The sequence below is a fragment of the Myxocyprinus asiaticus genome, chromosome 15 (assembly GCF_019703515.2).
Source record: "Myxocyprinus asiaticus isolate MX2 ecotype Aquarium Trade chromosome 15, UBuf_Myxa_2, whole genome shotgun sequence".
NCBI classification, from domain to species: domain Eukaryota; kingdom Metazoa; phylum Chordata; class Actinopteri; order Cypriniformes; family Catostomidae; genus Myxocyprinus; species Myxocyprinus asiaticus.
Genome location: NC_059358.1, coordinates 25,754,907 through 25,826,995, shown reverse-complemented (window position 1 = coordinate 25,826,995; position 72,089 = coordinate 25,754,907). Strand labels below are relative to the sequence as shown.

The window sequence follows — 72,089 nt, the reverse complement described above, 5'->3', positions numbered from 1 at the left end:
AGTGCTATCATTCCAATTAGCAACTTTACAGATTTAATATAATTAAATGTTTTTGTTTGCAGTGGAATGAAAAAAATTTGCCACGTCTGGAAGTGAATCACAATATGTTGAAGCTCAACATTACTTCCTAAAGGCACATAGCCTAGGACTGAGTGATACTGGCTACAAAAATGATATCTTTATATTTTTCAGTCTGTTGAGGATATTTAATATATAACTCAATTATAATGTATTTGCATTTAAATGGCTTAAAAATATTTTTTAGAACTAATAACAAAACAGCCACTGTTGCCAAGTAGATTTGAAATGTTTAATGAATGAAATAAAAAATCTTGTTAAAAATAATGACGGCATGTTTTACACAGTTTTTCACTAAATAAAGGAAGAAAGATATGTAATAATTTTATTTATACGTGTATGCACCAATTTAACAATACAAAGTAATAAAATGCAATATTTAACTACATATATTTTTTGACTAAATCTTTTGTCATACTGGCGCATTTTTAGATTTGTAAAATAACTCATTACGGCTACAGATGTCTGGAATTGCACAAATGAGTGAACCTGCAGCTTTTTCGATTTCACAATGTACGCAAATCGCTCTGAAACGCTGAAAATTGCGTGCACACAAAGCAGCTCGTTACTTGTTCAATCTGAAGTGCACTGAACCACCAAAGATCGTTTCACAGTAGAAGTGGCTCTAGTCATGGCAATTTAGGTTGAAAAAGACATCTTAATGACATGCCAGGTGTTGTTCTTCCCTGTTAGATGGAGTCACAACTGTCCAAGAAAGACAATAACAGAATATGTCAGCGTCTTGGAATCCTTAAGGATTGCAGCTCAAAGGAAGGGAGTAGAACACAGGTATCTTGAGACGCTTTTAAAAGTTGAAATTTTTGACACAGCCACTTATGGTAAGAGATGCCATCACAAAGGTCAAAGATGTCCACCTTGCAGCATGTTTACATTGAAAAACAGTTCAAATCAGCACAGACAGACGCAAGACTGTGTAAATGGCCACTAAGGATACATCTACTCATTCTCAGTCTTAGTTCTATAGTCAGCATCGTATGGCACATTTATAGGATTTTATAGGACTTTTTAATTCAGTTCTGTTGTTACAAGATTCGGCAATAAGTATTTCAATATTAATTTGGAAGTAGAGTAATACTTTGTTTGGCCCATTAGGCACACATTACAATTACATTGCAGTTTCAGAAGCAGACTTCTGAATTTACTGTCTCCTGATTTGTGAAGGTATTTCTTTTTCCTTACAGTCTTTCAACAGGTTTCTCCTTACAATGTGAACATCTGGAAGTAATTACACACTCTGATTTTCAAATCTGTTTGCTGAGGATTCCAACAAAATATCACAATAAATATCCAACTATGCCTTCTCTTCCCCTGATTTTCCTTCTCCTCAGGATGATGTACACATTAAAAAAATGCAATTTTCTTGAACAAAACCAAAAATTAAATGACCGTTTGGCTTCTGCTCACTCTTTCCGAGAAACAGTGAATTATGATTTTGATTGCTAAGGTTTGGTGGGCTAAAGGTCATTTTCACAATATCACAAGATAAATGCAGGTTCCTTTAAGATCAAATCAGGACACATGTGATACCCTAGCTTTGCTGAAAATAAAAGAACACTCTATTACACAACCATTTGAAGACCTCTCACAACAACAGCATTATACTGATAGGTACAGATTTAAAGCTGGCAAGTCTCTTTCTCTTTCCATGTGTATGTAAAGCGTATTTATAAACTTTCAGTCAATCACTAACTCCATGCAGCCCTTCCCTGCTAATTCTTTTAGCTAACCCCATGCCATTCGATGTAATCCCCTGATGGTCAGGAAATCAGCTCAATGAAGTGGTCAGTCTGTCCTTATGTGACACTGAATGGCCACCGCCTTTGGGTCAGCTTCGGCTACAGCACAGTACCATTTCACTGTGTCTCATGAGTGATGCTGATGATACAGGTTTGCATGATTGGGACCAAATGAGGTCTGGGTAAGTAGTTCACTCGTGGGCGAAGGATTTTAAGCCTGGCATTTATGGGCGGAATTTCAATTCAGACACGATAGCCTTTACAGCCCCTCCATGTCAACACATTGCTGTCTTGTCCCCAGCTGACCCTGAGATGCAACTTTGGAAACAAACACTGATTCCATCTGATCCATTAATAAACTTCAGAGCTCAAATCCAGCCTAGTGGGCGTGTATTAAGAGTCTCTTTATTTTGCATCTGAAGGACTGACAGAAGGACTGAGTCATTTGAGAACAGCACCAAAAAAACAAATGCACTGCCTAACACCTACCAACACACAAACAAAAGATTATAATGACAATTAAATCGTCAAACATAGTTTCTGTGAAATGAGCTTGGAAAGGTGGTGATTATTTTCAGTATGAAGCAGTTCTCATTCTACCAGGATCCAGAGGAAAGCTGAAATCAGATTTTTTAAAGGATTTACTACTGAAAAAAAAAATAAAACATTATCAGAGGGCTCAGAATGGGGTCTCGCAGAGAGCCCCTGTGGCCTTAAAAGACTGATGAAACTGTAGGTAATGAAAAAATCACACACATGCAAATGCACATCAACAGTTTCACAATGACACACAAACATAAATACATCCAAGCCCCCAAATAATCTGAGTGAGCACCAGACATAGATTTTAAACTTTATGGAATTTCATTTGACAAGGCAATCTCACAATTGCATGTCCTTGGATTACACTGACCATTTCTTAACAGAGCCAAAGGGAAACAGAGTTAAGTGCTCAATCTTCTGCACTTCACTGTGACCTAACCAGTCAGACAGACTCTACAAACTAACAAATACAGCACTTATATAACCTTTATATAAAAGAGCATTTTCAATCCAATGTGTTAAGAGACAGAGCACATTAGAGAGATGGACAGATAAACAGAAGAATTGAGTATGGAAAAGGGGAGAGACAAGGTCAAGGTCTGGATCACAGGTTTTCAGTTGGGCTATCTTCTATTTTTGTTTATTTCTTAGCTCTCCAATGTTTTACATTTTTGTATATCCATTCAGCAGTTTTCTGGTGAAAATATATTTGAAACATATTGTAAATATACATTATGTTACAACCAGCATTGTAAAAAGAAAAGTATTTTCCATATAGAAAATATTTTATTTAAAACTTCACAATTCAAAATATATTATAAACTGTACCACAGGGGCAAGAAAATAAATTAAAAGTACATTTCAAATAAATAACAATAAATTTCCAAGATCAAAATACATTTTATTCATTTATGTTAGTGTATAAAATATATACTTTATATATTTTGTAAAAAATGTATATTAAAAATTTATATATTTTGATTTTAAAATACAATATGTCCAAAAATATATCAGAAAAAATAAATATTACAAATATACAAAAATCAGCCACATCATTAAAACCACCTGCCTAATATTGTGTAGGTCCCCCTCGTTCCACCAAAACAGCACCAACCCACATCTCAGAATAGCATTCTGAGATCCTAGTCTTCTCACCACAATTGTACAGAGTGGTTATCCGAGTTACCGTAGACTTTGTCAGTTCGAACCAGTCTGGCCATTTTTTGTTGACCTCTCTCATTAACAAGGCATTTCCATCTAGAGAACTGCCGCTCACTGGATGTTTTTTGTTTTTGGCACCATTCGGAGTAAAATCTAGAGACTGTTGTGTGTGAAAATCCCAGGAGATCAGCAGTTCCAGAAATACTCAGACCAGCCCGTCTGGCACCAACAATCATCTATGCGATTATCTAATCAGCCAATCGTGTGGCAGCAGTGCAGTGCATAAAATCATACAGGTACGGGTCAGGAGCTTCAGTTAATGTTCACATCAACCATCGGAATGGGAAAAAAAATGTGATCTCAGTGATTTGGACCCTGGTGCCAGAAAAATCTTCCTCTTGATCACATTCCAGAGGTTTTCAGTGGGGTTCAGGTATGGAGATTGGGCTGGCCATGACAGGGTCTTGATCCGGTGGTCCTCCATCCACACCTTGATTGACCTGGCTGTATGGCATGGAGCATTGTCCTGCTGGAAAAAACAATCCTCAGAGTTGGGGAAAATTGTCAGAGCAGAAGGAAGCAGGTTTTCTTCCAGGATAACCTTGTACGTGGCTTGATTCATGTGTCCTTCACAAAGACGAATCTGCCCAATTTCAGCCTGGCTGAAGCACCCTCAGATCATCACCGATCCTCCACCAAATTTCACAGTGGGTGCGAGAAACTGTGGCTTGTAGGCCTTTCCAGGTCTCCGTCTAACCATTAGATGACCAGGTGGAGGATCAGTGATGATCTGGGGGTGCATGAAAGCTGTGATTGAAAATCAGGGTTGTTCCACCAAATATTGATTTCTAAACTCTTCTTAAGTTAAAACATTAGTATTGTGTTGTTTATTTCTTTGCATTATTCGAGGTCTGAAAACACTGCATCATTTTTGTTATTTTGACCAGTTGTCATTTTCTGCAAATAAATGCTCTCTCTCTCTCTCTCTCTCTCTCTCTCTCTCTCTCTCTCTCTCTCTCTCTCTCTCTATATATATATATGTAAATCTGTATATGTATATGTAATATATTTTCCTGATAAATTTATACATTTTATTGATAAAATTATACATACTGTATATCAATGTTGATTATATATATCAGTTTTAGAAAGATTGATTATGGGGAAAAGGAGGGGGAGGGAGACAAGATCAAGGTTCGGATCACATGTTCTCAGGCTATCTTGCATTTCCGTTTTTCTAAGCTCCCCATTGCATTACATTTCAGCATTTTATTAATAAAAATATTTTTGAAACTTTAGATTTACTTAATTGTTAACATAATCAGCATAATTGAAAGATATATATATATATATATATATATATATATATATATATATATATATATATATATATATATATATTGTTTTTTTTAAACAATATATTTAAATATTTACATTTTTAAATATATTATCAAATGTACTACAGGCCAGGGGCAAGAAAATATATTTTCAGTATCAAAATAAATGTTATAAAATAAATGCAAGTGTAATTAGACTTTTTATATATTCTGGAAAACAATATATTTTAGATTTTCTTTTTAATATGTCAAAATATATAGGATAAATAAATATTACAAAAAACAAACATATTTACATAAATTTATTTTACAACATATATTTGCAATGTTTTTGTTACTGATATATTTCTAATAATATATTTGGTATATTTTAAAATACATTATATATATATAAAAAATATTTAGCCAGATGGGTACAAAAATGGACAGCATGCTACTGAAATGATAGATGGGGGTCACAAACAAAGTGAGAGAGAAAAGAGACAGACAGAGGCCAATCACGGCTTAAATGCACTTTGACTGTGGAACATCCTAATCTCTGAACATTTAGACCGTCCTCTCATTCACAAGAATATTCAAAGTAGGGCAAATTTATTTCCTTAATCAATTACATATAATTCACATTTCCTCAAAGGCACAGACACATTTGTTTACTCTGACAGCTGTTTTTCCTCCCAACCAACCCCTCTTTTATTCATCCATGGGACATCTCCCCTGTTTCTGCCCTTGAGTTCTCACAGTCACAGAGCCTGATTGTCTGATTGTTAAACACATAAATGCATGCACACACACACTCCTTTGCAATGTCAGTGATGTCACATTGCAAAGAGTTCACAAACATCACACTAACCTTCAAAAGACTCTAGGAAACAGAGAAACTACTGTGTAGGGAGAGAGAGAGAGAGAGAGAGAGAGAGAGAGGAGTTGATACTTGTAAGCATGTGGCACTTGAATAAAAGTTTTATTTGCTTTTAACAAGATTTCTGGGAAGCAAAAAAAACTTGACCTCTTGCAAGTAGATTATTAAATTATCTAGAGACTTTGACTCAGGTATGTTTAAAAAAAAGCTGTGCCTACCTATTATAGATTTTAGAAGCTTTTTTTAGAAGAGTTATTCATAGTATTGTGTCAATCATGGAATTTAACAAAATAGTTCACATCTTTTAAACAATGAAAGATTAAGTGTGTTTACCTCTTTTTATGTTCATGCATTTATGTGTGTGAGCACATTATGGTGAAAATGAGAACAATGCAGCCCTACATTGTCATGATAAACAAACAATTCAATGACATAAACAATTTGAGGTATTTAAAAGGCCATTCATGTGTTTGATGAATTGCCCGGCATTGACAAAAGACCTGCATTCATGTAGAAATCAATGTATTTGTTGCTTAAGCCAAGACTATGATATGATGCTCTACGTGTTCAAAATAGTGTTGTGTTGCTAACATTGCATTGTATAAAGGGCTTTCCTTCGACAGCATTTTTGTTGCAATAGTGGGTATTTATGGAAAATTTTCCAATGTTTAGTCAACAGAGGTTGTGACGGAGCACAATGAAGTGCAAGGAAATGTATATCCAAGACATGTTATAATGTGTTAACAGGTGTGTTATGAAGAGAACATATGTGACTTGCCTGTATCATTAAATGTTAAAAGTGACAACATTGCTCTAACTGTTGAGTTCTTACCTCACTGTTTTCCTATGATTACCTGAGAAAGGTTTATTTATAGTATGCAAACTTGATAAGGCACTTGCACATAGTGAGGTTTTGTGGAAAGGCATTTTGTAGATGTTTTCAGCGGGTCTCCCTAAGTATTTCAATGCATGTTGAAACATTGCTTTTTACTTCTCTTGTTCTCACCGAATTTTCTTATTTTCTGTTTCTTTGTAAGTTTAGTTTGTACATTTTTTCATTGCTTTTTTTTAATTGATTTATTATTTTTTAGCTCTAGTGATCCCTCTTGTACCACCCTCCTCTCAGTTTTTCCACTGTTGGTTTTTAATGAATACTCAGTGGCATACAATAAAATATATTTACTGTCTGGTTTTAATTTGAGAGTTCCTATTGTTTTACATTGCAGAAGAGCATGACCAAAACCCACAATACAAATTAAGTGACATCACTGGCCACACACAAACAGAGACGTTGTAACGATGCTGGCAAAGACAATGATGAAGACAATGAAGTGACGAACCCAAGTGCAGTTTATTTCCAAACGTGATATCCAAAAACCCTGACTACAAACGTGAACAAAACAAAACATTAACATGAATAACTTGATTAGAATTGACATGGCTATAGACTTGACCTAAACAAAACATGACTTGACTTAAATTTGACTTTGCTTGACTAATCAAAACAAAGTTACATTCACAATACCTGTCACTAGACAATGGCGAACATGAGGGATTAAATACAAGGACATGGGTAACAGGTAAACGTCATGGTTACTTTCGTAACCTCCGTTCCCTGATGGAGGGAATGAGATGTGTCGATGTAGTGACAATATGGGTCACTCTTGGGAGCCCCAAACACCTCTGCTTTTTTTTTTAAAAAGGCCAATGAGAATTGGCAAGTGGAATTTGCATGCCACTCCCCCGGACATACAGGTATAAAAGGAGCTGGTATGCAACCACTCATTCAGGTTTTGTGCTGAGGAGCCGAGACCAGGTCCTGGCCATTTCAGCGGGTAGTTCAGCATTGTGGCAAGAGGGACACAACGTCTTGTTCCCCCCATCAGTGAACGGAGGTTACGAAAGTAACCATGACCTTCCCTATCTGTCGCTCACTCGACGTTGTGTCGATGTAGTGACACTAGGGTTCCCTATACAATACGCCACAACTAGCTGAACTGTGTTACATGAACTGGCGGTGTGTGACAGGCAGACCCCTGTGTGCCTCGTAGCCAGCGCACCAGGCTGTCACGTAACCTCCCCCAACGCTCTTGTGAGCATCGAACGGTCCTTCAGGAACAAGTTGACTGCCCAACAATAGGGACAGGCTAGCCCAGCCAAGGCCTCTTTTCCTCTCTTTTCTCCCCAAAAAGAGTGGAATTTGTTAACCGACTGGGAGTCATAAGTGTCTGCGTCGGGGGGTGTCCCTCCCAAGGGGAAGACACCGCGGAGACCACACCCTGCCCAAAAAGGGGGGGGGGGTTTGAGTGGAATACGTCACATGGTCTTACCGAGTCTTGTCAGAAGTATGTAATGTGGAGAGGTCCCATGGTAGGTCCTACCCGAAGGGGGAGGAGTCTCTACAGAGCATGGCGACTGGGGGCAGAGGGGCCTCTGTCCAAGGAAGATGCAGTTTACCGACAGGGAAACGATTTTGCGGAAGATATCACATGGGGTCACCTTCAGGGAACCAGCACATGTGGAGCACCTACCTCAGTACAGAGTCTCATTAGCGCACCTACTGGGCCGGCAGCGAGTTTCTCTGCAAACTCAGCTGCCAGAGGGCTAAGGAGGAAAGTCATCCAGGGATCACAGTCTGTGAACACGACTGGGAGTCAAGAGCGCCCGTCTTCACCTCAAGGGAGGGGAAAGGCACTATGTGCAAGCGGTACACCCGGCCAGCTGTCCCGGAACTTTCCTGCTCATGCCTGCCAATACACGGGACGAGACTGGCTCAGCCCATTGATTGTGGAACCTCACAAAGGTGTTGGGTGTTGCCCAGCCTGCTGCTCTGCAGATGTCTGCCAAAGAGGCGCCACTGGCCAGGGCCCAGGAGGCTGCCACACTCCTGGTAGAGTGGGCTCGTAACCCCGCAGGGGGTGGCATGTCCTGAGCCTGATATGCCATTGCGATGGCGTCAATGACCCAGTGGGTGATCCTCTGTTTGGAGACAGCGCTTCCTTTCCGCTGTCCACCAAATCAGACAAAGGGCTGCTCGGAGCTCCTAAAGCTCTGCATGCGATCCAAATAGATGTGTAAAGCTCTCACCAGACACAGCAACGCCAAGGCTGGGTCTGCCTCCTCCTGGGGCAGCGCTTGCAGGTTCACCACCTGATCCCTAAAAGGGGTCGTGGGAACCTTGGGCACATAGCCCAGTCGGGGTCTCAGGATCACATGAGAGTAACCTGGACCAAACTCCAGGCATGATTCACTGACAGAGAACGCCTGCAGGTCCCCTACCCTTTTGATGGAAGTGAGCGTAGTCAGGAGGGCAGTCTTCAAAGAGAGTGCCTTAAGCTCAGCTGACTCCAAGGGCTCAAAGGGAGCTCCCCGTAGACCCCTAAGGACTACAGAGATGTCCCACGAGAGGACGAGGCACGGTCTGGAGGGATTCAACCTCCTAGCGCCTCTCAGGAACCTGATGATCAAGTCGTGCTTCCCCAAGTACTTACCATCTACTGCATCGTGATGAGCCGAAATAGCGACTACATACACTTCAGGGTGGAGGGGGACAGCCACCCCTCCAGCCGCTCCTGCAGGAAGGAAATCACCGATCCGACTGCTCATCTCTGGGGGTCTTCATGTCAGGAAGGGCACGACTTAGCGAACAGACGCAACTTCAAGGCATACAGGAGACTCGTAGAGGGCGCCCTAGCCTGAGTGATTGTGTCTACCACCGCTTAGGTCTTCTGCATCCCATCCAGGGGCCAGATGTGGAGATTCCAGTGGTCTGGTCATGGGTGCCAGATGGTGCCCAGTCCCTGAGAAAGAAGGTCCTTCCTCAGGGGAATTCGCCAGGGGGGCTGTCACAAGGAGCGTGAGATCCGAGAACCATGTCTGGGCGGGCCAGTAGGTTGCTACTATGATGACCTGCTCCTCATCCTCCCTGACCTCCCCAGGGTCTGTGCAAGTAGGCTCACTGGGGGAAATGCATATTTGCGTAGTCCAGGGGGCCAGCTGTGTGCCAGCGCATCTATACCGAGGGGTGCCTCGGTCAGGGCGTACCGAAGTGGGCAGTGGGAGGATTCCCGGGAAGCAAACAGGTCTACCTGTGCTGGACCGAATCGACTCCAAATCAGCTGGACCACCTGAGGGTGGAGTCTCCACTCTCCCCTGAGGGTAACATGATGTGACAGCGCATCCGCTGTGGTGTCGAGGTCGCCCGGGATGTGAGTGGCTCGTAGCGAGTTGAGGCGCTGCTGATTCCAGAGGAGGAGATGGTGGGCAAGTTGTGACATGCAACGGGAGCGTAGACTGCCTTGACGGTTGATGTATGCTACCGTAGCTGTGTTGTCTGTCCGGACCAACACGTGCTTGCCCTGGATCAAAGGCCGGAACCTCCGCAGGGCGAGCAGCACTGCCAACAACTCTAGGCAGTTGATGTGCCAACGCAGCCGCAGGCCAGTCCAGGAGCTGGCGGCTGTGTGCCCGTTGCATACAGCGCCCCAGCCCATCGTGGAGGCATCTGTTGTAACCACAACGCGCCTGGAGACCTGCTCTAGGGGAACACCTGCCCGTAGAAATGCAAGGTCGGTCCAAGGACTGAAGAGGCGGCGACAGATTGGCGTGATGGCCACGCGAGTTGTCCCGCAGTGCCATACCCATCTCAGGACTTGAGTCTGAAGCCAGTGCTGAAACGGTCTCATATGCATCAACCCGAGCGGTGTGGCTGCCACTGAGGATGCCATATGCCCCAGGAGCCTCTGAAAAGGCTTCAGTGGAACTGCTGTCCTCTGTCTGAACGCCTTCAGACAGTTCAGCAGTGACTGTGCATGCTCGTTTGTGAGGCGCGCTGTCATCGAGACTGAGTCCAACTCCAAACCGAGAAAAGAGATGCTCTGAACCGGGGAGAGCTTTTTCTTTTCCCAGTTGACCCAAAGCCCCAGTCGGCTGAGGTGCTGGAGCACAAGGTCCCTGTGTGCGCACAGCAACTCTCAAGAGTGAGCTAGGATTAGCCAGTCGTCGAGATAGTTGAGGATCTGGATGCCCACTTCCCTTAGCAGGGCAAGGGCTGCCTCTGCGACCATCGTGAAGACGCGAGGGGACAAGGACAGGCCGAAAGGGAGGACCTTGTACTGGTACACCTGGCCTTCGAAGGCAAACCGCAGGAAGGGTCTGTGTCGAGGTAAGACCAAGACGTGGAAGTACGCATCCTTCAGGTCTACCGCCGCGAACCAATCTTGATGCCAGACCCTTGTTAGAATGCATTTTTGCATCACCATCTTGGACGGGAGACTGTGCAAAGACCGGTTCAGTACTCGCAGGTCCAGGATTGGTCGCAACCCACCGCCTTTCTTCGGTACGATGAAGTAAGGGCTGTAGAACCCTTTCTTCATCTCGGCTGGAGGGACAGGCTCTATTGTGCCCTTGCGCAGAAGGGTAGCAATCTCTGCACGCAAGGTAGTGGCGTTCTCGCCCTTCACCAATGTGAAGCGGGCACCGCTGAACCTGGGGGGCGCCTGGCAAACTAAATCGCGTAGCCGAGTCGGACGGTCTGGGTCAGCCATCACGACGGGTTGGAAACATGCGCTCCGGGTGAGGGGGATCAAGGGAATGATCACGTCAGACGTACCGGCGGGTGGGGCCTCGAGGCGGGGCGGAGCTCGAGGTGCCACATCGAGGGGACTCGAGCCCCGTGGCCGTGCTGAGTCCAGGGACATCGAAGCACTTACCTGGTTCCTGCCACCCACCATAAGATTGGCCAAGGAGGGGGGAGGAGGAATCTCGTCCCCGTAGACCACCGGAACCAATCCCGTGTGGGCGTGTTTGTGCCACAGCTGGGCGCACAGGGGCGGGGGGTCCACTGCTGGTGCGCCATACCTGCCAAAATGGGACAGTGGACGGTGGTCATGATGACGGCTGTGTGCAGTGGTCATGTGACCCAGGAGACGAGGAAACCATTCTTTCATCAGGCTTTTGGGTGCCGTAGCCTCCTGGGCATGCGGCGACAAAAGATTCTCCTCCCAGCCCTCCACCGGGGGATGGAGTGGTCTGTCGACCAGCTCCAGAGAAGCGGGTCTCCTCGCCCCTGGGTCGCCCGTCTCGGGGGGGCTTCGAAGCCTTCCTCGTGTTCTTAGCGGCAGGCTGCGAGACGGGTGGCGTCTGCTTCCTGCGGAGGGCTCCATGCCGGAGCCAGGCCACAGGGGCGGGCTGGCATGACCTTCGTCGTCCGGAGAGCGAGGTCGGTCACCGAGAGCAGTTCCTGCATCAATCCCGGGTCAGAACTACCCTCGTGCAGTTCTTTTAGCGCCTTGGCTTGGTGTACTTGCAGGAGAGCCATGGCGTGCAGGGCGGAGGCGGCATGTCCAGTGGTACCACAGGCCACAGTCATCAGGGACGACATAAACCTACAGGCACTGGATGGGAGCTTCGGGCTCCCACGCCAGGTGGCTGCGCTCTGCGGACACAAGTGCACCACGAGCGCCTTATCCACCTGGGGGAATCACCGAATACCCCCTGGCCGCTCCACCATCAAGGGTAGTGAGAGTGGGGGAGCTGAAAGGCCTGGACCGGGCAGTAAAAGGTGCCTCCTATGATCTTGTCAGCTCCTCATGCACTTCCAGAAAGAAAGGGACCGGGGCAGGGCATGGCCGTGGGTGGCGCCCTGATCCTAGGAACCAATCGTCGAGCCACGAGGGTTCAGGGGAGAGTGGAGGGTTCCACTCTAGCCCAATGCTTGCGGCCGCCCGGGAAAGCATGTTCATCATTTCCGCGTTGGCATGAGTCTGGGCAAGCCCGCTCTCTGATGCTGCGCTCGATAACTCATCGTCTTCCCGAGCTCTGAACGAGAAGTCGAACTCGCATTGAGACGAGCCGGCGGTCTCGTGCCAGAGCCCGATCGGGGCAAGCGAGTGTGCTGGGGAATGGGAGGTCCGTGGGGGATTCCCAGCGGAGGTGGTCCCATTGATGACCCCAAATTGCCCCCAGTGCTAACCGACGTGGCCTCAAACTCGTAGGTAGAAGGACCGCCGAGGTGGATGGCTTTCTTTCGAAAGCGAGCCGCGACCGCAACGTTGCCATGGTCATGTTCTCGCTATGAGGACATGACTCATCCATGAATGATGTCTCCACGTGGGCAGTGCCCAGACACGTAAGACAGTGATCATGGCTGTCAGAAGCGGAGAGATAATGACTGCTACCAGGAATAACACACAAACGGAAAGGCATCTTTAAAAAGACATTCCGTGTGTGCCGCTCTTTTTGTGAATGAAAATATACTCTTTTAGAACATACTCTCTTATTTTCGCTCTGCCGAAGCGCCCAGGGGCGTTCACTGCACTCCACATGTGCAGAGGGGGAGAAGCCGCTGAAATGCGCCATAAATCCAGCAGTTTTGAGGTGTGTCTTTGGAGGGAATTGAATTCAGTGCACTGAATACAACTGCTCGGCTCTGAAGAGAAAATCTGAATGAGTGGTTGCATACCAGCTCCTTTTATACCCGTATGTTCCTTAATGGGTGTTCAGTGAAATAAGAGTTTACAATCCCCAAAACCTCTATTTGCATACATTTCCAGAAACAAATTATTCTTCAAATGTCATGCTGAAATAAGAGTCATTGCTCTGAAGAAATGTTCTGGAAATCATCAATCTTAATGAAATGATTGATAAACAAAAGGTTTTGTGTGATGAAAAAGAAAGTTATAAACACTGTAACTTTTATCTTGTGGTAACAATAATGTTTGCAAACTGTTTACGAAAAAAGAGCAATAAACATCAGCTCGCTGAGGGAGAGAGGAACTATGGAGGAATGAGCACAAATTTATGAGATATCGTAACACCCTTCTTGGAGTTTATAGTTTTCAAAGTGTAACACTCTGTGCTCTTAACTTTAACTGTATCATTTAAAGGGCAGCCTCACTGAAAGGCTAAAATATTGTGCAAAAGAAATCACTTTTCCTTTGTGTGCTGTAATGGCTGAACAGCTCTTGGCCCATCCCTGGATTAATAAATGAAAGACTCAATTCATCAGGGGCACCAACAGAACGGGACAAGGGTGGGAATGTTGTCCCGGGCCCTCAAACTGGGGCGCCCTGCAGTGACAGATAAAATAAAAAGAGGGGCCCCAAGCATGAAGGTTTGCATCTGGACCTGTGATTCCTATCGGTCTCACTGCCACATCATCAAACGGGTGTTAAAACTACGTTTGATACGTGATCTCAAGTGAAGTTCGAGTCTGATGCAACATGGCCGTTTATGGTTCGTTTTGGCTCTTGGCTCCCTGCATGGAGTCTCATGTGTTTTACAGTGGGGTAAAAGTCCTTCCTGTTTAAATATTGAAATATACCTCAGGCCATAAACACATGGAATACATAATTAGATTAAGATAAGAAATCATATTGGACTTTTTTTTTTTCAGTCAGCTGCCCTTATCACTGCAGTGAGCGTGCTCACAAGCACACACACGTTAGAAGTTCACCTAGATGCACGTAGTCACTAAGATTTGCACAGGACATTGATCCCATTGGTTATATTGAGATGACTGTAAGTGCAGTGGTCCCCATACCTACAATTAAATAAGTGCATTTATATACACAACAATATGCTGATAACAATACCAAAATTCGACTTTTTTGATAAACCTGACAATGCCAGAAAACAGCATTTACATGAGACTTGTAATCACCATGGTTTTCCCCAGTTTTGTCTTCAAAACCTAAAGAGGCATGCACACACTTGCGCAACAGAATGCGGTAAAATCACTGAATGAGTGCGTTTACATGTACGATCTTACACCGATTTTGAGAGAAGCTTGTTCACAGTGCCACACCTGTTCAGCCGAGAACTTGCGTTGGTTTTAATGCTTAACAATGCAATTTCTCAGCTTTTCACATAGTGCTCATGAATTCCCAGTGGACATCAACATTTTCACTTAAAAACACTTAAATTTGGGGTAAACCTTGATGCACAAGTCGCATAGACCACTTTTATGATACATCTGGGTCCTTTTTTACATTTAAAATGAGGCAAATCTTTTTTCGCTCTGCGTGTAAAACATGTTTACTGCCATTCTGGTGGCTTATCCAATGTGCGCATGTGTGTTTACATTTTGACATCAAAACCAGAGAAAACTAAAATTATTTCAAATCTCATTAACATGGTTTTCTTGTGTTGTCTGGTTTTTAGAATGAGCTGATTTCACATGAATGAGCATGTAAACATACATCATATAAATATGTTTACTTATTCTGATTTGTGGTTCTGTTGACTTGTAATAAAAGGGGTTTGGTATTCCATAATTTGACCCAGCTGTTGTGGATTTTTTGCAGTAAACCAGACTGCCAGGAGCTGGAATTAATACCCAACACCCTGTGGCCTGAACCTCGACCTGCTAGTTCTCTCTTTCAGTCTCGCTCCCACTGAGAGTTCTCCACATGCAGCAAAATAATGAATGTGAGAATGACAGTAATAGAGTTTTAAATGTGAATCTTTAAATGAGGAACAAATGATCTTCAGAAATTCTCTTGCAAAAGATCGTTAGAAACCATGCTGAAAAACATCACACAATACGTATACAAATTACACACACTGTAAAAATGTGTTCATCTTTACACTGTAACAACTTATTTGCTTCCATCAATTTAACTTGTCACAATCATTTCTGTAATTTCTACTTGATTTGTTGACTTTCAAGTTTATTAATTTCAAAACGGTTGAAACATTACATCAACCGGATCACTGCAGGTTTTACCTTTGGCAATACTAAACTAAACTAAAAAAAAAAAAAAATATATATATATATATATATATATATATATATATATATATATATATATATATATATATATATATATATGGGTTGGGGTTGGCTGCATAAGGCATTAGGGACCCCCAAATAAAAAATATATTTTGGGGGGGGGGGGTTCCAATATATTTTCATTTTAGTAAAGATAATAATTAAAAATACAGTGTCATTTCCAGAGTTAGGATACGATAAATTTTGTGAATTAATTATTTACAATAATTAATGTCTTTGAAATGTAAAAATGTAAACGCCCCTACTCCAAAAGACCGCTTAGCACACGTCATCATCACTGCGTGCTCGGCTAAAGCCGGGCATACACAGTGCGAGTTCTGACACTCGGGAGTTCGTGAGCCCCTGCACACTTTATGAGTCAGTTTGATAATTGTACAGATGCAGTGGTACATGACAAGACTTCACAACCTGGTGAATTACGAAGCAATCACACACATTTTTGCACTTTTTATCATTATAAGACATAAAGCCAGAGTAGGACATTGCTTTCATTCCTTGTAGCTTGCAATTTAGAAATAAAAAAAAAACAGACTGGCATGCCCAGGGGCTGCATTAGCTGAAAACTCTTCTGCAGATTAAAAAAATATATGTGGATAATTATTACAAATGCTGTCCGACATTTGACCGATTTCAAAGGGAGGTTGTGTGATTTTATGACTGCATACATCAATCATAACATAATGTTTAGTGCAGAATTGAGTTGAGTTATTTAAGTGGAGTAGGCTACCTGTATTATTCAGCTTTAGATGTAGGCTACGTCCTTCTCATCTGTGTCACTGCTTGAATATTGATAGCAGACATTCTGAAGAAGATCTGTGAGGTCTTCTTGTCCATGTGAATGCGGTTTAAAGCCGCATGTAGCAAAGTTTAAAAATCTTGTTTTAGCACTGCGGTTGATTGACAGGTAGAATTTTCAACCTAGTAGTCCCTGGTTTCACCAGACTCGCGGTTGGGGAGTTGAAAAATATCTCTCACATATCCACTATCGTGTATATACAATTATAACAGATGCTATATCCCCCTAAATGTAGCCCTAGAACTGAAAAGAATGCAAGTATGACGAATAAAATTAGACTATGATGGAAATTTGAAAACTCTGTCCATTAGAGTGATAAAGATTGTTTTCTAGCACAACCTGTATTGCAAATTATTTGTTTGGAGAGCAGAGAACAGCCTGCTATTTCTGTAGAATCATTCCCAGTGATGTAGTCATGAATATTATGTGAAAACTCAGTACCCTTATGACTCAGTACACTTGACATTGCGTGCTAACGCATATGGGGAGTGTCCTTCCACATGACCTAACTGAAACCTCTCTACAATAAAGCCTGTATTCAAATATTGGCTATGGTGTTTGAGCTACGTCCTTTTAGGCACAAAGCTGTCCGCTATAAAAGCAGGGGCCCAAACACCATTCCTCAGAATTTTCTTCCTTCAAGACAGCGATTCATCTCTCGTCTAGAAGCCCTTTACTGCTTTGTCGTCAACTACACGAGTCAGTGGGTGGGATCTTCATGGCAACGAGAAGACTTTCCACTACCCTGCAGTTCTCTGGTGAACATCACTCCACCTCACCACTTGATGTCTGGGCTGTGCCCACGCAGAGTCAGCTCTCATTGAGACAGACTGCCCTCACTGCGAGGGCATGAGTCTCAAGATTCTGTGTTCACGAATCACCCTCGATCTGAGGGACGATTCAGCCTCCCGCGCCCTCCCACCCACCTCTTCTGTGATACCCGAGGGATCACACGAGGAGGCACGGCGGGGCCATGAGGTCAAACAGGATGAATTTGAGGTGGACCTCGTACAGGCACACGGCCCACAAACCCCTCAATCTCCATGCAACTCATCTGTGCCGATACATTATGTGCGTGACGAGCTCTGGCTCATCTCGTTCGGTGGTTCTGACACTGGGGATGATGACAATGTCATGTCTCTCACTACATCAGGCGAGTGGTCTGTGGATGATGCTACTGCCCCTTCCCCCAGAATGGGCGAGGAGCGTGTAGGCGCCACTGACAAGGAGATGCTTCACGTCCTTTCCAGGGCAGTCAAAGAGCTTGATATCAAGTGGTCTCCTCCAGATGAACCTATACAATCTCGCCTTGATGAATGGTTCCAGCAGTCCGGATGCCGCCAAGAGACCGCGTCTCGTAGATCTGCCCCGTTCTTCCCTGACGTTCATAACGAACTGTCAAAATCCTGGTGTGCACCCTATTCAGCTCACCCACACAGCGATTACATCCTCTCTAATGTGGATCACGGGAAAGAAAACGGTTATACCCAACTACCCCCTGTGGAGGTAGGAGGTATACCCCAGCAAGTAGCAGGGCGTGGAAATCACGCCCCATTCATCCTTCCAAACCCTGTCGACTGACATCCACACTGGCTGGAAGAGCATACTCAGCAGCGGGCCAAGCCAGTTCAGCACTCAATGGGCAACATGTTAGTTCTGGATTGTCACATCTTGCTGAACCTCACGGAAATGTGTGACAAGGAAAAAGCAGCTCTGTTGGATGCTCCAGTGTCTCCAACGGCTCTGTGGATAAGTTTGCAAAGTGTTACATCGCGACTCAGCAACACTCGCAGGCTATGAGACACTTTATGCCGAAATGGAGTAATGTATCACAGCCGGTTCGCTCCTGCTCTGTTTCGAGCCAGCGCCCGGCCAAAAGCCCCATGTCTGCTGCCTCAGCGCCCCCACCTGCCACCGCTGAGCCACCTGTGAGGCCACACAAGCCGTGGTCCAAACGGAAGCAACTGTATCAGCGCACTCTCAGGTGCAATGCACAATCTGGCACCCCCAGCCCAAGCTGTGGAACCTGCATGTGTGGCCCCTGAACGGAGCACACTAAACATGACAGAACTGACACATTCAGTCATGAATACCATTTTACAGGCCAGAGCGCCATCCACAATATGCCTCTATGCACTAAAATGGAATGTGTTCACTGATTGGTGTCTTGCACATGGCAAAGACCCAGTAAACTGCCCCATACATGAAATTCTCATATTTCTTCAAGAGCGATTAGACGCAGAACTCACTCAAAATTTGTGTGGCGACTATATCTGCGTATAACGCACCTGAAGCCGGCACCACTATAGGAAAGTATGATTTAATCATAAAGTTCCTTAGAGGAGCAAGATGATTAAATCCACCTCGGCCGGCAACAGAACCCTATCTTTGGTCCTAAAAGTGTTTGCAGGGCACCCCTTCGAGCCATTGGACTCTGTTGATTTGCGCATGCTCTCTATTAAGACCGCACTACTGCTGGCTCTGGCCTCAGTAAAACTGGTCGGTGACTTACAGTACATGCACTATCAATTGACATTTCATGTCTGGAGTTTGGCCCCTCTCTTATAAAGCCATTTTCAAACCCAGAAAAGGCTATGTGCCTAAGGTTCTAACCATGACCTTCAGAGCACAAGTGGTTCACCCTTCAAGCCTTCTTCCCTCCTCCATTTAATTTGGATGAGGAACAATCCTTGCATTTGTTATGCACTGTGTGGGTGCTACAGGCATACGTTGAGAGCACCCGCCAGTTCAGACCGTCTGATCAGCTCTTTGTGTGCTATGGAGGACACATGAAAGGAATGTCCATCTCCAAGCAAAGACTTTCTCACTGGATCGTTGATGCAATTTCCCTGGCTTACGAGTCGCAGGGTAAGATTTGCCCAATTGGTGTAAAAGCACACTCAACTAGAGGCATGGCTTCCTCATGGGCATGGACAAATGGTGTGTCTTTACAAGACATATGTTTTGCAGCAGAATGGTCTTCTTAAAACACATTCGCAAGGTTTTTCAACCTAGACGGAATGTCTCTCTCTGTTTAGAGCACTTGCTATTTTGTTTGCCAAACATATACTTATGCCCTCCCCTTAAGTACGGGCTCCCCATCATTTTACACAACCGCCTGCATTCAGGCCGTTGTAATTTACCATAAAGTCACAAGCACTTTCTTTATAAATAAACTCTCTTCCCGACTGGGTTCGTAAAGGGGTTAATTCATACTATATGACTCTGATCGTGTGAGTTGTTACACCTTCTCCTGATTGGTCAACTTCAGATAGATCGCCAAATCGACATGTTCAACCGCACACACCTCACAAATTCAAGCCAACAGCGGCCACATTTTTTAGACAGTTTTACAAATTATCGGGAGGTCGTGAGCTGCTCATAAGCCACTCGGCTCCACTCATAATTCCTCTCACACGATGCGAGCCGTGACCACATGAGCACCAACAATTTCCACACGATTTCTCCTGACTGGAAAAAATCGGTTGGGAGCTCGCTTGACAGCTGAAAATCCCACCGTGTACGCCAGCCTTAAGCTGATCTATTTAGTACAGCTCACGCAGGGTATCTGCAGGTCATTAAAAAGTATTAAAATGTATTAAATCAATTTGGTGAAAATTAAGGCCATTAAAAAGTATTAAAAGTTCTTAAATTACAATTCCCGAGGTATTTTTTGTTTTGTTTTAACATTTCTCTCCTTGGGTCGCAAGGCTGAATGAAAACCTTCCATGCCTCGCAGATAGCAGCAAGTGTGGGTGCACAATTTTCACTTGTGTGTGCGTTGTGTACATAGGCACTGAATCTGATGTGAGTGCTCCGGGGTTCAAGATATTCCCCATTAATTTTCTTCATTGTGATTCCAACATTAACAGAATGGGCGATTACATGAGGGAAGACACATTTCAGCAAGTTGTACCTTAACTTTCATCAAAACCTTAGATGTTCATTCATGTTTTGTTTTTTTCATGCTATAAGTTGGAGAGAGAGCGTTGTTCCCCACTCTGTTTGAATGGCCAGCTACCGCAATCTGTCACATTAAAGAGCATGAATACAATATTCATTGTTTGAATTTCGAGATAAATTGACATCATTTGAAAGCTGAGACTAAAATCATGTTTCTCCAAAAAACTACATCTGACTCAAATGATGGACGTGTCACAATTTGTGCATATGTAGCTGTAACTGGCGCTGTCCTGTGCTTTCACTGCGTTGATGTGTGTGTGGGCAGGTTTAAGTGGTTTACGAGAACTTTTTTTTTAGGTCACAAACTGGTAATTACAAGGGTATTATGCTATAAATGTGGTTTATGAGGACATTTCTAGTGTCCCCATAATTCAAATCGCTTAAAAAACATACTAAACAATGTTTTTTTGAAAATGTAAAAATGCAGAAATTTTTTTGTGAGGGTTAGGTTTAGGGGTAGGGTTAGGGTTAGGGGACAGAATCTATAGTTTGTACAGTATAAAAATCATTATGTCTATGGAGAGTTCTCATATTGATAGCTGCACCAACATGTACGTGTGTGTGTGTGTGTGTGTGTGTGTGAGAGAGAGAGAGAGAGAGAGAGAGAGAGAGAGAGAGAGAGAGAGAGAGAGAGAGAAAGAAAGAGAGAGAGAGATGCCAGCAAGCGCTTATGGGGCCGGTTGCAGCAGCTATACGTAAGTTACAACTTAGCCTAGTTGTGGTGTAAATGGGCACTAAGTTACAATTTATGCACTACTAAATATTTGAGCGTTGCACCATTAAACTTAGGTAGGACGTATCCCTATGTATAAACTAAATATTTATGGAAGACTCTGACCAGGAGTAGCCTAATGGTTGGAATAAAAAAGCAGACTGATAATTTATGACATCAATGAGCTCATGTTTTGCGTGACAGGCATCAATCCTTTTGACATAAAGTATTATGTTGACATTTACACTTGTTTACATTTACGAAAGAGAAGAAAAACGTACTTTAAAGGCATGAAACTGATCTAACGGTGCAATTTTCAGGGTGCGCCATCTGGTGTCAAGTTTCAACACATTCAAAATATATATAGGATATTAAAATGAATAAATGTCTATTTTTACAGCCTGTTGTATTAATATTTATTTATCACCCCTTATTTATTTTAGATACCAGTTCCTATATATTGTTATTTACACAGGGCAAATATACTATTTATCAAATCTACTTTTATTATGTATCATATTTTAATGGTGATATAATTTATTACAGCTGACAGTTACGTGAACAAACAAGGTTTGAACATCAACCGTAACAAGATCAAATTGAAGTTCATGGCTTTTTAACACTTCTGTGTACAAATTTGAAGGCTGTTTATTGGATCAGTACAGGTAAACGTCATATTATGCTGATGACCTACTAGTTAACTCTTGCCTTAAGAACAGGTGGTGCAACCAAATTAAGCACTGACTTAGTTACAAACTAACTAGTAGTTACTAAGCCCTTAGTGTGAACTTTACGTCCCAACTTACGTGAGACCTTACGCACAGCTGGTGCAACCCTACCCTGGACATTGTTTTTTTCAAAGTAAAAGTCCCACATTAAATGAACTAATTTTAAAATTAATACGAACATGAATTACAATATACAAATAAAATAATTTACAACACAGATTATTTTAGGATATCCTTTAATCCACTTATTTCTTATTTCTTTATTTAATAATTTAAAAAAAAATCACTTACAGCACCTTTAAGTTTTCTTTCCATCTAGGCTATATTTTCCCTAACATATATATGTGTGTGTGTACATGTAGGCCTGTTTGTGTTTGTGTGTTAAAGATGCTTTGAGAATGTCATAATTATGCAGGGATTGGGTGGAGATCTGGGTTTGACTGACAGGAGGAGACACTGATTCATCACTGGACAAGACTATGAAAACAGGGCCAGTGTTTGGGATGTGTGATTTGTATATTCAGGGCAGAATAGGGTGTGCTGGACATTTGGCAAGCCAGACACAGGATTATGCACTGAGGATCGAAGCATTTCTGAACGATAAGCTCATGTTAGGTTCAGAAGCGTGTTTTGGATAAAACGTAGCATGGCTAAGAGAGATACTGTTTGCTGTATGGTATAAATGAGTCTGGTCGGTCAGAAGAGGGTATATTTGGGTGTGTGTGATCACAGATAATGTCAGTCTGGGTTGGTCTCAGTAGATCAAAGCTAAATGTCACACCAGAGCAACATATGCTGTGCACAAGTCCAGTCTGTCTGTACAGAAATTTATGCCCAAAAGTGGGCTTAATCTGACAAAATCTTCATTAGAGGACATTCAGAAATGTGCCCATTTAAAAAAAAGAAAAGAAAATAGAGCAAATACAGTTAAGGTTTTCTTTGAGGGTGTGGGTTATGGTTAGTCTTTAAAAACAATAGGAGTCTATGGGATGTCCTCATTTAGATACAGCTAAGTGACCAATTGGTCATGACTTCCCTTACAAAAATTGCAAATGTGCCGTAAATTTTTTTTTGCCACTGATAATTTTCACATGCAAATTAGCTTTGTGGCAAGTTGTCCATTGTCGCAAAAGGGTTGCTGCAGGTTCACCACAACCGGTGAAGAGCTGCAAACTTCTGGCAAACATTTGCTGCAAATCACAATATCATTTGCATGTGAAAATAATAAGCGGCAAAATTGTGGCAAATTTGTCTTAAGTTTGCGGCTAGTTTGCCAGAACTCTAGATTTTTTGTATGGGTAATTTCCTGTAAGTGTTACAAGTGTGCATGTTTGTGTTGTTTGTAAGTGCCTGCTTGTGTTGTGTTGGTCAGTTTAACAGCAGAGTGTGACCTAGCTGAGTTGCTGCTCCAGACATGTTAAACTACAGTGATCTCTGATTACTTTTTCTGTGCTCAGTACACCAGAGCAAACAGCCCAGGCCTCTGTGCATAATAATTCTGTTATTGCTACACTGAAAAAAAAAAACCCTATAGAATTTACCCCAAAAAAATGAGGCGGCAATTTGCACCCACTCTCTTTGAGTACATTTTTCCCTCAATTTTAGCATGCAATATAGGTTAAGGGTATATTTTAACCAATGTGTATGAATAGTAATCAACACACCCCAAAATCATTTTTTTCAGTGTATTGTTATTATTGACATCCTTTTTTTGTTGTTGTTTTCTTTGGCTTGTTTGTGCATGTCTGACTATGCCCGAACCCCTAAACTCACCAAATGGTATAATGACATCACCCATTTTAACAAATTCAAAACACTGTATGTGTGTTTGCACACATAACATACCATATATTATGATCTTGTGAAAAGATATTATCAATAACTACATTTACAGTATTATTTTTATTTTTAGCCCAACAGTACACTACCGTTCAAAAGTTTAGGGTCACTTATTCATTCTTTATTTATTTATTTATTTATTTATTTTCACATTTTAGAATAATAGTAAAGTCATCACAACTATGGAATAATAGAAATGGAAATATGGGAATTATGTTGTGACTAAACAAAATCCAAAATAAATCAAAACTATGTTATAAAATAACCTAGAAAAACCTAGATTTTGCAGAAATGTACTCTTGGCATTTTCTCAACCAACTTCTTGAGGTATCACCCTGGGATGCTTTTTAAACAGTATTGAAGGAGTTCCCATCTATGTTGGGCACTTATTGGCTGCTTTCCTTAATTATTCGGTCCAAGTCATCAATTTCAAAAACTTTTTTTTTATTTTTTTTTTTTATTAAATTTTAGTTTTGTAATTAAATAAATGAATATGTTGGCACAATTATATTTTTGCCTACAAAACTAATTTCAAACATTTAAGCATACGCCTTCAGATCAAAAGATTTTTAAGATCATGAGAAACATTTCAGGCAAGTGACCCCAAACTTTTGAATGGTAGTGTAAGTCTCTATGATACTCTGGTCCCTAAATATGACTCAGGATCATATTTAAATCTTTGGGATTTTTTCCCCCACATGTTTTGTTATCGACCAGGCAAAAATCATAAGTCTAATCACTTAGAAAATTAATAGCACACCTCTCCTCGACAAGCCACACAATTCATGTCCATTGTTCAAATGGTGTGGGGGCGAGTTATGTGCCAAGGTTTAAAGCTAAGTTTAAGGGGTTTGTTCCTGTGAGTAAAAGTAGTAGCGATGCTTGCCTCTAATAATACTGCAGGCTGTGTAAAAGCATGTGGGTCAGTCCTAAACAAACATTAACGCATTGCTCAATTTAAATGGGGTCTCCAGTCCTTCCAGTGCAGGTGCTGAGTTATGCTGGGAGCGTTGACTCTGATTAACACACTGATTACTGTAATACATGCTCAGAATAAACAGAAGCAGCTGCAAGAGCAGCAAATGCCTGTTAATGTTAGGTTTATGTGGGTGGAAGGGGTGGTGACACTGAACAAACTCAATGAAGAAAGAGAGTGGAAAGAAATCAGGAGTAATAGGATGTGAATGGATGTAAATCAGAAAAATATAGGAGTGACATAATGAAAGGTTGATAGAAATGGGAAAGAGAGTGGGAGAGAGGGCATGTGAGTGGGTGAGTTAGTGAGAGCGTGTGAGAGGCCTCTCAGTTCTGCCACAAACTCCAGCCACACTGTAATTAGGACCATCCCAGAATAGAGGAAACAAAATGGAGGAAAAAGGAAAGAAAACAACACGTCAAAGTACACGTCCAGGGGGATGCAAAAAGAAACCTGGAAAACAAACAAGAAAACTTCTGAACTACTGTACATTTTGCATTGTGTGCCATCTACGAATCAAGCTCTTCATGCTAATTAAGCAATATCATACACGCAAGAGTGATGTTGTCCTGAATATCAGCATGACTGATTCAGACGGAGGCATGAGGCTGAACGTAATAACAGCTGATATTCAGTACAACAGCAGAATTGTGACTGTGAAATTACTTTTGTACAACAGTTCTATAAGCCGTTAATATCAAGTAACTTAAATAGTAGACATAAAATAGCCAGTTATTTTGTCTATTTTTGCTCTGCTAATGAAAATAGTTCCAAACGAAGCCTAAACATGATCAGTTGCTGCCTGTCATCGAGCAAGTCACAGACTGGTAACCAGTCTGGAACACTGCAAAAACAGACATGCAGATTAATATGAACAGTGTCCTAGTGTTTTATACTAATTATCAGCACACTTCGATCACCACTCGTCCAGTCAAATTAGAGCACAAGAACTACTGTCACTGTAGTATAATAACATACTGTACATATGATATATCTGATATGTAAGAGAAAAGATGTGAATTGCCAAGTGTCTAGCTGAATGGTTGTTGGGGATTTGTTACACTAAAGGCATTTGAAAAACTGGAGGCCTGTCACTAGTTTATGTAGCTGCTAGACAAAACCCTGGACAGGCGGCCAGTCCATCACAGGGCTAACACACAGTCAAACACATTGACCACGTTTTCATGCACTTAAGAAAATGTTTTATTCCAGGGTTTTTGCAGAACACAGCATTTTAAAACATCATGTAAATGAGAACACAGATTTCCATACGCTGATTAAGGGATGAAAAGAAAGCGATTTAACACACCTGGGTTTCTCCCAGAGAACGTGGCTTATGTGGCCTTGTACACAAAAGCGGTGTTCTTACAGTGTTTTGAAGAGTGTGCATATGCACGAACAAACATCATAGGATGGAGCCCAACAAGACAACACACGGAAAGAATTCAACATTTCTGGGAGTACAGTGGGAAAAGCACATTCACTATTAACTATACTCATTTATACACACCAATGTAAAATATAGATTGTCCCTCACATTCGCGTATATGCTATGGTACATCGTGGGAGTTTTACGTAAGAGGGAAACCCCACTACTGCAGCACTTTTCCGCTGAAGGTCGCAATAGAAAGTTAAAGAAACAAACACAGCAAGAACTCTGGAATATCTGGAAATAAAGCGAAGCAACAGAGAATAAAACAGCGAAGTCTTCCTCAGATGCCATGTTGTTATTTACATAAGCACTGTGGGGAAATTACGTTGCTGTGGACTAAGCTGCTTACTGACCAAGTGGAAGTCTGTATACGGGATTAAAGAGTACGCTGCTTATACAGTGCAGGTAAACTGGAACACCAATTTCTCACAATAAGCCACTTTCTGGTGTCCATGTAAAAGTAGTCATTCACACTTGCACTTACACAAATGGGCAATTTAGAGTCTGCAATTCACTTGACCTGCATGTCTTTAGACTGTGTGGGAAACTGGAGTACCGCTAGCCCTTTTCCACCAACATGGTTCAGGAGCGGGTTCCTGGGCCAGTGCGACTTCTCGAACTGTTCCACGTGTTTCCACCTCAGTAAAGGACATTCCAGGGCAGAAAAACTTTTTCCACACCAGCCCCAAAAGCTTGCTGGTCTCAACGCAGGAACAAGCACTCTACTTGCGATATGGTCTTCTACGGAGATCCAAAAACAACTAGAGAGATCACAAAAGGGGGAAAAAAGAGTCTACAAGAAGATACGGCTAGAAATGGTGCACGCAGGCTTCAATCGGACGACTGACTAAATCATAAACAAATTTTTAGTACAGGGACCTTAAGAAGGTGCAAAAGTGGCAGTGGACGGAGCAACGACTGCTCAGACACTGACCAGCCAGCTAACTAACCAGGGAATTAAATTCAGTCAGTCATGCTCGAGACAACCACTGATTCACTAGTGTCCTCTGTTGCTGAGCTCAGCAAGTTATTACACTTGCCAGCTTTGTTTGCTTTCCTTACAATCTTCTCATCTTATTTTGTGCATTGTTTTGTTCAGTCAGGGCACTAACCACTTTATTAGGAAGATCATGGCTATCTGTAAAGTAAACCGGTGGGATTCTCAATCAAGAAGCAAATATAATACTGTATTATATGCTATGACAAAAATCAAAATATATCCATCTGCTACGCCAACGTTAATAACGATTCCACTGTTACTGTTTAAAGTACTTAGCAAGTTATGTCACATTAAAAAAGTATATACAAAATAATGTAATTTCATTACCTGTCGTCCTGAGCGTAGATGTCGTCTCTGACATGTCTGGTTGAGCAGTGTCACATTGTTGGATTGCATTTCTTTTTATGTTTAAGGGTATTTCTCAGAATAGAGGCAGAAGTGGGTTACTGGAATTTTGGGTGTCGTCATTACCACCACGACCCGTAATCACTATCACAAGCTGTGACATGCTGGTGATGGCTCTGCTTGTAATGACATCTTTGCCATTTTTGCAACAAAAAAACTAGCCTCATGGATGACTATCAAGTCTAGCTGGATTTCTACATGTAAAGTACAGTAAATTAAATAGAAAAGAAGTAAAAAGTCATCAAATTAATTTAAGTTAATAAAAATCTAACTTTTTTGGTGATGTCACGTAATAAATGTACATGCCTATTACTATCACAGTAAATCTGGACATCAAAACACCAGTCTTCTTTCTTGACAGACATGTGCTCCACTAGGATCTCAAGTTACCATGGCTACCAGTAAACTTAATGTTGAAAAAACTTTATTTCAGTGCATTATGTAGTGTGTTGGTAAAGATAGAACATTAAGGGACAGGTATAAATTAAAATAAATAAAGAACAAAATCCAGATGTATCCACCTTTTTCCTGGGGGTCTAACTGGGGAAACGAATGTGGCTGGAACTTCCGCCGGAAGCCGTTCTATAGCATTCCCTAGCTCTGGCTGCAGTCATTTTAAGACCCTGTTTGCAGCTGGTAAAAGGACGTGTTTCGGATGATCCCAACGCAAATGGTCAGTTCTAAATATAGTTGTAAACAGGGTGCAAAATGTTTTGTGATTGGATCATAAAAACACATACAGAGGTTAGTCAAAAACCACATCGCATTTGAGGTTTAAAACGTCGTCCTGATGCGTCCTGGACAGCTGCGAAGCACCACCTCTCACCTTTCAATCACTCACCGAACAAATGTTTAAACTTACGTGCGCATTTAAAAGGAAATAACCATCCGATCGGAAAACTTGAAATAGCAATTACATACCCAAGGATGAGAACTTCACAGCTCTTCCTCAGTGTGTCTGTCTTATTTGAACATGCAGGGTGACCAGATTACAAGCACACACATCTGAAGCTGAACTAACACAGGTACTCCACTAAAACAACTGATAATTTTGCTCAAAATGTTGCGTTTGTGCAATTTTTAAATCTCAACTGCATCTGGGAGAAACAGCGGGCCAGTTTTGTTCACGCTTTCTTTGTATTTATGACTTTTTTTGCAGTTTATTATCATTCAGTAACACACTGATATAGTGATTGATGTATGTACATATGAAATCAAACACGTTCTCCTCAAAATCCCAACACCACAATGAAAGAATGAATGGACATATGCCACAACAACACCTGTGTTAACTTGACAACGGAAGTAATTCCCACATTTTGCGCTAAGCATCACAGGACGTAGGAAAAAAGGTGGATAGCTTTAAAATACACTAAAACTTTAAATATGGCATTATATTTGAAACTCAGGGTTGGAGACAACACCAAAACATACATTTTATACCATAAAACACAAATAAAATGTACTAAAATAATTATCTTGAGACACAATAAAAAAAGTCTAGATCTGTCTTTGTCTAAACTGACTGTGGACATTTTAAATTGTTGTGTGAAATGTGTTTTTCCTAGAAATACATCCTAGGGACAGAAATATGCCTGTAATCTCAGAATCACCCTTAAATATGTCCTCATAAACAGGAGTAAAGCTGTACAAAAAGACCGTGATGCGCCATGTTTGTTTGTGGGCAGGTGAGGTAGTCACGTAAAACTACTGTGTAGATACGTAAAGCGTTACGTTACCGTTCAGTTCTCAAGTCAGTGCAAAGGCACAGCCAGTTTGCAATAGGCTCCAGATTGCCCTGGCCTTGAACCAGCTGAGCACAGGCTTGGCACGAGGACCATTGCCATTTTGGTGGAAAAGGGCTACCAGAGGAAACCCACGCCAATACCAGGACAACACGCAAATTCCACACAGAAAGGCCCAGTTTGAGCCAGGACCCGAACCAGTGACCTTCTTGCTATGAGGCAACAGTTCCACCCACTGAGCCACCATTCTACCTTCTGATGTTGAGGTGACTTTTTCAATTGATATTTTGGTTCTATACTTGTAAAGCTATGTGGAATATCTTTGAAACAAATCCAGCTCAAACAAATGTGGTTGTGTTGAGACAACAATTTGCTCTAAAATGCATAGATTCATAATCTGATAATAAAGAGTAATTGAAAGTTAGAAAAAATCTTACTATTTATTGATGTGATTCAAGACGAAAAATTAATTCTAGACCTAACACACACACACACACAGGCTCACACGTATTATTTTGTCAACGATGTGGCTGGTCAGAGAGGCTCTGCTGTGGTCATTGGATGTGCTTTTTGTTCTAAACCCATAATTGCTCCAGGGTTCCCAGTGTGTGTGTTAGCAATGGCTAGTGCGGATACAGGCTAATCCTTTAATTGGGTTAAATAAACAACAATCCCCCCAGGGCAAACGTCACACTGTGTAATCTGTCATGAAGAGCCTAATCTACTCAATCAGGTGGACCCGCATGCACACGCATACATGCTTCCATAAAACTGACCACCTGACAAATTCAACCACTGATTTCACTTATAAAGACAAAGGCTGATCACTCTGGCTTTGACCTTTAACCCCAGGAAAATAACCCAGCTAATCTGACAATAGAGCGCTATAGTCTGGTTCCGGAAGTAAAAATCCCATTAAATTTTTCCATAGACGATAATTTATATTTTCAACGATAACTTATAAACATTTCAAGACAGACCTACCTTGAGCTCTGAGGTTGTACATCAATGGTACATGCCTCTGTTGAAGCCATATGTCTGCATTATTTCAACTCCATTGTTTAAATTGCATGTTTGATAGTGGAAATTTTCTGGTAAACAACTACATAATCCATGGTACAGCAGAGAACAGGTTCATCAATCAGAGAACCACGGCCAACGGAGCCCGTGAAATTTGCCTCGGAGTGACCGCCCACTCACACGACACACTGAGTGACATAATCGAGTCAGTCTCTTAAACTACTTATCTAATTGCACATATCGGAATATTTTGCAATAAACGTAAAATATATTGTTTCTATACTTTCAATCAACAACCTATACCAATAGTTTTATATATTCCCATAATTTTTTATTCAATTACATCATTCGCAATGCTTCATGGTATTGTAGTTTGTACCCTCATGAAAGATGGTATGAACGCAGCCTTTTTACCTTTGTCATTTTGTCCGATTTTCAAATACTTTTTTGCCTCAAAACAAAGTTTGTGATGTTGTGATTCACCTCGGAGCTGGTTGGTTTGGTTGGTTTGGAGGATTTTATGAAAAGCCTATGCAAAATATTATGGGAAAAATACTTCCGGAACCCAGATGCTGAATAAGTGAGCAGGGCACTGTTGCGCTTTATAACCTTGGCAAAGGAACACCTTAAAAGAGATTTCTAAATTAAATAGTTACATTTACATTTTTACAAATAAATTGTATTCTCAATCATGTGGCTTTTAACTTTGGCATAATTTACAGTTATTCATACAAAGCCATCATCACTTATAAAAAAAACATTCCCTGTACCACAGCCTCCCTTTAACATCCATCTGTCCAGAAATGTTCCCATGCTACGCTCACTTCATACATCTAACTGTAGACTGACGCATAAAAATGTAAATTTGGATCAAAAATATTTCTCTTGAGGGGAAGATTTCTCATCCACTGATCATGTAGTTTTCACCATCTAATTCCATCCTCGCAACTATTTGCTCGCTCTAAAACACATCTCTTTGTTCTCATTTATGCAGCAAATAGATGCACACACACTCCTGCATGAGCTCGTAATATCAATCATTTGTGTTTCCTGTGGGAAGATCCATAATACAGAACAGACCGTCCCAAATATCCAACACCAGGTGCTTGTGTGTGTGTGTGTGTGTGTGTGTGTGTGTGGGCAGGTTTAAGTGGTTTACGAGGACTTTTATTTTTAGGTTACAAACAGGTAATTACAATGGTATTATGCTATAAATGTGGTTTATGAGGACGTTTCTAGTGTCCCCATAATTCAAATCACTTAAAAAAACATACTAAATGATGTTTTATTGAAAATTTAAAAATGCAGAAAGTTTTTTGTGAGGGTTAGGTTTAGGGGTAGGGTTAGGGTTAGAGGATAGAATCTATAGTTTGTACAGTATAAAAATCATTATGTCTATGGAGATTCCTCATAATGATAGGTGCACCAACATGGGTGTGTGTGTGTGTGTGTGTGTGTGCTCCTGTGTGTATGGGCAGAGGGAGAGCCCTTCACAAGCAGAATAAGTGTTAGATGCTGAGTTCTTGTTAATTATGTGTCACTTATGCAACAAGTTTCAGACACTACCTCCTGCCAATAATGCAGGCTGTCCCAAACACCCAGCCAAACAGAAAAACAACGCAACACAACCGCATAGAACATCCTGGCTGCCACACATGCCTACAACATGAGACAACACATCCTGTCACACAGAAAAATTACACAACCACATAACACAGTCTTCCAATAGAAATATAACATAATCACATAACATTCTTCCACAGAGATTCTTCATCACTGTGAAAAGTGGTAACCTGTGTAGCTGGACTTATTTGTGCCTGATCTCACCCATAAAACAAATTTTGTTGGGGTAACCTAATGTACTATATTCAGGTTGATTCATGTTATATAATACTTTTGACTTGAAAAAAAATCCAATTAATTTAGCTGTTACTACACGAAGAGCCTTTTTAGGGTAACATTTCTTTCAGTGCACACTGTCAGTGCAGTCTGCAACACAAGTAAAGAATCAATACTACAACACTACACATTTTTTCATGCAGAATCACACAGCTTGATGTATAATCTAGGTGATGCAACAGTGGGACAAAATCACAGCAAAGCAAAAAAAAATCTCAGTTGCAAAACAGGAAGTGTTGTGTTGCAAAAATAAGAAGAGGGAGAGAGAGAAAGGTTAAAAGGTAAAAGAGAAGGAGGGAGAGAGAAGAAACCATGACTAGACCACTGAGGCGAGTGTGGTCAAGGCAAGGTGAGCAATACACACTTATTCTTTACCTCTCCTACACACCGACTGTTTATAAATACACAAAGTGGTACTTATTCTGACACAGCCACTTTACACTGTATATCTACACAGTTTGATATACAATGACAGACTTTTTGGTTGGAATGAGAGACGAAGAGTGGGAGAGCATGAGTGTATGTGTATGTGTGTGCGCCCAGTGGTAAACTTATATGTATGTGTGAATGTGCTGCATAAGGCAATCATACCTTAGCATATATTTACAGAATATACTCTCATGTTTCAAGTGTTATGGAATGTATTTTTATGATACACATGTTCATGAAAACACCAGTCACTCACACATCCCTGTAAGTGACTAAAGCATGTTTGAAGTGTAAAGCTCGACCAGGTCATGACCTTGTGAATTTAAATTATCATTAGTCATTTAACACCCAGCTTACTATACTGTAAGCTTGGCATGTAAATTAAAACAGCAAAGTTACATTTACTGTATGCATTTGGCAGCCACATAAGCAACTTTAGAGTGCATTCTGGGTATTCATTTAATCAGTATATGTTTACAGTGACATTGCTAGTATCATGCTTTACCTGTTGAGCTACAGGAAATTTAGCCTAACTCTAAAGTGTCATGCTCATTCAAACAGATGGGGCATGTATCCCCTCAGATTTACAAGCCAAGAGGATTTAAAATGCCACTTCCAAAACATTTATTTGTGTCTTTGATAATTATGTTGCACAATTATTTGGTAGAAAATTAAAAGTGTTTGTCTATGGCAGAAATTCACATCTACATTTGGTCAGTCCAATCTAGTCGCACCTTCCACAAATCATTTCCTTTTAAATGGGAGATTCCTCATCTGCTCACCCTCATGTTCCTCGAAACTTGTGTGTTTTTTGCCCATGGAGCATGAAAAGAATTATCAACAGCTGTTCTTTTCCATACAACCAAAATGCACAGTGATCACTGGCTATCAAATTCATGTGCAGTTTTGCTTGGTTAAAAAAATAAATCATCAGGATTTGAATTCCCCTTAAACTCCCCTTGATTGCTAATAAGAATCACTTCCACTAGACCAACTGGTTTTACAACTATTCAATGAACTGCAAAGTTGTTAAAAAGTGTTTTTCTTTTTGATTGGTCAAGCATTATCTCGCTTCGGACACTGAGTAAGCCAGAACTGCCAAAGAAAAAAAAAATAGGTGCATGACGGTCCTGGCCTGACCGTAACTAAATGTTATTCCATTTTATGGCAAGTTTTAGCCTATTAAAGATGTTGGAATACATAAAGCCTTGTGAAACAGCTGTTGGTCAGAGAGATATGGCAGAAATAACGAACACCATAATCTACAGTATGTCTATTCAACACTGTGTGTATGTGTATGTGTATGTGTGTCTGTGAATGTATGCTATCCAGTAATGCAGGCAACATCCTAACCAGATGACAATGCTACTTCTATTTTAGCATGGACACATAATCACTGAAATGCATTTGTACATGGTACAAAATGTGATTCAATGTGCATACAGTTGTGTTTGTCTGAGTCACAGTGATGAATCTCTGAACAATGGCTTCACTTCAGCCCAGAGGATGATCCAACATCCCACTGTCTGCCTCTTTGTTCCTGTTATATTAAAGTATCTATTCTCCATGTCTTTGAACATCCCACTTAGCCAAAAACACACAATCACACAATCACACATACACACAGACTTATCCCTCTCCCATATCTACAAGTGTAGGAATTAAATCACATTGTTTTTGTGGGTGTGTTGTGCGATTGTGTGTGTGTATAAATTGTCACCCGTTATGCCTTGCATCCACAATATACAAGTCAGCCCATCTGGGATCGAATATGTGTGTGTCACTGCTGATGAATAGAGTGTAAACACATGGAGAGAAGCTGAGACAGAGGGGCCTGTTCTTCTGGGTCTCATCAGCACAGAAGACCAAAAGAGAACTAAGGAGATGATGATGATGTATGTGTGTGTGTGTGTGTGTGTGTGTGTGTGTGGGCAGGTTTAAGTGGTTTACGAGGACTTTTATTTTTAGGTTACAAACTGGTAATTACAATGGTATTATGCTATAAATGTGGTTTATGAGGACATTTCTAGTGTCCCCATAATTCAAATCGCTTAAAAAACATACTAAATGATGTTTTATTGAAAATGTAAAAATGCAGAAAGTTTTTTGTGAGGGTTAGGTTAAGGGGTAGGGTTAGGGTTAGGGGATAGAATCTATAGTTCGTACAGTATAAAAATCATTATGTCTATGGAGAGTCCTCATAATGATAGCTGCACCAACATGTATGTGTGTGTGTGTGTGTGTGTGTGTGTGTTTGTGTGTGTGTAATGACTCTGTTTAGGTGGGTGTTTCTTCAACTATGGGTACTTTTGTCCCTTAAAACTCACTGTTCACAATCTTGCTAGTTTATTTAATTTGTCCACTAACAACATGCATGACATGAGAATCTGTCATTTTTTTGCATTTTTTCTGAAAGTCATGAACATTTCCACTACAATGCCATGTCATATCACATCTTGAATTATTTACTGTGTTTAATGGCATTCTGTGGTGGAAATGACATTTTAAACATTCTTAGAATAAAATGGCAGACTCAATTACCTAGAATTTATGTACCCTAAATACACACTCTTGAATAGTATTTTCACCCTTTTTGCATAATTGGAAATGACGAACAATAAAATATTCTGTATGTGTAACCGGTCCTGCTCAACTTGCTCAAAGCGGGATTTGAACCGGCGTCAGCAGGCATGGGAGGCGGGCACGCGAACGAGGAAGCTAAAGGCTACAGCCTCTAGCATCAGTCCCTAGTGCGCCTCTTGAGGCCAGAGGAGTGAGGTTTACACACACTGCACTGTTATCACGTACCAGCTGGCTCCCATTACATATGCTCTTGACCGATACTGTGGTGGTCAGCTTTTGATAAAACTTGATTAGGGACAAAATAGATTGATGTGATGCCACAACTGAGAGATATTCATAATCATAATTTCTATTAAACAAAATTTGAACTTAATTGTATACACACATTAAATATTGAAATGGTTTATATGTATTTCACTCTTCCTTTTTAGATTATCATACTTTTTCAAATGTAATAATTACATTTTAATGATGGATTTTTTTATTTTAAGATAAAAGACATTAAATGACAAATGCATGGGAAAATGTTTCCAAGAAATCTGTAATTTTACTGTTACAAAAATCAACCCCTGGGACATAAAAGTACCCAAAGTTGAAGAAACACCCAAGTAATGATAAACAGTTAACATAAGTACAATTTTACAATCTAAGATTTACAAATCAGAAGTTCAGCATAATCTTTTTAGTAAATTCAGTTGGATTTGGACCAACCCCACACACACACAGCTAAAAGGCTGCAGCAGTGTGATGAGTCTGAGTGTGTATGTGAGTGTAACTGAGAAAGAGAGGTAACAAAGAGAGAAGTGGAGCAGCGAGAGACTCGACAGACGGCACGTGATGAAGGATGGCGATAAACAACAGATATGGAGTATAATTGCTGGTTGCTAAATTTAAATAGGCTTTAAGCAAACTGAGAGAGAGCAAGAGAAAAATATATAAAATGTGCCAGAAAAATAGAAATACAGTAGTGACAATAACAGAAACTTTGATGAAAGTGAATAAGAAATACCAGCTTTAAAAGGAAGAAAGGGACAAAAAGAACACAAATGTATAATTAGAAAGTACAGTATAAAATTGAATTGCCATTATTTTACTTACAGGCCTCTAATCTGATTGGACAAGTGATGTTCCAAGAGCTCTGATATTAACAGGGATGCTTCACTGTTTGTGCCATCCATTTGTCTGTGCTTTCTGACAGCTTCAACAGTTGATCATGCGTGTTGGATTTGTTTTTGATAGCAAAGCAAAAATAGTCAACAAAACTGACCATACTGTGTCTAAAATGTAAATTACTTTATATTAACTTCTTGTTTATTGAACTAAAAGCAATATCACACTTGCAATCGGTCAGCTGCATCTCAGCACTCTTGCTCATGGGATGTAGCATTGCTTAAATCTCTGGAAGAAACGTCAAGCATAAAGTATGTAAGGGGGGGCAGGGGGTGAAAGAATAGATGGTTAAAATCAAGAGAGAAAATAGGAGCTATGGCATAAACAGTAAAACATGGACACATCAAGGCATCGTGGGAGGAATGAGATAATGAACATTAGAAGTGTGCTCTATAAGAACAAAAGAAAGGACACATGGAGAAGAAACAGAGAGAAATTATTTGAACGAGGCCAAGAAAAACACCAAACATCTGTGTAAAGAATAGTTCAGTTAATAATTTGCCTGTGTTTAAGGGTTAAAACAGGAGTGTGTGTGAATATCGGCTTTAGAACACACTCCTGGTCGTTCATTTGCCCCCTATGGAGCAACAGGAGCCCCATTGTATAGGAGTGTGCCTTCTACCAGATCCTGCCCCACAATGCAGACCACCTGTATGCTAATGAGTGATCATCCCATTGTATGAGCAAAAAGAGAACAGCTTGTCAGAGTGTGTCGCAATGAGACAGATGTAGAGAGTTAAATAGGGCGACAGAACTGAGAATGTAAGCAATGAGGTCAGACCACAGTGTTTCTAATTGACTAATTCACCCTCATGCCATCCCAGATGTGTATGACTTTTATCACATTTATGTGTTTTGGTTCATGTTTTTCATGTCTTTTATTTTTCAAGTTTAGTTCCTGTTCATGTCATGTGATTCCCTGTTCCCTAATGTGATCTTGTCATGTGTTTCCCCTGTTCATGTGTCTTGTTTTCATTGGTTCTTTGTTTGATTACTTTGTTATTAATCTTGTCTTTTCATTGGTTTAATTTCATTTAGTCTTGTTATCTTGTTTATTAGTTTAGTCTTGTGATTGGTTGTCTTGTTTACATGTTACCCATGTCCTTGTATTTGAGCCCTCATATTTGCCATTGTCTGGTGTGAGGTATTGTGAATGTAACTTTGTTGTTTTGTCCTAGCCAAGTCAAGTTCATGTTCATGTTTTATGCCAAGTTTTTGTCAAGTCTAGTTTTAGTCAAAGTCAAGTTCATGTTTACGTTTAGTTCACGTTTGTAGAGAGGGTTTTGGGATTCCACATGTAAATAAAACTGCACTTGGGTTCATCACTTCACCATCGTCTCTTCATCTGCCTGTTGACAAAATCGTTACAGAATACCTCACCGCCAACCATGAACCGACTACTGTGCCTACATCAGGGGAATCAATCCCTGGAGGAATATGTGGGGGACTTCTGCTGTCTGGCCAGCGAGGTGGACTTTAATGAGGTCGCCCCCAAAGACAGTTTCCGTTTCGGATTAAGTGAGCCAATTTCTTCCCTGATGCCTGGTGGTCGCAGTTCCCTCAGCCTCGCTCAGTATATCGACCTTGCCCTGCAGATCACTGGTTCTACGTTCACTGTGGGGGAGGCGGATGCCAAGCCGGAGTCCCACGTCATGGCTGCCGAGCCGGAGTCCCACATCATGGTCAAAGAGCCAACACCCACGCCTGCCACGGCCAACGAGCTGGAAGCCTCATCCGTCCCAGAGCCAGCGTTGCCAGCCTCGTCCATCCCAGAGCCAGCGTTGCCAGCCTCGTCCGTCCCAGAGCCTGCGTTGCCAGCCTCGTCCGTCCCAGAGCCAGCGTTGCCAGCCTTGTCTGTCCCAGAGCCAGCATTGCCAGCCTCGTCCGTCCCAGAGCCAGCGTTGCCAGCCTCGTCCATCCCAGAGCCTGCGTTGCCAGCCTCGTCCGTCCCAGAGCCTGCGTTGCCAACTTCGGCCTCCCGGAGGAGGAGGAGGAGAAAGGCTTTCATTTCCAAGTCTCTGCCCATGTACACGACCACAGAGGTCGTTTCCAAGTCTCTGCCCATGTTCACGACCATGGAGGTCGTACCCGAGTCTCTGTCTACGGCCACGAACACAGAGGTCGTTCCCGAGACTCAGTCCATGCCCACGACCACAGAGGTCGCTCCCAAGACTCTGCTCATGTTCACGACCACTGAGGTCTTTTCCCAATCATCCAGGACTCTTAATCTCGAGCCTATCATGGCTCTGCCTTCTACGCCTTGCTCCTCGAGCCTACCTCGGCTCCGCCTTCCATGACTTTGCCCCACGTCATGGCCGCTACGCCAGAGTTCCACGTCATGGCCGCCACGCCAGAGTTCCACGTCATGGCCGCCAAGCCAGCTCCAGGCCATGTCACAGCCACGCCAGAGTCAGCTCCAGGCCATGTCACAGCCACGCCAGAGTCAGCTCCAGGCCATGTCACAGCCATGCCAGAGTCAGCTCCAGGCCATGTCATGTGTTTTGGTTAATGTTTTTCATGTCTTTTATTCTCAAGTTTAGTTCTTGTTCATGTCATGTGATTTCCTGTTCCCTCATGTGATCTTGTCATGTGTTTCCCCTGTTCACGTGTCTTGTTTTCATTGGTCCTTTGTTTGATTACTTTGTTATTAGTCTTGTCTTTTCATTGGTTTAAGTTCATTTAGTCTTGTTATCTTGTTTTGTCCTAGCCAAGTCAAGTTCATGTTCATGTTTTTTTGCCAAGTCAAGTCAAGTTTTTGTCAAGTCTAGTTTTAGTCAAAGTCAAGTTCATTTTTACATTTAGTTCACGTTTGTAGTCAGGGTTTTGGGATTCCATGTCTGTGAATAAAACTGCACTTGGGTTCATCACTTCACCGTCATCTCTTCTTCTGCCTGTTTCCAGCAACATTACAGCTTTCTTCTGCAGAACACAAACAAAGATTTTTAGAAAAATATCTCAGCTTTGTAGGTCCAGACAATGCAAGTGAATGATGATCAGAAAAATCGCATAAAGGAAACACAGAAATAATCCATAAGACTCCAGTGGTTAAATCCATATCTTCAGAAGTGATATAATAGGTGTGGGTGAGAACAGATCAAAATGTAAGTCCTTTTTTTTTTACTATCAATCTCCACTTTCAATTTCAATTTACATTTGAAAGTCACATGTGGTGCCTGTTTAGTTTCACTTTCACATCTGAAAGTGAAAGTTAAAGTGGAGACTTAGAGTAATAAAGGGCTTAAATATTGTTCTGTTTCTCAACCACACCTATTATATTGCTTCTGAAGATATGGATTTGACCATTGGAGTCTTATGGATTATTTCTCTGTTACCTTCATGTGATTTTTGGAGCTACAAATTTCTGGTCATCATTCACTTTCATTGTATGAACATACAGAGCTGAGATATTTTTCTAAAAATCTTTGTGTTCTTCTGAAGAAACACACATCTGGGATGGAATGAGGGTGAGTAAATGATGTGAGAATTTTCATTTTCGGGTGAACTATCCCTTTAAGGTGCTCTATGGTCAAGGGTTCGTATAAGTCCAAAACAAATATCTAAATAACCATAGCACTCTTAACAGGGGCAGATCTACCAGGGAGGCAAATGGTGGCAAATGCCACCCTAAGAAAAGGCATTGCCACCCCATCTGCAACCCAGTATAAGTATACAAATATATCAAATATAAATGTAAGATGTTGACATTGTGTTGGGGTTTATTCATGTCGAACTGCCTCAACTCTCACCGGATGCACAAATGACTACACAAACTGATCTTGTGATTGATTACAGCGGCAGCCAATCACGTGAAAGTATATCAGTGGTCAATTGCATGATAGGTTAAAGAAGTGGCCAATGGTGTGATGGGTTACAGCAGCAGCCAATCGCGTACTTGCTGCTGCAGCGCATGTGCAGTATTTGGGTCCTTGTGGGCTTAGGGTTTTGAGCTTATTTCCTCAATCACAAAAACAATATGACAATATGGACAAAGACATGGAGAAAAAAGAGGTAAAAGATTAATTTATCTGTTTTTTATCAAGTCTACACTGAATTATTATTCGATATATTGCCGTCAGTTGAGACATGTCCTCAGCACTTCCTGAAATAGCTTTCGTCAGTATGTGTATAATCCAAATGAAACATCTCCAGTACTTGAGTAGGAGTTTCTATTTCAATGGATCTGTGTATGTTTTGATTGGCGATCTGGCATTGGAATGTGTTGTTAAAATTGATGAAAATGTTTGTTGTGGCTGTTATCAATGTCGTTTAGTGTCAGCAGTTTTTTTCTGCAGCTCACGCTCTTTTAAGGGAAATAGAAAAGTAAAATATGTCCCCCATTGTGATGGCCTTCTCGGCCGTATTGTTTGTGTGTATGTAGAGCATGTGTTTGTCTTTATCTCCCTCACTCTTAATCGCTCTCAGGTGTGGGGTAACCAGGTGAGCTGATTGTTAATGGGGAGCACAGGTGTTCCATGGCTGGGTTGTGCGATGGGAGACGGGTGTTCGTGAGGTGTGCCAACTTGGTCACCGATGCGCACGTGTAGATTCCCGCTGCAGAGAGTTTGTGGTTGTCACTGTCTGAATTTCGCTGTTTTTTTCAAATACAGAACGGTCAACAAATGTGTCTGTGTTTCTGCTACTCTCGTCTCCCTGCATCTTTTATTGCATTTTATTTTTAAACACCCATCCACTGACATACAGACGCAATCTTGGTTTATTACAATAAAAAGTTATATTTGGGTGAATTAGAAACCAGAACCTCTAAAAGCTAGAGGCATAATTTACCACTAGATCAATCAGTCATGTTCTTGATTAAATTGCAGATCTATGTGTTCATCTGCTGACTAACAAAATCTCAAGACTGATAGTGGCAGATGTAGAGATAAAATTACCATATTATGTGAAATGTCTATTTGAGTGCTTGAATCAGTCATTAAGAATGACTGTTTATCAAAATAGGAGATTTAAAAGAATCTTTTATTGTGCATAAAATAATTCATATTCATGTGTTTCGCAGCACTGCCACCCAAAGTACAGTTTTCTTAGAGTTTTTATTTTTATTTAGAACTAACTTTGTGTTAGTGTTCCCTTTCAAATGGCTTATTTCCGCTGTTACAAAGGTATTTATTAGCAGAATAACATTAGGTATGCATGCACTCTCCATCCATGGGTACACTTAACAAAATAAAACAATTTGGCCTGCATAACGTGGTGAAGTTTATTCCAGATTGCCAGTTTTATGTCAAGCTAAGGAACATTTAGAATTTGTTGATGTGTTTAATAGACAATGTCTTGGAATTTTCTTTTAATTTTTATTTTTTATGTTGACAGATCAGTAGCAAAATGGTTACTATGTGTGGTTCCTGTGGAAATGCAGTTGTATTGCAAATTCATAGATATTTATAATTTGGTAGTGATTCCAGTTAATGAACTAGTACTTGTTGCAATGATGCTTGGTACCTTAATCCATAAGAACTATGCATGGGTGCTTGCTTTGGTGCTGCCACCCCTCATAGTCTGCATGCCACCCCCTTGCCACCCCATGAAAAAATGTCTAGATCCGCCCCTGACTCTTAATACATCAATTAATTGTATTAAGAGCACCATGGTTGTTTAGCTTTTTTTGGAATAATAAACAATATTTTTGAAAAAAGAACAGTTAAAGGGATAGTACACCCAAAAATATAAACATTTTGTCATCATTTATGGTACTCACCCACATGTTGTTTCAAACCTGTGTTACTTTTTATCTTCCATGGAACACAAAGGGACATTTCAGGTTATTTGACATTATGTTGACTTACCTTTTTTGCAGTGTATTTTTTCTTTTTTCTTCCCTTAGCTAAAATCACAATGTTCCTTATGGAAAGTGTCCTTGTAACAGAAATACACAGAGGTCAACCTGCTTTGAGGTAAAAGAGATGTTTCTGTTTTGTGTTCTGAATATTGTGTTTGCAATTGTTCTTTCTCTCCTACACGAACACCCCCTCCATTTTCCAGGTCATCCCTCACTTTTATTCATAATATTATGCAATTTTCAAAGTAAAACCACATATTGATCTCTATTTCTCTTTTTCCAGTTTTCCCTTACTCAACATTTGCACACCTCTCCATCCCCTACCATGTCTCTATCTCTCCCTCACAGTATTTTGCAATAGCAGGTTCTCTAAATGCCTCAGGGTGTATCTTGGTGCAATGAAACAGAAATCCACTCCTTATTTTCAGCCAAACCCTCAACGGCTAATACACTCCTCCACCCTTCCAGGTCTTCACCCTTTTATCTTCTAACCTCTCAAACGCGCTCTCTATTTTCTGTCTTTCTCTGTCTGGCCCATGTTTTTTTTTTTTTTTTCTTCATAAATTTGTCACCTGAGTTTACCCAACCATTTTTCCATTTCAGGAGCGCTGTTACCTGCTATTAGTAAAATATTAACAACACCTCAGTAATTATTCACCCAGGAGAGCTTAGAAACCAAAGCACTGTGTTAAAATATTTTCTGCAGGTGCCTGAAGGGCAGACACAACTTGAAACCGCCTATAAAGGTTGACCAAAGTTTGTCAATGTTATTTTTCTTGTCATTGCTCTTATTGCATAACTGTGGTGCTCATTTTGCATGTCAGGCAACTAACAAACAGAATTACTGTTCCATAGAGACACATGATAACAGCTATGGGCTTGTTTTCACAATGTGGAATAAATGCATTTTTCATGAGATATTTCATCATCTGATGTTAGTAGCTGATCAGAGGGGTGGATTGTTTTCTTTGTTGCAGAGATGAGATCTAATTGAGCACATGTGGATAGTTACTGGCAACTTGAGAGCTTAAATGATAAAACTCTCTATTAACTCTAAACAGAATTTTATAATCTGTCATTAAATTATAATTCTTGTTCTCATTTATCACCATGCTGGTTTGTTAGGTTACTATATACTGCAAGTCATCAACTGAAGTTCCCCTCACTAAATGACCCTACAGCCATTGAATTAAGAAAAGCTGGACACATTGAACGAATGCTCTGTCAACAATGAAGGAGCACTTTTACCAGTAACATTAACATGAATTTGTGTTGAAGTGGATGCAAAGTTTCCAGACAGAATGGCAAAGTCGTTCACACCTTGATCACTTTGTAAAGCTGCAGTATGTTATGCAAAAGCATCCTTTGTTCAGCTACCATTCAGAACACTGGACAACTGCCCATTCACAATCACCCGCATTCATGCATACACTCACACACTAGACAGTATGACCAACAAATTCTAAATACTCCCACATAGATCTATCCCCACAGCAATGGGCACTATTGAGAGGGAGAGTGAACAAAACAAGATAGTGTGTAAAAGAATGAAGAAATGAGGGAAAGAGATTGAGAGAGGATGGAGAGCAGTAACTCTGCTTCGGTCAGATTGCAGTCTCAATGCATGGTGCCAAAGCCCTGCTGTAAAGTGAAGCCTGCTGTGGGCAGATCTGTTCCTGAACATTTGCTCAGAGCTCTCCCTCCTAAGCCGATGCAACTCATATGCATACTGTAACCTGCTACACGCAGCACAGACAGAGTGCTCTCTTAACAGGGGCGGATCTAACATAAACTTAAGTTAAAAAAAATTGCGGTTGTTGTTAGCATGTTATATGTCAAATTGCATAGGTCAAAGGAAAGTGCTAACATGCTTGATGTCTGGGTTATACTACGAACCTGCATACTTACAGACAGGATTGGGAGGTTACTTTTGAAATGTATTGCACTACAGATTACAGAATACATGCTGTAAAATGTAATTTGTAACGTATTTCGTTAGATTACTCAAGGTCAGTAACGTATTCTAAATACTTTGGATTACTTCTTCAGCACTGGTAGATTTTTTCACTTGTTTTGACTATAAAAACTCTGTAAGTACAATAAGACAAAATACACATGTTAAAAATACATTCTCTGAAACACCTAAATATCTTATGCAGTGTTGTTTCTAGAACAAGATCAATCAAATTGATCTTGTTTTAAGGATTTTAAGATATTTTTACAGGAAAACAATACAAAAATTATTATCAAGAATATGATTTTTGCCCTAATATCAAAGGTCTTACTAGAAAAAAGAAATTATGATCCAACGTGAATTTTCTTGATAATAAAATATGATCGTGTCTGGTAACATGTGCATGTAAAATGGCTAGAAAAAGCATTTTAGCTTAGCGTAAAGCTGACAATTTACACAAGGTTTATTTCTATTTCTTTTGCTCCAAACTTACTTCAAACTTACTTCTCTGTCTGCTCGTATGAATGTAACACATCATAAGAAAGTGTTTCACCGCTGTTCAAATGCACTTTGGATCACATCATTTATATGTATAAATGTTTTCCATCTGAAAGGACTAAATATTAAATGAAACAAATGACAGAAAAATGTAAAGTAATCTCTTCAGTAGTCAAAATACTTTTTGCCAATGATTTAAATTGTAACTGTAGTGGAATACAGTCACTTATATTTTGTATTTTAAATATGTAATCCCGTTACATGTATTCCGTTACTCCCCAACCCTGCTTACAGAATATACTTCATCAGCGGTTGAAAAGTAATTATTCACTATATACATCGAATTCAGTACATACTATGGAATATATGGGAATTTGGACGCAGCCATCGTCCCTGATCACCTGGTGAATGTGAGGCATTGCTCTCAAAACAGACGGAAAAGCACCCTCACTCATATATACACACTCAGCCTTGACTAATCGTCCTGAACTGAAGCCTTTAGCAACATATAACGTGTATGAGCCTGCCCAGCCCAGCCCAAAATAGTCCGCAGGTAAATACACTTTCCGCTGGGTTTACCTTTATACTCCCAACCTGAAAGATAATGGGTCTCCCCTATAACCCTATGAGTAGCAAAGCCTGGATTAGAGAGCACCAGGGAGCCCCCTGGGGAGGTGGGATGAGGGGGAAAAGCCCTGATGACTGTAGAGGCAATGTCATAATGCCCTTACCAGGTGTAAAAGGGGATTATAGTAATACAGTTTTTGATACTCTGGAAAAATATTTTTTTTTATTTTTTTTTTTTTATTCTAATTAACAATGAGTAAATTTCCTAAAGCAATATTTCATAATAGAACACAACAGCCCACAGTAAAATTACTCAATTTGCTGTCATACTGATTAATGCAGAATAATCTATAACTCCCTGTAAACAAGTTACTTACAGTATATAGGCTATAGAAATCTTAGAGTAGGTAATGTACAATTCAAGAATGCATAAAGGAATGTTCCAGGTTCATTTCAAGTTAAGCTCAATCGACAGCATTATGGCTCAATGTTGATTACCACAAAAATTAATTTCGACTTGTCCCTCCTTTTCTTTAAAAAAAGCTAAAATGGAGGTTACATTAAGGCACTTACAATGGAAGTGAATGTGGCCAAAATTTGGAGGGTTTAAAGGCAGAAATTTGAAGCTTATAATCTTATAAAAGCACTTACATTAGTTCTTCTATTAAAACTTGTGTATTATTTGAGCTGTGAAGTTGTTTAAATAGTAATTTTTACTGTCATTTTAGGGTTTAAGGGTTTGTTGACCTTACATCATCATGGTAACGTAGTTGTAAAACTGGCCATACTTTTACACAGAAAAGGTTAGTAAGTGATTTTATCACACTAAACTCATGTTTACAGTGAGTATTTTAACGAGCAAAAATTGGCTCCCATTCACTTCCATTGCCTCACTGGAACCACAATTTTTGCTTTTTAAAGAAAAGAATAATATTTGTGGTAATCAACATCATGCCACAAATGCTGTTGATTGAGCTTAACTTGTATTGAACCGGGAATATTCCTTTAATGTCTGGACGTGTTTAATTTAAAAAAGCCTAAGTCTAAAATTACAAAATCACACCTGTAAAACTAGAAAATGCAAATGTTGGGTTACATTTGTCATAAAAACAAATGAAGATATTATAGAAATAAGGCACTGGATTTTTTATTATTAAATATTAAATATTTAGAATTGTATTAAATATATTAGTGAATTACATTTTCGAATCCATAACTGAATTATTATAATAAACTAAACTATTTATTCGTCAATTCAGAGGGTTTGTTCACTTCAATCAGTTCAGCCCGTGCTTAGAGGCATGATCTGTGAACGGCTCTGTTTTGATTGGTTGTCTTGATTTGGGGGCGTGGCTTTCTGGGCTGATTGATAAAGCGGACTGAGCGCACATTTCGACAGGCTTAACAGCGACTGTTTCAGCGAGAGTCATACAAACCCGTTACTCAAGCAAACTGAATCACTAGCGTTTCAGCTATTCTTGCACTGTAGTAGTGCACATTTACTTTGATATATTTGACGTGCAAAACAGTATTTTGCATATATAGTCTTTAAAAGAGTATTATACCTTGTACTCGATGGATTTTCTGTGGCTGGTCTGTGTTTTGGTGAGCGCCAGCGCCTGGTACGCATCCGCAGAGCGACACAGCGTGTACTGGAACAGCTCAAACGCCAAGTAAGTTTTATGACTTTTACTACATATTACTTTATCTGTGCCAAACGTTTTCCCCTGTCATTTTCTGTTTCTCTTTTTTATGTTGCAACGTTTTGCTAGTATTCACATGTGAATGTCACACTAACCTCATATAGTTTTCCAACTAAAATCTATCCTGTTTGTGCACTACCTAAACCATCTAAATAAACGTTTACATGACTCTAGCTGGCGTATTTTATATTTGATATCTGCATGCAATGTTTTGTTCCAGTTTCTCAATATTTGCTTCTGCAGCTCTTGGTGAGCATTCATGCTGTGTGCGATGAACATAAACTCGAACACACAGGATCTTAAAAAAAGAGAATATTTATACCATGATCAATGGAAACATGTAAATGCTTCACGTTGCAACCCCCTCAAATTTCAAGCCAAATGGGCTAGGCTATAACACACACCGGCAGTGCAAAGAAGTACCATACGTGGAAAGAAATCCAGACAGATAAACAGACATATCAGTCTAAACATACACACACACACACACACGGGATGTTCGAACACACGCACAATCAGCAATAAATAGACTAGGGCATACTGGACTGGAATATCCATGGCAAGTAGTAGCCTGCGCTTTTTACGGTGTCATATAACGGTGTGTTATTAAGTTGTAATACCATTACTGTTTACATATCAGTGGTTCCTATAAACCCTAGGAGACTTTGATGTGCGTTTCATCAAAAGATCGCGAGTGTAATATCACCTCGAGTGTTAGTGATATTGAGAAAGGACGGGTCATCGGGCACTTTAGAAAGATCAATACGAATGACAGCAATCCGTGCTATTTATTACGCTTTTAACGGGAAACTTAAGAAAGAGAAAATGGACTTTTGTAGACGAAGAGTCCTATATCAGAGGCTATCAATGACATGCTGTATGTATTGTAAAACAGCATTTTTGACCAAGAACTGACATAAAGGGCTGGGTAAAAATATTGATTTTCTGATTTATCGCAATATTCATTTGTGCGATCGCAATATTTTTCGATTAATCGCGATATTCGTTGGAACGATCGATTTTTAAAATTCCCAAATCTTCTACTTTTACTGAAAAGTTTACTTCACTTTTGGTTGTGTCGATTATTATATCTGTTAAATAAATAGCAACTGAACTGTATAATTTGGGCCCTGTTAATTTTTTTAATTACTCTTTTCATTTTGTAACCAAAGTAAGAAGGTTCCCTGTTTAGTTTTTAGCATTAGCTAAGAGAGAATTTCTTTTATATGTAAATAAAATGTGCATTATAACTGAAATATACCCAAATTATTCATAATCTAATCAGAATCGAGGGCTTGTGAATCAGAATCAAATTGGGACATTTTTATGGAGACCCAGCCCTACTAACATGATCTTTTTTTGTCAACTGTCATTGACTTGTCTCTGCAGAGAGTACACCAATATTTGCACGTACACAGTTCTTCATAAATGGCCATAATAAACCTGTGGTCATAAAAAGTAGCTAGTGATAACTAGATTGGCAAGGGAATTTGGGCTTAGAGTCATGACCCAACTGCAAGGTTTAATGATGTCACTGGGGATTCACACAGTGTTATGATTCAGTTGCTCTTTGTGTTTTTGGGTAAGTCATTTATCAATATCATTGCGCAACATGAGCGTGCCAACCTTAACCAGACACGCACTCAGCAGAGCCTGCCAGAGATAGCAATTTCTGAAAAAATGAGAGACGGAGGGATGGCAAGAATTTGTGTAACAGAGACCACACTCCTTTAGGACCTGCTGTAAAAGAAATGAGGCGGAAGAGAAAGTGATGAAGGAGTAACAAGAGCTGGTTGGAATTATTGGGGAAAAAGAGTAGAAAGGATTGGTAAATTTAATAAAACAGGAGGATGGAGATGGGGGGGGGGCGTTATTATGTGACTGCAGTCTGGTGCATGGTCTGCTCACTAATCCTGACATGGTCCACATTCATGGGAACAGTTGCGTAACCAAAACAAGAAAACTCATAATGACAAAACACTAAGCCCCTCTGGCAATCTCTACATTAAAAATCAGTGTGATTTCTAATTTTTTAAAGCTCTTCTTCTGTACACATGCACACACACATGTAAACAAACATAAATAATACATATGACCTTCTTTGAGCATGCAGTATTGAAAAGGTTAAAAACAAACACCCACACATCAAGACTAGAACTTCTTGATAAATCCCTTCTTGAGCGAGTATAATCTGGCAGGTTTGGTGGGAACTATGATTTTATGATGCTTTTTCCAAGTTAATCCTCTCCCATTAATCTCGCATTCTAAGAAAAAAAAAAGAAACAATGATATTTGCTTTAATGGGATTTCAGGCCTCTTCTGTTGCTTTTCTTCCCTTTTCACAGTTTAAAGAGATTTTATTATTCAGTCAGACCATGAAAATCAATCAGTCAGTATGTAAGTGGATTAGTCAAACTTGGCTAATCAATGCTAGACTTGTAAAGCCAATTAAGCGTTAAATGTTAATTGGAGTGATCATCTGATTTTGCCTGCAACATAAAAATATTTGCACACAAAAACAAACACAAACGGTGCTTTTTGTTTCCTCGAATTGAGAAACCTAGTGTTTTCCAGCTGAGTGAGTGTGAGTGATTTGTAATGATTTAATCTCCTGTGCGTGGCCTTTGGCGAGTTAACTCTCTGGTTTGGCAAGTATGTGCGTGAGTGTGTTTACCCCCAGGAGACTGGATTTTCAGGTCTGATGTTTGTGGAGTGACATGTGGACGTTGTTTTCGACTATCTGTTTTTGTGCTCATCGTATGATGCTTGCATGACAGTTGTGTTAAAGGGAAAGTATTGTCACGTCCTGTCACGTTAGCATCATCTAATCATTACATTTGGTCCATATCATTTATGTGTTTATTTTTGTGTTTATGTCAAAAGCATGTGCGTACCCTCGTCAAAGTTTCACTAGCAGTGCAGGGGAGTGGTTTTTACGAGCAGCAGTATCACTGCATGCTGACAAAACTGTGACTCACACACACACACATGGTGTGGCACGGGGGAATGTGTGATTCGGGTATATATATTTAGTAGACAGGGATTCCTTCCAGCAAACATGTTGCTGCTATACTTGACCTTTCAGCTGTCCATTCATTGTCCACCCCATTTCCTTTTTCTTCTGCATCCCTGCTGGTACCCGTCTGCCAGATGCACTTGATTAGTTCGCCCCAAAATGAACATTCGGTCATCATTTACTCACCCTAATGATGTTCCAACCCAGGATAACTTTCTTTTTTGCTGTGGAACACAAAAATAGATGTTAAGCAAATTGACAATCTCAGTCACAATTCACTTTCATTGCATGGAAGGGGAAAAAAATGCAATGAAAGTGACTGGTTACTGAGACTAATATACTGCTTAACATCTCCTTTTGTGTACCACAGAAGAAAGAAACTCATACTGGATTGGAGCAGCTTTAGAGGTGAGTAATCAATGAATGAGAATGATTATTTTTATTTTTGGGTGAACTATCCCTTTAATTTAAAATCTCTTTGAACATTTAGGCAGTGAGCCAGAGCTGAAATATTGCACACTTTTTTTTTTGGAGTTTGAGAGGACGAGACAGATTGGCATACATATCCAGACAGACTCCACTGTTAGACCATAAATCCATCTTCTTTAACCCCCCTTGTTCTGTGTCTCTGTCTCATAAACACACACACAAACATGGCCACAAGCCAGCTATGTAGGCAGGGTTATAATCTGTGTAACGGACAGAGTTCCACCTCAGATTATATGTAGATGTGTGTAATCTGGGTGGATGGCCCATTTACACAGAAATCACTGTTATATTTATAGATTTGGTAATCCGGTGCTGCCTAATCCCACTCTACAATGAAAATGATGTATGGAAAATATAATCCATAAATCCATAAAGTGTTATGGGACGCACAACCATCTAGAGTGTTTGATGGTTTATGAAACACTTTTTCTGGCTCATTACTGTTGTGTTTCCACAAATTAGATTCCAGGCTTTTAACTGGTCAAGTAATAGTTATAAATAATGAACTAAAAACAGACAAATCTTGTCTTGTACCAATTCGGTCAGTATTGTACATAAGTGACTTTGACCCTGCTTTTTACCTTTTTTCATTTTCTTGCCCTGTTTCTTTTCCATAATATTTGTTTTCCATGCAATGTAACCCTTACAGCCCCTTCCTCCACCTCTTTCTCAGCTCTTTCTTCTCCTTATCTTCACTCCAGACTTCCTCACTATTTCTCTACTTCTGTTCTTTTTACCCTCCCTGCTCCATCTTTCCCTGCACTCTTTTCCCCACAAAAGACCCAGTCACCCCTTTGTCCATCTTTCTAAGTCTCTGATTACTATTTTGATTCCCTTTGCACTGTTGATTTGGGAGTTTTTTTTTTTTGTTTTTTGTGTGTGTGTGTGTGTGTCTGTAATGTGCTCGATTGTGTAACTGTCGGTGTAGTAAAGTGTGACCTGTGTGATGTCAGAAGTGTAAACAACAGAGCTGTTTGCTTTAACCAGCAGCTCCTTGCATGGCATTTCTTAATTCCCACAAATTGAGTGTTGGCCTTTAACATCCTCAATAGCTCACTATCGCCACCTACAGAACCCTCAACTCAAATCATGTCAACAAACTAAAGATATTTCCTCTCATTTAGTAAAAGAAAGGATACTTTAAGGATGTATTGTTTTATCTGTATTATTTAATAGATGCTTGTTGCTGAATTTGAATTAAACTCACAGAATGGTACATAACAACAAGCCTCCATATCAGCAGGCAATTAGCAGTCATTTTAAAGTGAAAGAGAGAGGGAGGAGGGGGAAATCAGACATTTGTAAGGTACAGACAGAAAGACAGAAGCAGGGGGGTGGGGGGGTTAGAGGTCAGACAGAGAGAAAGTTGAGTTTCTTCAAAAATTAGCCTGAATGAAGAGGCCTGGTTCATAATGTGATTTTAAACAGAGAAGAGAAAGAGAGGTGGAGAATATGGAGGGGGATGGATATAAGAAAGATATAAGATCTACAGATGGGGGTGGAGCGAATGACATGTGATCGATTGGTTTACATTTTCGTGCAAAATTAATTATCCAGAGTTTTTAAAAAGTTTCTGTTCTTTAGCTGGAACCAGCTATGCCAAAAGTCTCATATATAGGAATGGTGTCAAACCAAGAAAGTAACTAAATATTCAGTAAATAATGTAACTTAAAATTATACGTCTTTGGAATCTAAGATTTTGCATAAGATTTAGGAGGACCAAATGTAAACGCCTGTAAGAATCAGTCATTAAAAATTCATATTTATCAACCCCTATTGTGAAGGTTTCGGGGGCGTGTTATTATATATTTACACTCATATGCTTAGACTGAAACAACCCCCACTCCAGCCTCACTAGAAACATCTGTATCTGTAACCCCAACCCTACCATCACACCTGCAAATGGGCTGTACTAAATGGGTCTAGTGCCGGTGAATAGGAGCGGTATGATCCATAAACTCAGTGTGATAATCCATGGTTTGGAAGAGCGGATTAGCCAGCCAAAAATCTGATCAGCTCCGCTACAGCTGGGGTAATTACCAACATGTAACCGGGGTGATAGACAATATAAGTATTGGGTACTGATCAAGAAGAAAGTGAGAGAGCAGTGAGGTTAAAAGGACTTAGCAGTGGCTTAGCACCCTGAACCTGTCAGCCTTTAACAGGACCAAGGTGTAAGATTGAGACTTCTATAAATATTACTCTCCTAACAGAAAAAGTAAGATGGACCGAAAGTGTTCAATAGTTTATGTGTGTGTGCGCTTGAGCAGACAGGTTTTATTACTTGATAGTGTGAGAACAAGCCCCTACAATAGGATCATAATACTTGTCATGACAAGCAGCAACTCTTAAAGGTTTTGTGTAACTGAACCCTTAAGTGTGTGTGTGTGTGTGTGTGTGTGTGTGTGTGTGTGTATGTATGAGTTTGTGTCGACTGCTGACAGCGAGTATAGTGTATTTGGCAGTGAGTACATCTGTTCTGAAGCGTACAGCACTGACCGGCTCTTAGTATGTGTATGTGTGTGCCCTGCTGACTCAGTGAGGGTGTGTCTGCAAGTTCTGACCCTGAACTTTGACACTAATGACCCGCCTGATAGCTTGAAACATTCTGCTGAGAGAAAGAGGGGGAGAGTGGATGAATACCAATCAGTGTCCATGTTAAGTCTCTAATTCTGTGTAAAAATACTACTACTATCCCATCTTAATATGCAGAGGCATCTACAAGTAAGCAATTTGTAGGCTGAATTCCCCAAAAAGTGCAAACACTCTGACTCTATGGTGCTATCAAATCATTTTCTGTTTTTTTAGTGTCTTGACTGGCCCAACAAAGCAACATCAGTTCAACCAATGGTGTTTAGGGAAGGACTATCTGTTTGTTGACCAAAGGAAGATGGGAGAAAATGTTTGAAAACAAGACTTTTCTCTTGAGAAAATGCAGACAACCACTTCTCTTATCATTTAAAATTGAGCTGCTCATTACAGAGATAAAGCAGCTAATTTAAACCCAAAGTCTTTAAGCCCACACACACATTTAAACACACACAGGCTCCTCTCAAAGAGATGAGTGATGTGGCCCTAGGGCCACAGGTACAGACACACATCTGGCAGACCAGAAGAGAGGAGGAAAGGGTGGGAGCTTAAGAGGGGAGATGCTTGATGTTTACATGGATTCATGCCCCTCGCATAACAGCGTCACTCTCACACTCAGCCCATCACAGAGCAAACTGTCACACGGGAACAAGTGGGGTACAGCGAGAGAAAGCTGCGTTTGAAGTGACAGATCACATGAAGGAAAGAACAACAGAGATGTTCTGTGATTGTTAGAGCTATCAGTAGATAGCCTTGGATCAGCTCAGAGAGATTAGATGGGCATGGGAATCGCAGTGTGTGTGACAGCCCGGCAGACCCTCTCAGTCTAAACCTGCTTCTATAAGCAGGACTAAATACTTTTGGCTTGGTTCACACTGAACTTAAATATGTAATTGACGAAATCTGATCCATTTGTTCAAAGTAGTCATAGTTAATGTCACATAGTTTGCTGTATGGAGCTATGTATAAATGCATAAAATTTTAAGCACTTTGAATGATGTTACATACACATCGCCACATTGAACATATTTTTATCTCAAACCACATATGGATGTAAACTGGACCGGGTTTGTAAAAAGCAGATTTTATGTGGGTTTTTTACTAGTTAGACTACAAAACAACTAAACAGATTTGAGTTTCATCTGTCAAAAAATCAGATTTTTTGCTGCCTGTCTGAACAAAGCCTTAGTAACCACAGTTGCGATACCAGACCCCAACCCTGAGGCTGACGTGTGAGAGGTGGGGGAGTTAATGACACCCAATTTACATTGTTGTCTTGGTCTCTGAAACACATTATAATAAGGTCTCAAACAGCTCCAAATCAACTGCTTCAAAGAAACGTCAGAGGAAGTGAGATTGAAGGATGTAACTCAGTCTAACACTCAGGAAAAACAGATCAGAACTGAAACTAGTAAAGATAATCACACTGAGGTGAACATTTTGCTTTGGGAATTGAGTCACTTTTGACCACTTTGACAGCTTTTGGATCAACCGATATTGTTTTTTGTGACCGACACTGACTTACTTTTATTTGTAATTGCCTGTATTCAAATATGCATATTTGTTTTAAACAAAATAATACTCAAAAAATAATTAATGGAACACATTTACAATACAAGTGTAAATATCTGTAAAAATATCGGCTTAAAATAGCGGTCAAACCGATAACCAGTCTCTCTCTAGTTTATAGAGCTGAATATGTAGTATCTGTTTCACAGTTTCTTGGTCTTATCAGTTGCGATTCGTTTAACGATATATTGAATACACACATGAAGTGTGCTTTCCCACACAGAGAAAAGCCACCCTTTTGAACATGGCACTGATTAGAAGCAGTGCGAGACAGACTCTAATCTCCACATTTACCAGGGCTAATGAGCTCAGTGATGAGTGTGTTTACCCCCCGTCTGAATAGACCGCAAGGCTGTTTAGACAGGTCGGCTAATTCTTACTGCAGAGGCACAGTGGGAAAGAAAGAGTGAGAGATGTAGGTTGTTGGGGGACACAGGGGGCCCTTCAGGAGCCTGTGTGTCTGTCTGTCATTTAACCACGGCTCCCAATGGCAACAACAACTGCATGTGCCAAAAGGGAGAAAATGATAGAGCAGAGGGCAAGAGGGGGGAGAGCGACCACTTTGTGCTTTGATGGTGGTTCACATGAGGACCGTGTGAGTTTTGGGTGTAAGTAAATGTTATGGTAATTTGATTAGTTGAATGCATAGTAACACAGTCACCAAAAGTGGAGATAAGCAGCCAATCGGATGCCTTGTTATCTGATCTCATAGTGATAAATAAATTCATTATGACGTACTGTTTTCAGCTTAAGACAGAAATGTTGCGGAAAAAAAAAGCAATAATAAATCACTGACAACATAAAACCAAGGTAAAGAAAGAAAAGCAGGCAGAAAGGTCATTGGATTTGTTATTTATACATCTGGCAAAATTGACATTCAACAGCAGCAGCAGGGAGGCTTAGATCAGACAAAAATGAGAAAAGAAAACAATCAAACAACAATCAAAGGAAAGAGAGACAGAGAGGAGGTAATAAAAACACTCTGAGCAGATTCAAAGAGTCTGTCAGTCTAAGCGGCTCCATCACTGTTACAGAGAGAACGAGGAAGAGGTCATGACAGAGAGAGCGGCACACGGGGGGGAAAGAGTCCAAAAGTACTAAAATGTAAAGTAAAAATGAGAGAGGAGAAAAAAATGACAACAATTTACAAAACAAAATCAAAAGAGAGGGACAGAGAAACAGATGACAAGGAAATCTGGTTGTCATCAAGAAAAAAAGAGAATCTCTGTTGGACAGTCGCTCCTCTACACTCCTTCGTCCATTGTGACAAAAAAATAAAGAAAGAGAAAGAAAAGAGGGATTTTACTGGGTGTTTTCAGCCATTCATACAAATAAAAGGGCAAGGTGAAGGGTGAACGTCAGTCACTTGCACCCACATAAAACAAAACGTGCATCAGGGTGTAGCCCCTGCTTTTGGTAAGCACTGATGCTTGCCTGGGGCCCTTAGGTGTTTCCAGGATTGTTTCTGTTTGTTTGTGCACTTCAAGCCACTTTAGTTAGTCCTGAGGTGTGTCTTTGTTCAGTACATGGGTATTATAAGTAACATTTCCTTAAACTCTCTTTTCCTCTTTCTTTCTTCTAGTTTCCTATGGGACGACTACACTGTGGATGTCCGCATTAATGACTACCTAGACATCATCTGCCCTCACTACGCACATGGCGAGATCCCATCCCAGGAGGCAGAACGGTACGTGCTCTACATGGTGGAGCTGGAGGATTACGAGGCCTGTAAGCCACAGTCCTTCGACCAGCTACGCTGGGAGTGCTCTAGACCCTTCGCTCCTCACGCCCCTGAGAAGTTCTCTGAGAAGTTCCAGCGCTTCACTCCCTTTACTCTGGGCAAGGAGTTCCACCAGGGAGAAAGCTACTACTATATTTGTAAGTATCCACATCTGTATTTGTAAAAGCACACAAAACCTAGCTAGTTCTGTGTTAAAGGGATAGTTCACCCAAAAATGCAAATTCTGTCATTGATTACTCACCCTCATGTTATTCCAAAACCATATGACTATTTATTACTATTTTCCAGAATGTCCAAGCTGCTTTTTTGCATACAATGAAAGAGGATGGGGACCAGAGACGTGGTACAGCCATGGTCACCATTCAGTTTCATTGTATGCAAAGAAGCAGCTTGGACATTCTGATAGATATCTCCCTTTGTGTTCCATGCAAGAGATAAAAGTCATACTGATTTGGAACAACATAAAGATGACAGAATTGTCATTCTTGGGTACTATCCCTTTAACTCTTGACTATAAAACCAATTTAAATTCTAAATTTTCTGTCTCCTTTCCACAGCTAAGCCTCTTCACCATCATGGGCAGGAGTGTCTGAGACTGAAGGTGGATGTTGTTGGACCTCATGGTGAGAATCAAATCAGTTCTTTGCATTACCAAGCACATGTTTATGGATCCTCATAGCAGTGTCTGAAATTAACTTTTTCATTAAGGGGCAATAATTGTACATTTTATGAGGCATATTTATTCTAATCCTATAAAAATATTGTGTGTCATCCTTTTATGTCAAATATTTCAATTGAATCAATTTATTATCATAAATTCTCAGTCTGAGTAAGTGTGCAGTATCTTATATTCTCTGCAATAATACGTATACACTCAAAAATAATTTCAAGATTTACGCATTTTAATTTCATAGTAAATTTCTATCAAATTGGAGTTATCTTTAACAAAATTAAACAAAAAGAAACCTTAGACATTTTACATTTTATTAATGTAATTCTGATTACAAAATTCAATTTGATGGAAATTAGTATGAAACTGAAATATGTAAATACATTTTTGAGTGTACCTAGGCCTAGAATAACAAGTTAAGCCCCCACATTTTGCCACTTTCAGTGGCATTTTTTCCACCAAGCCCCCATGCCTCATAGCCAGTCTTTACTGCATTACAAGGATTACTAATAGTTGCTAAGACCATTAATTTATTATTTATGTTCTAGGTTCCAAGAGCAAGAAGAAGACAATGGAGAAGGAAGAGGATACCAAAGAAAAGATGGCTGCAGGAGGCGTTCATAACCCATCCAACAGGCTTCCAGCAGGTGAGCACTTCTTATCTGTCAATCTCCTCTTCGCTTCTGTCAGCATGTCCATTTGCTTTAGAAATGATGTGAAATTCCAGAGTGACTTTTCTGCCTTTGTAAGCCAGTGTGTTAGAGTTGTGAAATGTACTCACTGTCCTTCTTTCTCTTTCTCTCTTCTTCTTTCAGATGACCCTATTGCAATGATCCCAGTTGTGCAGAGGAGCGTGGGCAGTTCCGGTGTTTGTTTGGCTCCAGTCCCAAGCTTCATCACATTGGTCTCTGTATTCATCCTTCGGCACCTCCACTGAGCCTGATCAAGGGACTCTCTCCACTTTGGACACAACAGACTTTAAAGCTGGTGCTGGCTACTGGCTCAGATAATAGATTTTTTACGAAGAATTTTTATACAAACTGAATGGACTGAAGTTTTGGTGCTGGTGTGCAAGTTGCTGAGTGATGTGTTTGTGAGAGTGATGTTGTGACCAGGGAACCTTCTCTCTCTGTTTTGAAGAGTATTTACTATTCTGTAATTATTTTCCCCTTCAGCTCTTTTTACTTTACTTTTGTAGACAGTGTGTGTTCATTGTTCCTGAAAATTCATCACACACAAATGTACTTGGCAATGATAAGATATAGAACAGACCTTAAAGACTTGAGGGCCTGTAACCATCAACTGTATAACTGAAATCATGATCACTGGGGTGAACTACAGGCTTGATATTGTGTTTGATAGAGACCTTCTCTCTACTGTACCGTTTTTAAAAACCTTTGAGCCAAAGATCACCGGTATTATCTTAGACTTACTCTGCTCTTGCACCTTATAAAGAATTGATGTTCGTGCATATGTTTGAAAAATCTAGAGCAGTTATCGAGCATTGGTGTTTTCCTGTGTTTTTGATCTCCTGTTGCTGTTGTTGCAGTTGGTTTCTGTGATGTAATGTGAACACACCCTCCAAAATGTACTGGCACTAATTCAGAAAGCCACTAATCATACAGCAAACATATAGGTGAAATCATATATGTTTTCTTTCATAACACAACATTTGGTTTTGAACAGCTATGTTCAGTTGTGCTGCGTGTGTTTGTGAGAGCGAGAGAGAGTGTGAGATTGAAGCTGGCCTTCAGAAGACAGCACAACTGTACAAATTGAAACAATTCAAAGCATTCTCACAAATAAGTTAAAATAACTGCTTTTGTAAAAAAAAAAAAAAAAAAATGTTTTGTACTGTATTGGTTTATAAGCTTTTGTAAATAGTTGTGTAAAAATGTACATATTGAGAGTTATATAACATAATAAAGACATTTGTTAATTGTGAAAATGTGTAAACAGTTTTTTTTAATACTGTATGAATATTGTGTAGATGATTCAAAGAACAATGACCTGCATTCAAAAAATCTTGAATATTATTTAAGCACACAGATTTTCTTGTGAATTTGTTAAGACCTTAGAGTAAAGCTTAACACTCAAATCAAACATACCCAACTTTCTACATCTCCTCTTCAGTTCCCTTTTCATCTCTCCTGGCCAGGACTTCACAGCTTTTAACACTCAAAAAGGGGTGAGATGAATGAAAGGAGAGAGGGAGCAGGGGAGTAGAGTAAACTGGCACTTGGGTGCCATGGTGTAACTTGCGTATTTTCCCTGGCACTCTCACCTCTTTGGCAGATGAGAAAATTCAACACAAGACATCTCTTCTGTATTTAACCAAACACGTCAATGGAAAATACATTGTTTCCTCAAAATCTGAAGGCCAAGTGGGAAGCTAAAGTTGGCTACAATATGCAATAAACAACAAAAAAATAAAGATGGATATTTGCCTAAATAAAGATATACGCAAACCATTTGCTCAGCGTACACTCCCTGCAAAATACACACGTTCAGTGCAGATAAAACACTTTTCATGATACAACTGGTACCATGAATATGTACATATGTACTCCTCAGACTTGTTTATTTCGTGTTTTTGAGAAGAATTTGGGAAGTCAGGTTTGCCGAAGACTATTTAGCAGAGACGGGCCACTTCTATTTAAATCAATGGGAGAAATTGGAACGCTCAACCAAGAAGCTCTAGCGCACAACGGTCAACAGGGTAGGGTTGCGCCAGCTGTGCATAAGGTCTCACTTAAGTTGAGATGTAAAATTCACACTAAGGGCTTAGTAACTACTAGTTAGTTTGTAACTAAGTCAGTGCTTAATTTGGTTGCACCACCTGTTCTTAAGGCAATAGTTAACTAGTAGGTAGTAAGCTCTCTGTTTACCTGTATTTATCCAATAAACAGCCTTGAAATTTGTACACAGAAGTGTTAAAAAGCCATTAGTTAGTTTGCTCATGTACCTGTCAGCTGTAATAAATTATATCCCCATTAAAATACGATATGTAATAAAACAAGATTTCATTAATGGTATATTTAGCCTATGTAAGTAACAACATTCAATAACTGTATCTAAAATGAATAAGGGACAATAAATAAATAAATTCTAATAGCCTAAAACAGGCTGGAAAAATAGACATTTATTCATTTTAATATCTATTTCGTATGTTGAAACTTAACATCGGGCGGCGTACACAGGAAAGTGCACCGTTAGATCGGTTTCATGCTGAAGAGGTACGTTTTTTTTTTACATAATGTTTTCTCCCGTAAATGTAAACGAGTGTAAATGCCAACATCATCATATATGTTGAAAGGACTGAAGCCTGTCAACTAAAACATGAGCTCGCTGATGTCATAAAATATCAGTCTGCTTTTTTATTCCATTCGTTATTCCTGATCGGAGTCTTCCGTAAATATTTAGTTTATACGCAGGGATACGTCCTACCTAAGTTTAATGGTGCAACGCTCAAATATTTAGTAGTGCGTAAATTGTGACATAGTGCCCATTTACGCCACAATTGGGCTAAGTTGTAACTTACATATAGCTGGTGCAACCGGCCCCTGATGTAGAAAGGAGATTCTGCCTCACAGGTAAAAGAGCCAATCGTCTTTTAGATACAGACAACGCATGCGCGTTAGCTATACAAGCCGGGAAAATTGCGTGTTTTAGCATAATATGAGGTAAAGAAGCACAATTTATGATTCCAGTATTATTACATTTTATTTCTGATTTGAAATATGTTCTTTGATCGTAATCTTGACCAACCGTTTTTGAGATTTTGGTCTTTCTCCATTCAAGTAGATTGGAGCTGCACTGGCATGACTGGAAATAGTCTCCCGTGAGAGTTCCAAAGAAGGCCGACAGTGGACTGACTTGCTAAACAGACTCTGGCGAAAGCATCACATGAGGGCCACAACTGTTCATGATTTACAACAACACTTCAAGTTTAAACAGATAAAAATTACAGAATTTAAATTGTTATTACTATATAATTGAAAAAATATGTGTGTGCAGAATTTGGCATTAATTGTAAACTTTAAATTACTGTGTTAGGCATAAAATAACACATTCCTCTTTCGGATTTTTTATTTTTTATTAATGGCAGGGTAGTATAACACAAAAGTATAAATCTATAAACATATATTAAAGGTGCAATATGTAAAAATTTTAATGTAATATTCGTTTTTTTTTGCCAATGTGTGAACGGCTTGTAACGCACCTTAAAAAACGAGCCCTTCCCGGACTTCCTAGGTTGCCTTTTAAAGCCTGTAGACTGATTTTCATGCGAAGGGAGAGGGACGCTTTTGCCGGGAATATCCAAAGGATGTGACGTTTATGCGCACTCCCGAGAGCCTTGCCTCAGTGCTTCTCTTCCGCTATTCAACAGCGTCAACAAAATGCAACACTAGGTAATGTTATCTTAGAGATGGAATCCAGCAAACGTCCAGCTCCCAGCACAACACTGACTCCTACACAAACTCCAAGTAAGCCAAAAAAAAAAAAAAAAATTTATATACTGAATCCCATCTGGCTAAGCGGGAACGTGATCGTGGTCGAGCGAAAACTAGAGTGAACATCGGCAGGGCATTTGATTCCTGGAGGAACCTTTGTTTGGTTTTGGGGATCAAAACTGACCCTTAATTGACATTCTTCTTATTGGACAGATAAGCTTACATAACTTCAAAGCATGTGAAATATAGTGCCATAAGGATTGATCTGTGTAATTTTAGCTAACTTGATCTTGCCTGCTAACGCTGACGAATTGCAAGCTACCTTGCTTCGTAACTTTCAAATAATTTCAACAATCTTCTCTTTATATTAAAAGTCAGGTATACAGGATAAATTTAAGCAAATACACTGGTTTCTTGATCATAGTACAACATATGATATACAAAACATACAATAGTGCAACATAACAGTGCAACAGTAAACAGTCTGGTATAGTTTGGTAGTATGTAGCTGTATGTGTGTTTCAGTATGCTATGTTAGCTGATAAGTCGTTTTAGTTTAATCTCAAAGTTTGTTGTAAAACAATCATAAATGTGTAATTTTAATTTTGCTACCTCATCTGTCAGCATGATGCCGGTGGATCACATTGTCTCTTTGTATGTTACATCATTGTTTTGGTCGATGCTGGCTCGCTCATGTCTCTATGGAGTGTGTGCACGAGCGCGAGCACGAGCAACAGGTAGCTGGCTGCAGTTAACTTAACGGCCACAGGTGTCATTAATAACAAGGGTTTCTGAAACTTACATACTGCACCTTTAAATAATGTATATTATGAGAAAAGAAAAACACCATGTAAAAATGTTTATAAAAAAATGATGTATCAGCACGTTAGACAAATAATTTTAAAAAATAAGAACGTCCTGATAAAGGTTTTAAAAGTTAAAATTGCTTGAGCATACTCACTGCTTTATTTCGAAAACACAAATATTTTTCCCTCTTCTTTAACTACACATCCGGACTACAAATTGACGTCAGTGAGCAACGCTTGGTGGTAACCAATCAAAATGTAGGAATCAGTGAACGCTGATCGCAAACACTGAAATAGTGAAGGTGTCTTTCCATATTATTCGCTTGCTTGCAGAGGTATCTTAATAGTGCCACAGGTGTTCATTGATTTGCTTTTCGGTCTATGTGTTTTCTGCAGCTGCTATCATGTGCGTGCATCATATTAACCGTCGGGATGTTCTTGACTGGATTGTAATGTTATCTATGAACAATTGTGAAGCTGATCGAAACGGTACGCATGTAAAATTTTAAAAATGTTTGCTTTAGTTCCGTTGCTCTCGTTATATTGTTAGGTGTCGAATGTAGTGGTTACAAATCTTATGTTGTTGCTGCTAATAGAGGCTGTTTTCACTCCAGCTTTTAATAAAATCCTGAAGCCAACACCTCCTTGCAAAATGTACCATGGTAACCATAGTTTCCTTCCAAATAGTTTCTACAATTATTGTTACTACCGAAAAACTATGGTAACAATATTAGCCACCACTGTCATAAAAAAAAAAAAAAAAAAAAGAAAGAAAGAAATTAAACAGAACGACAAATATTCTTAAAGCCTCTTTTATAAATATATACTGTATGCATGTAAAAATGTGTAGCTTATGCAAGGCACCTGAAGCCAATGACTGACGCTTACTATGAATGATATGCTTTATGAGACATGATTTGCACGTGCATAATTGTATCCATGTCCCGTGATCCATAGCACCCAACTGAATTGCTTCTCTGTGTTTGCAGGACAGATTTTAAGAAAATGAAAGCCACTCAGAATGCAGATAATGTTCAGTTTCTGCCCTTCCTTACCACATGCTTAAAGTATGTATTTGGTACATGTGAGGGCTAATAAAATTAGCTGCAACTCTCATTTGGTAATGTTGTGTATGTGTATGCAAGCGGTTTAGTCTGAATGACTTGCATGGGCCATCCTGTATCTTTGTGTGTGATTAGTAATCTAGGTTGACTGTACTATGGGGAGATGGAACGGTGACACTTGTCAACACCATTGGAGCCACATTACAGAGCCTATACATCATCACCTATTGTTATTATACCAAAGAGAAGGTGCATCATATAGTGCTGTTCACTCTTTTTATAATCATTAATCAACTCTTACTTATTGATGTACAACAAATATGAAGGTTCTGAAATAAATTGAAATGATCAGAGAATACTTGAATTAGTCCATATTTGTAACATAACCATACCACTGTCATTGTAAATCAAATAGGAAAGAGCCTAATCTTTTCTTTTTTTAAAAATGTGTCTGTTTCAGAGGCGTGTGTTCACACAGACACTGGTGATGGTGTGTGTGTTAAGTGTAGGCTGGTTTTATTTCAGTATGGTGATTCCTCATGGAGAAGCACAGCTCTCTCAGTTGGTCCTCGTCTGCAGTGTTCACCATCAGCATGTACCTCTCTCCACTCGCCGATCTCATAAGTACACACACTAATACATGTGACCAGCATTAATCATATTGAAAAAACACAGTCAGCAAGTATCTGCTCATGTTTGCTGAGAATTGCATATTAGCAACCAGTCTATAACTGCACTGCCTGATTTAAGTCTCAGAAATACACTGTAGATTCAAAAGAACTGGCTCATGAAAGTCTTTCGTTTGGAAATCGGGCTACACTGCTCACGCCGTGTTTCACATTGTAAATTCAAAAGAACCAGTTCATGAGAATCATTCATTTGGGAATCAGGCTACACTGGTCACGCTGTATGTTTCACACTGTAGATTCAAAAGAACCGGTTCATTAAAATATGAACAATCTGGATCTCCATGTGAGTCAGCTGTTCCTGCTCCTCTCCTAACGGGCTCTACTCCCTGCACTTTCACTAATTGCAGATTCAATTATTAGACCTATTACCATTAATATTGTTATTGTTCTTAAGGATAATATAACAAAGGATTGCAATAATTTCAGTAAAGACTGTGAGCCTATGCTTTCTTAAAAATGATTTTTAATATTAGGCTATGCATCATATTTTTTTCTGTACAATGTTATTCTTAATGTGCACTGTTCCATGTGTACCTCTATCACATTACCGTGTGTTATATTATCCAGGCATTAATCCAGACATAAAAAAAGTAGTTGGCTTCAGGAGTCAGTTTGGAATATACTTGTAGCAAACTACATGTACAAATATAAATAGGACGTATATTTATACAACAGAGCTCTTTGCTCATGTCACTCGCATAAAAACACAGATTATATACTCAGAATGCATCATCACCATGGAAAGAACATAATGAAACAGTTATGCCAAATTAGGTAATTGAATGCTTTAACAGTGTTTAATATCAGATCAAATCAAATCACTTTATTGTCACACAACCGTATACACAAGTGCCGGGAGAGAGGCAGCGGTGTTCACAGCAGAGTTTTTATTCCCTTTAAAGTCCGTGATGATATTAATTCCCTGCCACATGCTTCTAGAGTTGGTGGTGTTAAACTGTCCTTCAGTCTTGTTCCTGTACTGACGTTTTGCTGGTCTGTTTTTCGGAGGGCATAGCTGGCTTGTTTATGCTCCTCCGCATTCCCGGAATTAAAAGCGGAGGTCCGCACATTAAGTGCCACATGAACATCGCTATTAATCCAAAGTTTCCGGTTCGGATAGATCCGTGTTTTTTTTGGTCGGAACGACGTCCTCTATGCACATTCTGATGAAACACGTTACGCTATCAGCATAAAGCTCGATGTCGTCAGAAGCAGAATGGAAGAGTGGTCCGATTTGCCAAATGGTGGGCGGGGGAGGGAGAGTAGCAATGGTCCAAAACCCGGTCCCCTCGTGTGTTAAAACTAATGTGTTGGTGGTATTTTGGTGTGACTGTTTTGAAACTGGCTTTATTAAAGTCCCCAGTCACAATGAACACGGCCTCAGGGTGCGCGGTTTCCTGCTTGCTTATAATCCCATACAGTTCCTTGAGTGCCCGGTCTGTGTCGGCTTGTGGCGGGATGTACACAGCTGTGATAATGACTGCTGTGAATTCCCTCGGTAACCAGAATGGTTGACACAGAAGCATGAGAAATTCCAGATCAGGAGAGCAGAAAGCCTTGATAGAATGTACGCTCCTCTGATCACACCAGGATTTGTTGATCATAAAACATACACCACCACCTCTGATTTTACCTGAGAGGTCTTTCACTCTGTCTGCTCGGTGCACGGAGAACCCCGTGGGTTCAATGGCTGAGTCTGGAATCTCTGCAGACATCCAAGTTTCTGTCAGGCAGATAATGCAGCAGTCCCTCGTCTCTCGTTGGAAAGAGATGCGCGCTCTTAGCTCGCAGAGTTTGTTGTCCAGAGACTGAACATTTGCCAGTAGAATACTGGGTTGCGGGGGTCGATTTGCACGATGCCTTACTCTGATGAGAACGCCGGCTCTGTTTCCCCTTTTCCTCCTGCGTTTCCGCGTCCGGACTGCCCAGACAAAGGGCTTCGCTGGCGTGTTTGTAAACAGCGGGTCGGCATTGAGGAATTTGAAGTCCGGTTTACGGTGTGTAATTGCAAAACCAATGTCCAAAAGTGTTTGTCTGTCGTAGACAATAAGGCAGACAACATCCAAGACAAAAAACATAAGAATTGTAAACAAAACAAACAAAACACTACAATGTTGTGTCGGAGCTCGCAACGCAGCAGCCATACTCGGCGCCATCATGAGTCCTAATATATTAATATCTAACAACTGAAGGTGCGGGCATGAGACTGGTATAAACGTTTGTTCAAATGAACCGGCTCATAAGAGTCATTCGTTCTGGAATTGGGCTACACTAGTCTCACTGTATGTTTCACATTGTAGAGTCAAAAGAACCGGCTCATAAGAGTCATTCATTCAATTAGGAATCGGGCTACACTGGTCTCGCTGTAGAGTCAAACGAATTGGCTTATGAGAGCCATTTGTTCAGGAATCGGGCTACACTAGTCACGTTGTGTGTTTCATGCTGTAGATTCAAAAGAACCGGCTCATGAGACTCATTCATTCATTTGTGAATCAGGTTAAACTGGTCACGCTGTAAGTTTCACATTGTAGATTCAAAAGAACTGTAAATTCTCATAAGAGTCATTTGTTCAGGAATCAGGCTACAGTGGTCACGCTGTGTGTTTTGCACTGTAAATTCAAAAGAGGGACTGTGCTACGTCTGAATAGCGTGCAGCAAACACTGTCAGAGTATTTTAGTATTCACTTCGCTTTGCCAGAAAAAGCACGTTGAAGAACCGTTAGTGGAAATGAAAATCATAAAGTTCCATTGTTTTCTTAATAAGAACTGTTTTTTGGTTTCTCAGTCTTAAAAAGGACAGCAGGAGGAAAAATCACTTACCATATCTTTTGTTATTGATGTCAGAAACTAAAAACCTGTCAAACTCCTTTGGTGCCAATTCATCTGTTATTCTGTAGAAGCCGGCTTGCCAAATTAAACCGATGCCAACATGGACAGGTTGTGTTACATAACCTTATCCTTGAAAATGTGAAAATAACAAAACTATGAAAGTTAAAAAAAGAAAAATTAGCTTAAGTTATTTTTGTTTACATTTATACAATTTTGGTATTGTGTTGGGTTGCGATTTGATGTCCTAAGTAAAATCAGTCGAGAACCACTGTATAAAATGTGAAATAAATGTGCATATTTTCTCTCCTTATTTTCACAGTGACCATAATAGTGTGAAAATCTTGCAGTGACATTCCAGCATTCCATCTTTTGTTTATCATGCTGTCCATCCTTCTTCTCTATGCCCTCACACAGTCTCCATCTTCCTGTTTTCAATCTCTCTCTCTTCCATAGTTATCAGTCCAGCTCTGTCTATCTGTCCTGTGCCTCGTGGTCTGTTTCCTGTCATTCTCTTACCTTCTTTTGTTTCTTCCTGTTTTTCCCTCCGTTGCTGTCTGCAAGTGTCAATAACAGCTTGTTATGGGATTGACTATATGTGTATGTCACAGGTTTGAATCCTACCTGTGTCATGTTCCATTCACATTTTCCCTCTTTCCCCAATATTCTCTGTATCCTCTCTACCGTCTCTGTCAAATAAAAGTGGCAAAACCCCAAAAAAGAAAAGAAAAATCATAAAACTTACTGAAAACATTGGACTGCTTGTGTTTACACTTTAAAAACAAAAAATCTTTCTCCTTCCTCAAAAAAACATTTGTGCTCCTTATTTCCACCAGTTGGAGATTGTGCGCACTAAGTCTGTGGAGCGACTGTCTTTTTTCCTGACTGTCGCTACAATCTTTACATCCGCGTCATGGACGCAGTATGGCCTTCTTCTACAAGACTTTTATATCATGGAAAGAGGCTGTCATGAAACAGGTGATTGTGGTGAAAACATAAGTGCTTTGTATGTCAGCCTCCCTTTCTCTCTGTCTTTCAGGTACCCAACACCCCAGGCATTTTTACCAGCCTCATCTGCTTCTTCCTTTTCTGGAGGTTTGGAGCTATCATTCAAAACAAGCCCTCCTATAAACTCATCCAAATCTGAGAGGGGATGGAGATTGATTCCGTTTGATTGAATCTAATTAAGTGCCTTCTCCACTTTCGTTTACACAAGCCACAAGAGCATCTGGTTCCTCGATATCAGACTTGAGTCTGACAGTCTTGAGGCCCTCTGAATAACACTTGTGATTGACCATATCAAACTTTTCCCCTTATGAAACAGGCACTTTAAAGATGATGTGTGTTAATCTGTGCCACTAGTTTCATCAAGTGAAATTGCAAGTTTATATACGTGTAATATATATATACACACACACTACCGGTCAAAAGTTTTGAAACACTTACTCATTCTTTATTATAATTTTTTTCACATTTTAGAATAATAGTAAAGTCATCAAAACTATGGAATAACATTAATGGAACTATGGGAATTATGTTGTGACTAAACAAAATCCAAAATAAATCAAAACTGTGTTATATTTTAGCATCTTCAAAGTAGTCACCCTTTGCCTAGAATTTGCAGACATGCACTCTTGACATTTTCTCAACCAACTTCTTGAGGTATCACCATGGGATGATTTTTAAACAGTATTGAAGGAGTTCCCATCTATGTTGGGCACTTAGTGACTGCTTTTCTTAATTATTTGGTCCAAGTCATCAATTTCAAAAACTTTTTTTTTTTAAATTATATTTTAGTTTTATAATGAAATAAATTAATATGGTGGCACAATTATATTTTTGTCTACAAAACTAATTTCAAATATTTAAGCATACGCCTTCAGATCAAAAGATTTTTAAGATCATGAGAAACATTTCAGTCAAGTGTTTCAAAACTTTTGACCGGTAGTGTATGCATGTATGTATGTGTGTGTATATATATATATATATATATATATGTATGTATATATACAGTACTGTGCAAAAGTCTTGGGCACATAAGATGTTTCATAAAAACATTTGTCTTAAGATGGTTATTTATATCTTCAGCTTTAGTGTGTCAGTAGGAAATATAAATGTTATACTCAAAACATTACTTTTGCAAATAGAAAAAATTAGAATAGAAGAACAGGGTGCTCTGCAAGAGATGGCATTGTCCCCACAGTGAACATCGTGTCAGTCTGAGATCACATGTAGAGACAGCCTAAATAGACAGAAGAACTGTGGTGAATTCTCTAACTGCCAACAACCAAGAAAAACTGTGTCCAGGTGTATCTAGGAGAATTGGTGTTGTTTTAAAGGCAAAGGTGGTCACACCAAATATTGATTTTAGCTTTTTTATGTTTACTGGACTTCGAATGATGTTAATTGATAAATGAAAACTATTTATGGCGTTATCTTTGAAGACATCCTCACTATGCAACATTTTTCACAAGTGCCTAAAACTTTTGCACAGTACTGTGTATATATAAAACTTTTAATAACAATAATTAAACTACTATTTTCAGTCAGGTTTCCCCTTTACACCCTCCCTGTCATCTGTTAGTTGGCCAGACAGATAGTCCTGCCCCAAACTTACACTAATAGTTGAGCCAATGTTGCCGTGTCAGGCCAGTCAAACAAACTATATTCTGATTGTGCCACATTGTTTACTCTTTGCGGAAAATCAATTTACAAATGGCTGTCTCTGCATATAAGGCTGGCATAGGAGAAAGTGTTTGAATAGAAAACATAGAAACAATGGCACACTTCAGCTTTAAATCTGGCTAAAACAGACAAGTGTGTTAGGCTTTGCCTGAACTATTATAGAGGCTTCTGTGGGTTAATCAGTGCCCAAATCTTCAAACATGACACCCCAAACTCAAACCTGTTTCCTGTTTAGAACATTTCTCTAGAAATTAGACCTTGAAGTTGCATGTGTTTGTATTAAACAGGTATCTTTTTGCCTTGGGTAAACAAGGTTCTGTGTGGCCTTTGTGAAAGTGTCATGATTTGTTAACCTTATGTAATGATTGTAGTGTTTACAGTTTATACGTTAATCATACTGTACTTCAGCTTTTATTAGCATAATCATATTTTTAAAATGTTCAAGTGGAAGTTTGGTAGCTCTATATTCAGTGCCCAACTCAGCAGAAAAGTGAAAAAAGTTTCTTTGAACTAGACCTTGGTAAACATAAATCTAAGTGCAGAAAATCAGAAATGCACAGAATAGCACAACCCACATCAGAGTTTTATTTTTTTTTATTTTAAGAGTCTCCTCTGTCCCAGCCATAATCTTTCACACCTCAGTTCACAGACCTCGGTATTGAGTACAGCATCAAGATGGCATTCCTATATCTGAGGAAATATTCTTTGCTCCTACCTTAAAGTCTTTGTCTGGACTATGTTACTTCACACCATCTTTATGAGAACCTCTATAACTTTATAATTACTTAACTTGTAAGAGACATGCACTGCTTCTTCATTAGTATTTTTGACTTCTAGCAAAAAAAGTCTAAACATCTTCAGATAAGATACATTTACTTTAGACATAAAACTGTATGAGATATTAAGTCTCGTTTTCAGAGAAGTCTAAAAAAATGTAATGAAGTTTATGCTTAAAACATAAAACAACTGTTTGGCAGTCGGTAAGAAAGATAAAGCAAGTTTAGTTATCTTACCCCATTGACAGCTTTTCTTGCTTTAAGCGTAATGCTCATTCAATTTTGTTAGACTTCTTTGAAAACAAGACTTAAAATCTTATGCAATTTTGCTTCTCGGTGTGTCTTGTTTTAAGGAGGTTTAGATGTATTTAATGGAAAAATGACAAAAATACTGAGTGATGCTGACTACCACCCCTGGAGTCATGAGTTCGAATCCAGGGCATGCTGAATGACTCCAGCCAGGTCTCCTAAGCAACCAAATTGTCCCGGTTGCAAGGGAGGGTAGAGTCATTTGGGGTAACCTCCTCGTGGTCGCTATAATGTGGTTCTCGCTCTCGGTGGGGCGTGTGGTGAGTTGTGCGTGGATGCCGCGTAGAATAGCGTGAAGCCTCCACACGCGCTGTGTCTCCACGATAACTTGCTCAGCAAGCCACATGATAAGATGCGTGGATTGACAGTCTCAGACGCAGAGGCAACTGAGATTCGTCCTCCGCCACACGAATTGAGGTGAGTCACTATGCCACCACGAGGACTTAGAGCACATTGGGAATTGGACATTCCAAATTGGGGAGAAAAGGGGATCAAATCAGGAAAAAATAAAAAATACTGAGTGAGAAAATTATTTTTGGAGTGTGGCTTAGTGGGTAGTGCATGTCCTCTGACAGGTCGCACAAAGACCCTTATGTGCGGGTGACCTGAGTTAGAATTATAACTCAAGTAAGTTCCTGACAGCTCATTTCCTGTCTCTTCTTCTTTGTCCTGTTAATTAAAGGCAAAAGGAAACCCGTTATAATAATATTCAAAATAATAATACTAAACAATAGCTTGACACATCCTCCCTCGGAGAATGAAGAACACCATTGTTGCACAAAATACGAAGGCTGTACTCTGTGATTTAGAGTGAATTTGTTTTGGTAGAAGCATTATAGGACCATAACTGACAGGAAACAAAAGGAGCAAACATTAACAAATTAAACAAATTACATATTGACATATTCACAACCCATAAAATGGCAGAATGAAAATCTTTAGAAGTCACTATGAACGTGCCTTTGTATGTGTTAAAATGGTACGATCTGTGATAGGCATAAACAACCAGGCTGTAAAATCTTATTGGGTCTTACTGTACATCTTTAGGTACTTTATTCTCTAAAGGCTCTTGTTCCCAATGGGCTTTGTGAATAAAAAATGGTTATGATGATGATTTATAACATATATATTTTTGTACTGTTAATGGATTCGATATTTTATGATTTATTGTACAATGTTTTGTGCTTTAATGCAAGCTTAAATATCTTAATAATCCTTTGTACCATTTTATACCCTATGCAATTATGTATATAATACTACATTATATTTAGAGGGATGTTCTTTCTGTAGTCATCTGAAAAATGGTTTAAATACATATTTATATAATATTCAGTGTCTGGCTGAGACTTAGAGAACAAGTTATGAGAGCTTAGCAGTGGAATGCGAGTGGTTTCTTCTGGCCTCAAAGAGGATCAACACCAATTGTGACCAGTGAAAACACTCGCAATGAAAACCCACTCACAATGGCACAGCATTAGGCGTATTGACAGACATTTTAATTTCTGTGGGAATTTACAGCACAATTATCTCCCACTATCAGGTGTTTGTTTTTGTACAGCTCTTCTGAAACACTTGTTTGTTTGTGTGAGTGTGCGTTTGTGTTGTTTGCGTGATTGTAGTTAGTCTTCGTTAATGGGAATGAATGCAGTGGGAACTGTCTGC

General features: G+C 40.0%; 1 protein-coding gene and 1 pseudogene across 1 annotated transcript; both read left to right on the top strand.

Annotated features, from left to right (window-relative positions):
• The first annotated feature begins 46,454 nt into the window (after positions 1-46,454).
• LOC127452909 (ephrin-A1-like) lies at positions 46,455-58,766 on the top strand. Its single transcript, XM_051718789.1, has 5 exons — positions 46,455-46,714; positions 55,990-56,285; positions 56,706-56,771; positions 57,367-57,465; positions 57,634-58,766. The coding sequence occupies exons 1-5, from the start codon at positions 46,617-46,619 to the stop codon at positions 57,753-57,755; spliced, it is 681 nt and encodes a 226-aa protein (XP_051574749.1). The 5' UTR covers positions 46,455-46,616; the 3' UTR covers positions 57,756-58,766.
• Positions 58,767-62,459: 3,693 nt separating this feature from the next.
• LOC127452914 (sugar transporter SWEET1-like) lies at positions 62,460-67,804 on the top strand (annotated as a pseudogene).
• The last annotated feature ends 4,285 nt before the right edge of the window (positions 67,805-72,089 follow it).

Excerpts from the sequence above, each read along its gene's own strand:
- LOC127452909 (XM_051718789.1), top strand. The coding sequence starts at position 46,617 with ATGGATTTTCTGTGGCTGGTCTGTGTTTTGGTGAGCGCCAGCGCCTGG. Across the intron at positions 46,715-55,989 it reads TGGAACAGCTCAAACGCCAA|TTTCCTATGGGACGACTACA; the intron begins GTAAGTTTTATG and ends TCTTTCTTCTAG. Across the intron at positions 56,286-56,705 it reads AGAAAGCTACTACTATATTT|CTAAGCCTCTTCACCATCAT; the intron begins GTAAGTATCCAC and ends TCCTTTCCACAG.